The following is a 72089-nucleotide window of genomic DNA, read 5'->3' as shown; positions in this document are numbered from 1 at the left end:
GGCATTGTCTTTTGAGGCTCTACTTTAACTGCCCAAGTTACCCTGGTTGTGGGTAGAGCATAGCCTCAGATATGGGTAAGCAAGTGTTTGGAATCTTGCATGTACTGCTTGATTGCACTTGAACCTGTTATGGGTTTAAACAAGGTACAGTAGCTGTGGGGAGGAGGTTGAGCTGTCCATCAGACGCATAGCCCAGTTCCAGCAAGACAAGTGCAACATCCATAGTGAGGGATGTGATGGTACTGGAAGTTAGTGCTTAGGTATATGTGGCAATGGGGGGGGGTTAGGGGTAAGGATCAGGGGAGTAGGATTAGGATTAGTGAGCTTGCAGCTTTAGGGGTTGGGAATACCCAAGGAATTTGGGTTTAGGGAATGAGTAGTGAGATTTGCTTTAGTAAGCTGGGTTAAGCATTAGATTTAGGGAGTGACCGGGAGTTTTAGGGTTAGGGAGTGGGAATTAGAATTTTGGATTATGGTCAGGGAGTGAGAGGGAGTATAAGGGTTAGGGATCTATTTGGGGATTCAGTTTTAAGAAGTGATCAGGATATTTAGAGTTAAGCAGTAAGGTTTGTGTTTAGTTATTTTAAGTATCTCAGAGTGTAGCAGTAAGGTTAATAAGCAAGTTTTGGGGTTAAGATTACAGACCCTGTTGAGTTTTATGGTTATAGTTAGGATTGTGGGTAGACTATGCAAAATATTAACTGCCAAAGGAGGTCAAGAACTTGCTGTTTTGAACAGATATGGCAGCGAGCACATCGGATACAAACTAATGGTAAACAAACACTTGTAGCAGACCTGACTTGTATTGGTTTTGGGTTTAGGCTATACCATTCAACTGTTTAGATTTTAGCAGAATGTCTAGACTTTTGCCTCATATATTTGGTCTGTTCCAATACAGTCTATGGTTTTCTGGCAAATTATTAAAGATTAGAATCACTAAATAATAACAAGACATTTCAGTTTCAGACTTCATACTCTTTGGAAAAAATATGAATATGCAAAATCCGTAATTTTGTTAAATTTCTAGGATTAAAAAAGCCATATTTAAAAAATTTTCCCTAATTCATTTCAAATAAAATAAATTCAGAAGTATGTAGTTGTTTGATAATAGAAATATTTTACTGTAGAGAAAATACTGGTTTTCTGTCTCCTTCAGATATCTTTCGCTATTGTTCTGCACTGTTATAATATTATTTTTTCTAATCTCCAAGCTGCTCTAAGTAGGAATAGCTTGTAATTCATTTACAGAGTTATCAACATTTAGCATGCAAAACTGGTAAGTCAGAACCCTTCTGTAGATATCAAAGATCAAAGATATCAAAGATGGATGAAATAGTACACGAGTGCACTATAATTAGATACCTCTACAGATTTCAGTATAGTACAATAAATGAAAGTTGCAAGACTAGGGGACTGGTAGGATGTACTATAATATTCATCAAATGCATGAACTTTGCTATTATAATCCTAACTTTTTAGTTATATAGAGGGTCGAGAGATACATTTATTTAAAAAGTGGCTATTGGCTCTTGATATAATTGAAATGCTTAGGGTAAAAGCGCACTACCAGATGGTACCATTCCATAGGACGGGCATGCAGAAGGAGATTTATGTTGATAGTATGTGTGATGTTAACTAGTAAGACAGATAAAAAGTAAACATTGACTAAGATTGTTCTAGCATAATAGATGCAAATTTAATATGTTCCAGAAGCTGGGCATGGAAATCATCTTGGGCTGGGGATATAAAACTTTCCATGATATTTTGAAACCTCTCTACTACAATGAATGCTAAGATGTTATTGCTTATGTTTTTGAGGTTACTGTCACCTATAATTTCTTAGATTCAGCATTTAGGGTAAATTTGCATATTTCAATTCAACCACATTCCAGCATCCAAAAGCAGAAATAATGCCACTATTTATATAGTAATTTTTATTATGGTCCAATTTTGACTCTGTGCCTTCATCAGCATTATTTCTGCTTTTGGATGCTGGAATATGATTGAATTGAGTTTTGTTTGTCTTCCTCCATGTGTCATTGATTGAACATGTGTGTAAAACATTTGGTTTTGTAAATTTGCATACCTTCCATGATACAAAAAAAGGTTAGAAGACATTTTATACAGATATTTCATTCAAAAGTTCACAGGAAAATTTGTAAAATATGTATAGTAAATGGAACTTCTTGTACCAAAGTGGAGGGATATGGCAAATATGGTGACCAATACATTTAGCTTCAATTTTACTCCTCTATCACCTCCTGTAGCCCTACAGGAAATACCTTCTACCATTGCTCCCACAGCTATCATTAAAGAACAGGTCCTCATTGCACTCTTCATAGATAAAAACACTGCATTAGTGGGTCTGATAATATATCAGAATGCCCCATAAATAGCTTGAAACATGACCTTTCAGGCTCACTAGAATCTCTTTTAACTACAGTCTCCAGAGAGGTTTCATCCATAGGAAATGAAAGACTGCAGCTGTCATCCCTCTACATCACCAGATCCAGGGAACTACAGACGCATCATTTTGACTAGTCTTCTATGCAAGGCCATGGAAAGAATTATTGTGGACCTGATAGATAAAGACATAGGAAATCTTCAAACACTGGACTTATCCCAGTTCAGTTTCATCAAGGGGAAGTCCTGCTTACTAAACTTAGTAGACTTCTTTGAGAAGGTCACTAGAACCATGGACGAGGAAAAATGGTACATGCTGCCTACACTGACCTGGCAAAGCCATTTGACACAACACTGCACTCATGTATTATAGTCAAACTCACGATTTAGGCATACATCCCTATGTCACTTGATGCATTGCCAAATGGCTCACAGACATGACACATGAAGTTAGGCTAGGGGAATCCACCTTCACCAAGAGGCCTGTTACTAGTGATGTCTCACAGGGCTCTATACTGGGACCGCTCCTGTTTGAAATGTATTTCTCTGAAGTCAAGGCAAATGTAGAGGGCCTTTGGCTGACCAAATTTGCTGAAGACTGCAAGCTGGGTACAATCAATGAATTCCTTGAAGATATAGGTATCCTCCAGGATGGCCTAGCATAGACAAATAACTGGTGCCAGAACCATGGCCTAAACATAATGCAGAAAATGCATAATTATTCCCTTTGATAACAATCCCTTAAGAGTAGACAAAGTGGTAAGGGACTTGGAAACTCAGGTTGACAGTAACCTCAACTTTGATCACCTTGTATCCATGGTAGTGAGAAACTCTTTCTACCTGGTGTAAGGGCAGGGCATCTAGATCTATGGAGATCAAAGTCCCACTATACTCAGCCATTATTACAACAATAATCGAGTACAATGCACCCTTTGGCATGGACCTTACCAGGCATTTGCCACAAATGGTGTGGCCACAGACATTCCTCATTAAAAGAATACAGGGTGCAAATAATATGTTCTTTGTGGACTAACTCAAAGCCCTGTCCCTCTACTCACTCTCCTACAGACTGCGGAGGGGTGATCTACACCTAACCTGCAAGGCATTCTCCAATCCATCCCTGATGGAACTGCTATACTTTTTCAAAACAAACAGCACTAGAAATACCCAAGCTAAGGATCTAAACCTTGTATGTGACATAAACAAAACATATTGGAGGGATAGGTATGTGTCTGAAAGATTACCCCTTCTCTGGAACCGACTCTCTATTCATGTGAAACAGCTTTTCCCTAAGCCGATTTAAACTAAATTTGCTATAAAGAAAATAACATATTCCCCCCTGGCTTGTCACCTGTTGTCCTTATTGACAGAGACAGTTTGTAGATGCCCTAAGTCACAGGCATATGCCAAAGCCATTCTGGCTGTTGGCATTGATAACTGGGAAAAGTGAGGCATGAATGGCTTGACTGAAAAAGGCTCTAGACCACTAGCCTAGTAACCTCTTATGAAAACTGGTTAATGTGAAGATCATGAAAATCCAGACTAAATCTAACTTTGAAATTTCTCCCCAAAACCTTGCTTAGCTGAGAAGGTATTAGGCTCTAAAAATACAAGTAACCAAGTAGACTAGATCTACTTAACCACTGCTTATATTCAATTCTTATGTTCAATTCATTGTAAGCACTTTTACAAGTTTACAAAAGTAAGAGATGACATCTGGCATAGATACAAAACTCACTAGATCATGGATAAAGTTGGAAGTCAGGACTTATTACAAGAAAATTATTTGAAGTAAAAGTGATAGAGCTTCATTTATATCACTGATGTTATGAAAAATGCTTTACAGAATAATACAGATTATGAAATTGGGTGTAACGTCGAATTCATAATTATGGAAGTTGGGTGGTAATATATTCATTACAGGAGGCTTGCATCTCTGCCTGACTTTGATAGGGTTAACTTGCAAGAAATGCATGAAAATTAGTTATTCTTTCTACAGGACAACCTCACCTGAGTATTTTAAGTATTACAGGCAATCTTTACTTTATCTTTGTGTATAAACTGATATTGGAAAGTGTATCTTTCTTCTAAGTAAGAATGACTTTTAAACAGAATTTGCAGATGTATACTACTGCACCTAGAGGTGGACAACTGTATCACTCTCTAATGGATCAACTGACTCCTACAAAAGAGGTAGCATACCTATATCTCCTCAGCCTTGTAAATAAAATATACTTTACTGACTCGTCCTCACCTGTTAGAAAAATACAGATCATCAAAGCTATCCAATACAGCTAACCAGCAACGCAGACCAAAAAACTCAATATCATCCAGCAGACCTACCTTCTGCATTACTTTACTCAAGCTATGGGATTCTCTACCTGACGAATCCCAATGTGCATACACACCAACTTCAGAGAGTAACAAATTTCCAACCTAAAAAGCAGAGTAATTTGCACGTACTTTAGTTATTGCCCTATGAGATAAACTCACCATGTATAGGATCTGTCACTAACTCACTCTCTGTATCAGTAAACTTATTCCTTCATCTCGTATAGCCTCCCCTTCCCCATTTTCCCTAATAGTTTTCAACCCTCCTTAATCAACATACTCCAGTTGTCCTCCTACCTCATACAGGCAATGACTGCCTATGTCTCCCTGTGACTCCATCGTACTGCTAGCAGCACTTTGACACCGCAGCTGTAATACACCCATTGGCTGTGCTAATCTCTATATATGTATGTATTATGCTTCCTAATGTTATTTGCATGATATTAATATACACTTCACTTTGTAATCTCTAATGTCAGCATTGTACTATATTGTATGCCCTACCAGTTATTCTGTTCCATACCAATTACTTCTACTTCGTCTTAATTCGTACATCACCTGACTGTCTCTAACAAATCTTAACTTCATTCAGCTTCTTCAGTCTGTTCATTGCCAGTCTAAATACCCATCCCACCCCCTATTACTTTCCCCATTTCCTTTGTCTGTTTACCACTTCTGCCTGTGTCATTCCATTCATTCTACCTACTGCTTACTCTCTGACCTGTTCCCACTTTGCTATCTCAGACTCCTGTGCCCCATGCTTTCAGTTCCTAAGTTCCATCCACTGTGGGTCTCCGCTCTCACACCTTCCTCTCAAAGAACCTCTATTTCTATCTCTACCATATTCCCCATCTCCTGAGAAATCCCCAAACTATACTCATGTCTCATACCTTGCAGCATATGACTATAAGACTATGCAGTAATTACAGCTGTGTCTTGTAACAGGTGATTCTTATAACGTTCTACAGCTAATTCAATATTTTATTGTAATTTCAAGGTTTTGGCTGACAGAACTCCACAGTGGATCATTTAATGCTCTGGCCAACAAACCAAATCTATAGATTAAAAATAAAAAAATAATTAGCAGCACTTAGATGGTGGCCTATGGAGCAATCCAATTAATATCCAAAGTAATGGAAGGCACTCTATATACTTAAACAGTTAATATATTATCTTGTTACATCCTGGATTTTTACATTTTAGTAGGGTAAAGTTTAATATCCACTTCTTGTTCTAAGAAAATGGAAAGTATTCATACAGGATAATGTTCTCAGTGGAGTCATACAAAATATTATGCATCTGCTGTAGAATTTGTAACATTGGCAAATAAATTATAAAAGAACTATAGATCTATGCCAGGTAAGATTTCACCTTCATGTAAAAAGAAGGAAATGTTTTATTTAAGAGCATATTCAACTCTAAATGATAAATTAGGCTATAGAGGGAAATAGCATAATAGTACAACTAATTCCACAATTGCTACCACTACTATCTCTAGTACCACCACTACTGCTGTCAATGCTGCTACTACTGCTATGTTTACTACTGCTACTACTACTGTCACTACTAGAATGACTACCAGTACTCCTGTATACTGCTACTACTGATACTACTACTATTACTACTGTTACTACTACTAGTATTACTATTACTGCTACTGCTGGCACTACTAGTGGTGGTACTACTACTGCTACTACTACTGTCACTACTAGAATTACTACCAGTACTCCTGTATACTGCTACTACTGATACTACTACTATTACTACTGTTACTACTACTAGTATTACTATTACTGCTACTGCTGGCACTACTAGTGGTGGTACTACTACTGCTACTACTACTGTCACTACTAGAATTACTACCAGTACTCCTGTATACTGCTACTACTGATACTACTACTATTACTACTGTTAACACTTCTGGTACCACTACTGCTGCTGTCACTACAACTGCTACCACTACTGTTACTACTACGACTACTATTACTATTGCTATTCCTGCTACTGCTATTACTAGTATTACTACTACTGCCACTACTATTACTACTAAATAAATAATAAAGCACTCTAAGTAATGTCTTACAGGATACATTTATTTATTGACATTTGAGTACCTTGAAAGTCCAACTGGGTAGAAGCCATTTTCAGTCGAGACTCAGGGAGAAAAGTTCCAAATTATTGCAAAGCATGTTAAGAACAATAATTTTACAATCCTCAAAAATGAAACAGAAACAACTGTAGTTTAAATAGTAATAAATTAGACATAATATAAAAAACATTGCTTAAGAGTTGCTACAAGTTTTATGACAATGCTACAAGTTTTATGATAATCATTTAATATTTAGAGAAATTTTAGACAGTTTGTATATAAATTAAAGCTAAATTACTCTAATAAAAACAGGAAATGCAATATGAAGTGTGAGAAAAACAGGCTTATGGTAGATTTAGAAAGAAAGTCAAGGAAGAAAATTTGATAGACACAAAGAAATAAGTGAAGAAGGGAGAGTAAGGAGTTATAAGGAATGTAAGGGTACTTGCTCACATTTAGGAATATAGTTTGTCCTGGTTTTGATTAAGAACAGTGACAAATTTTAGATCGAAAGTCTTTGAGAGTGGTTTTGAAAGATGGAAGAAGAATTATTGACCTGAAGGATACTGGTAAGGAGGTCCAGGTCTTAGCGACCTTGTTTGAGTACAGGCAATGCCCAGCAGATTTGATAGGTTTGTAGATAGACAGGAGTTTTTGGTCACTGGATTGAAATGACCAACTAGGGACATAGCTGTGTTGAATGTTTTTAGTGGTGGATAGGAGGATGGATGCTAGATAATTTTATAGATGGTAAGAAGTTGTGTGTATGTTGGTTGATGAGGGAATTCTAACCAATTTAGGATTTTTAGTGCTGTACAGTGGCGGGTTCTTAAAGGGGTACATGTTGCAGATTTAGCAACTTTGTTATAGCATCATTCAAGTTTTGAATTTTGTGAAGCCTGGAGGTTAGTGAGATGGGAGCACCATAGAGAAGTCTGGGGAGGAGATAAGTAGCGGCAGGTGTAATTTTAGTTGCATCTGTTAGAAAGTTCTTGGTTCTGTAAACTATAACTAGTTTTTGATGAGTTTTTCTTATGCAATTTTGTATATGAAGGTCAAATTATCATCCACTATCAAACCTAATAATTTGCTATGAGAAGTGACTTCTCAGTGGTTGTATTATCAAGAGAGAGGGATTTTTGGGGGGGGGGAAGTAGTGGTTTGGTCTTCTTGGGGTTGAGCATAACTTGTAACTTACAAAGTCATATTTCAGTGGCTGTTAAAGCTTCCAAGAAACATTTTTTTCTGTGTATAGATAAACTTTTTGGGCACAATTCAAATCCCTGCAAACTGAGTGTGGTAGAGACATGATAAAAAGATAAATAACTAAGCAGAAAGTCAGACTTGTCAGACCAGAGAGTATATTAATCTTTCAAAATGAGCTCTGATGTGAGATCAGAAATTATTTAACACAATAAAAAATCTATATTTATTACCAATGTTAAATACCCTTTGTGTAGCTATGGTCAATTTTTTAAATTTTAAGTAACCCTAGATTTGTTAGATAAGGACTACAGAGCAATAGTACACTTTAAATATGCATCTACCTACCGTGAGGAACAATAATTTGTCTATTTTTATTAAAAAAAGGAAGTTAGTATTTGAAGTAGAGTTAAGATTAAATCCGATCTGCTCTATCTTTTCAGTCTATTATCTGCAAGCAGACATTGGTAAAAAAAAAGGTATATTCCAGTATTGGTAGATCATAAATCTAATAACAACACAAACCTGACCCAATACCTCACCCTCCTAGGAAAAAGTCATCTCAATGGAATTCTACATCTCACTGCATCATCATACACATCAACTACAAAGGTATAAAATATCAAGTAGCAAAGTGCAGAAAACTCAGGATTTGCTAACTCCTTCTATTGTGTAGCATATAAAAATGCCATGGTGATATTTTCATTAGTAAAATGAAAATTGGCAAGATTACAATTTATGACATAAAAATATATTATTTTAAAGAAATAATAAATACAGGCAACTGCAGCTAATAGGGCAAGTGTTCTCCGTCAGAATGATGAGTAATAGTAATAAAAGTACCCTGTCATGAGCCGATCTGAGAAGGTATAAAAATGTCTGCCACCTGCTTTTATAACAACTTAACAAATAAGCTAAGTATTTATGTGGAGTGATTAAGTATAGAGACGTAAACACACACACGCCAGGTAGTCTGACTGTCCGTTAATGGGTAAATACCTCAATCTAGGATCAAAGCTAGATGTACTGGGATTGGTTCACCCAGACACACCTTTAAGATTAGGGTGAGGACAGTGCAAGTTGAAATTATAGCATTCTTGCAGCATTACTTACAAACGGAAACAAGAATTTCAGCAGACTGGAAAGAAATAATTGCTTATGGATGCAGGACTGGATAAACAATGTTTCTGTGACTTTTCCAATGATCAACTTAGGCCCGTAAAGATGCAGATTCTGTTTGTTGTAGGTGTTAGCTATAAATAAACAGACAAACTCATAAAGGAACTAGGAGGTGTTGCAAGCTTGGTTTGCTTGAGCTTTCTTTGGAAGCAACAAAAAAAGGAGTCTGACCAGAGGCAATGTATGCCTGGTCAGCAAACATTATAAGGCCCCACCTTTTGCAAGAAGTACAGTGCTTGTAAATTCATGGACTTACACTACCTTCTTTATTTCAGTAAGTTCCTTTCCTATGTAATGCATGGTTTTCACCACTGTGAAAATGGAAGCACTACTCTGAAATTTTCAGTGTTCTAGAGTTGTAGAAATTTTAAACAGAATCTTATTTTTCTTCCAGCAGAAGTATGTCTATAAGAAGATAAAGCACTGCATATTTATTTCATTGTTTCTTAACTTGACTTTGAACTGTGTTGTTACTTTTTAAAGTTAGTAACTGTTCGATTCTCAGCGAGAGCGTCTTCTGTGTGGAGTCATGCATGAATGGGCGTACCTTCGTTGAAGGTTGTGCATCAGGGCCAGCAACTCGGCAGTTAAAAATCTACTGCCAATCATTAGCGGACCGGAGTTCCCCTGTGGCGACCCCTAACCAGGAAAAGCCGAAAGACACAACAACAACAACAACAACTTTATGATTACTTTTGTAACAAATTCTGGTTTTGTACAAATACTGACAGAAAATTTAGCCATAGTTTTGCTTGTTTCTTAGAAAAACAATTTGGTCCTACTTTACTTATTGCACATTTCTTCCATTTAGTAAAAGTTTCTTTTACTTAAAAAAAAAAAAAGACAAGTATACTTGTGTTTCATCAATGGATAAAAACAAAATATATAATCACTGCATCTTATTCTGAATATGATTGATACTACTCAGTAATCCAAAGGAGACTAACAGAAACAGGTCAGTTGGTAGCAAAGAGAGCAGACAGAGAAAAGTGGTATAAACTGTGAATTATGAACATGGTAAAATAAGCTGAAATTGTTAATGTACAACATTCAAAAAACAGTTTATCTTCTCTAACCCAAGCACTTTGGCTTTTCAAGCAGTAAATAATTCTGTATCCTAAAATTATCATATAAAGACACAACCACCAGAATTATTATTTTGGAATTGCATATGTGGTGAGTTTGATTTAATAAAGGTCGGGAGGCTTAATCGGTTTGCTATCAAATTAAACTCAAGTATTAAAACATTATTAAATATATTTAAATCAAAATACCTTTTTTGAGTAAGCAATGGGCAGATTCATTGACAGGTAAAATGATATCCCCTACAGGGCAGAGCAGTGCATTCAGTGTTTCCAAAACAAATATGTTTTCAAAAACAAAGTGTATGTGGTATCCTGTCATGTTCTGCCTAAATCCATTGATACACTTAAAGATAAATGTCTATAACTTTAGGCATTTCAGTATTTATGTTGTCATTTTAACAGGTTAGTGGGTTAATACTAGGGGATCAGTCTGTACACTATTACATACATAGCCAATAACTAGATAGTGGCCAATGGTGAGAAACAAACCTTGTACTTTGTCTGTGAAGTAAACAGTATTACCATTATGACATCCCCTAAACCATGCACCATGTATAACCAAAGTCATGTCACAAAGAAAGATCAAAATGGATGGACTTTTTCATATTATACCAGAAAGGTGATTCCGTACAAGTCACCATTGCATGCCCATTTAGACATAGCTGTATAATTGCAATAATCATAATTTATGTAGTGCTGTATGATATGTGATATGTTGAAAAGAATAGTCATAGTGAATAGAAGAAATTCCTTTAAATATGTCATGATGTTAAAATCTTTTCTGTGTCTGGTCTCAGAAAAATAAGCTTTGGCTGCTAATGAATGACAATAAATTTGGATGGGGGCTGGGATGATGGACTTGTTGTTGAAGGTCTGTTGAGAGCTGATAGGACAGATATTAACATTTTCTTATTACAGGAAAATGAAACTGAGAAACTTATGAATGACTGTTTTTCTTTCACACAGAGGTTCACTGCTCCTTAGGGAAGCATACTGACTGCCCCAAAGTGGCAGTTAGGAATGGCAATGTGTTCCTCAAAACACTTGGAAGTAGTAAAAACTAACAGAATATCCACTTACTTTTTTGCAATGGAGAACTATATTCTTCTTTCAGAAGGTAGCAGACTATAGCAGATTCTGTTTTTGTTAGATTTCTTTTATTGACTTAATGCATTACAATAAAAGATCCCAATTATTTCATCATTTAAAACATTAATCATCTTATGAGTTTTCAATTATACATATCTAATTAAAGAAGGAATGCCACCAAGTATAACTCTGTTACCCTATTCTTTTGGGATCAATGATATCAAAAGTCTTTCGGCTTTTCCCGGTTAGGGGTCGCCACAGCGGAACTCCGGTCCGCTCATGAATGGCATTGGATTTTTATGGTGCCGTGTTGCCAGCCCGCCGGTCAACCTTCAAAGAAGGCACTCCCATTCACGCTCAAACCTACCTGCATGTCTTTAGCATCACTTGACAGTGGGGAGGACATGCAGACTCCATACAGAAGGTGCTCCAGCTGAGAATCAAACGGGAGAACTTCTTGCTGTGAGGCAACAACACTAACTGCTGCACCACAGCAGCGATCAGTGATATAACATACATTATTATTTCTTATAAATTTCTTTTATAAGAGGGTATTTGTTCATAAGCTTACTTCTTAAAGTAATCACATCTTCAATAAAAATATATATCTTACTAGAACCAGTTTTAGCATAATTGCCTGTAACATCTCATTCATTTATTTCATAAGGATATAAACCGACTAAACATTTTCACCTGCTCATAAAATATCCCATAGTACTCTTCTCCTCCTATCAAGTGCCATGTGCATATACTGCAGCATAGAAGCAAACATGCTCATCATACTTCTGTTAGGCAATATAAAGATTCAAGGCCTTCCTTATCTTTCCTATTACTCCATTCTCAAAAATATATCACTTTGCAAATGTTGTCTTCATTGCAGAACATATATAATCACATTTGCTGACCTCCTGTTTACACACATTTTTTAAATTAGTGAATACATTTGAAACAATTCTTCTACTTAACCCCCAGAAAGGCATCCTTTTAAATCTAAAATTCTTTTATTTCATTTAAATAGCATTTATTAACATTTAACATTAACAGTTCTTCACATTTATTTTTTGACAATTTTTTTTAATTCATTTAAAATTGCATTATTTGCAGAGTTTACATAATCCAGTACAGTCTTCCCAATATTAGCTTTGACTGAATCAGTTATACTTTCTTAAGGTTTCTGGCCAGTTTGGGGAGACCTTGTGTTTCTGTCCATTCAACTTGTATGCTTTCATAAATTTTCTCATACCTTCATTATGTCAGTATTATACTTCCTTTGTATATTCAGCTGTGATGTTTTCTACAGTTTTTTTTTTTTTTTTTTTTTTTTTTTTTTACTGTGTTGAATTTAATCACATTGGACAAATTAAGCTATTTACTCCCTGTGTATTACATCAGCCCCATTTGTCAACTATGGCAACATAAACTACTTGCTGCCCCAATCTACACAAGCCATGGTCAGATAAGGGTCTAAGGTCAACAGTAACTAGGCTGAAGACCTGGAAGTTGGCTGGAGGAAAAGCACAGGAGTTCAAGAAATTACTCAGAGTTCTAGTATCTCAAAAAGAAAAGGAAATAGGTGGAGTTGAAGAGGAAGACTGGCAGTGCTTCAAAATGGCATGTGTAAGTCTACAGAACATGTAGAACAGAACAGCTAACCCAGGCATGAAAATCATTATCATCATCAGCCCCCTTTTTCCCATTTTTCTACATGGGGTCGGGGTATCATGTTAACTGTCACCAACTCTCTCAATTCTGTGCCACACTCCTGCCTTCTTCAACACTCATGCCTGACTGTTGCAGATCTTCTTTCACAGAATATATCCACCTCTTTGCTAGACATCCTTGCTTCCTCTTACCTTCTTCGTGTCTGTCCCAAATCTTCCTCACCAGATTGTCTTCTGCTTTTCTGCATATGTGTCCAAACCACTGTAATCTATTATCTTTGATGTTTTCTGCAATAGTAATTACCTTGATTTCCTCTCGTATGCCCTCATTTCTTCATGTGTCCCACCCTTCTCAGGCACTTAATTTCCATCACCTCTAGCTTCTTCAACTGTTCTGCCTTTACTGCCCAGGTTTCTGTACCATACAGTAATACTGGTCAAACCACTGTCTTGTACACCTTACTTTTCAGCTTCTTTGGCATTCTTCTGTCATAGACTACACAAGACACTCTATGCAAGTTGGCTGCAGCCCCTCTGATTCTAGCTTTGACCTCTTCATTCAGACTACCCATCTCCTCAACTACTCCTCCCAGATACTTGAAGCTGTTTACCTGTTTCACTGTCTTCCCTTCTATCTCTATTCTCAGCTTCTTCTGATTTCCCCAATTTGCTGTCATTACCACCATCTTTTCTATGCCTAGTTTCATCCCATGTGCCTTCAGATTTACATTCCATTCTCCTGTCCTTTGATGAAGTTCTAGCTCAGAGTCTGCCTGTCCTGCCGCATCATCTGCATATAGCAGCTTTGTTGACCTGTCCCCTCCACCCTGTTTGCTAATGTAGTCCATCACCAGTGTGAACAGCAGTGGGCTCAGAGCTGAACCCTGATGTACACCCACACCCACTGGGAACCCCTCTGTGAGAACGAACACTGTCCATACTTGAGTCATTGCCAGGTATACAAAATAAGGTACATAAAGAAAGCTGGTGGTGAGATGCAGATGTCCAGGAAGTCATCAAAAAAAAGTGTGGGAGAGAAAAGATGGACCAGGCACTCTACCAGCTTCTAGAAAGTGACTCAGTAGATGGCACAAAGAAACTCTACCAGATTGCAAGGTAAAGACAAAAAGGTAAAGAAGCTAGTCAGGCACATTTCGTATTGGTTGCCAGCAACAACCTGCTCATCAACCCAGGGGAAATCAAAGCTAGATAGGAGAAGTGCTTTTAGGAATTGCTGAATGAAGAAAACACAGTGATCCTGTACTGCCCCAGACACAGCTTGAAAGAAAGAAGAGGAAGAGAACACCGAACGAAGCAGTAAGTGCAGCATTAAGGAACATGAAGTTGGGGACAGCAGCAGGCTCAGCTGAGGTTAGGATCATAGCATCTTACTAGGCTATTGATCCGAGAGTCTTTACAGGCCTAGCTGTAAAATCACAAATCTAACACCAGAATAGAAAGATCTTCTATGCCCAAGATTTTTCTAGCAAGGATTACCCATGTCCAGGAGAGAAGCAGGGACAATCCCAGGCAGAAATGTATGGTTTCCAATCCAATCATCCAGATTGTGCTTAAACAGGGTCATGGAGGTACTCTCCTTGACATGGATTGGAAGCCTATTCCAGAGATGATGTATCTGTCTGTCCAGCAGGTCCTATTTATGTCGCAGGCTAGAGTTAGGTCCCTGAAATGGGTGACTCTACTCCCATTTGACGTACGGATGTGCAGCATTTTCAATAGATTTGGGTAAGAGATAGCCCTGTAAGCCAGACACAAGTCATCTCTAAGTAGTCTATATGCTGCTCAGCACAGTGACCATGACTTCAGTCTGCCCATATAAGACGTGCTGGAAACCCTGAATTTTCTTAGTTAGAAATCTCTCAGGTATCTCAAGCTGCTGCAGGTGTCTGGTTTGGTACATACCAAAGGCAGCATTATATTCAATAATAGGCCTGATGAGGGAGAAGTACAGAGGAGTTATAACCTATTTTGCTCTTGAGGTGATGCCTTTACTAATAAGGTGAGTCACCTAGAATGCCTTCTTCACCACAGCTGACACATGGTTGTCGAAATTGAGGTCACACTCACCTTGTGTTCCAAGGTCCCTCACTACAGAATTGGTACTTAGGGTATTATTGTTTATTTTATAATCAGCAGGGACATTGTTTTACCAAAGGGAATGATGATGCATTTTTTAGCATTTAGTTTAAGACCATGGCTTTGACACCAATCATTGGTCTGTTTAAGCCCCTTTTGAAAAATGCTGACATCGCTACGGGATTCAATGATAGCACTTAATTTGCAGTCATCCTGAAAATTGGTTAGCTACTGCCCCTCTGTTTTGGTCTGGACTTCAGAGAAGTATATGCCAAGCAAGAGGAGTCCCAGCACTGACCTTTGTGGGAACCCACTGGTGACAAGTTTGCTGGTAGAGGTGAAGTCTCCCATTTTGACTGAGTGTTGTTCATCTGTGAGAAAGTTTGCAACCCACCTGACAACACAGGATTTCATATTCAACTGGGTTAGTTTGCCAATGATGCCCAAATGTCGACCTGTATTGAAGCCCTTGGCCAAGTCAAGATAGGCTGTGTGCACAGCTTTGCCTTAATCTATGGCTCTGGTCACATTCTTGAAATCCACCAGGTTTAGGTGGCATGACTTATCCTTGAGAAAACCAAACTGGGCCAGATGTAGGATTTTGAGGTCACCTATACCCTTATTTATGAGATCCACAATGATTCATTCCATTGCCTTACAGATGAGGCTGGTTAAACTTATGGGTCTATAGTTATCCAGGTCTGTTGCTGACCCACCCTTGTGGATGGAGATAACAGTTGCTGTTTTCCATTTATTGGGGACAAAGCCAATACTTAGGCTGTGGTTGAATAGGGTGCCTAATGGAGTAGCTATCTCTTGTTTAAGAACATTAAGAATGCAGCCTGGTATACCATCTGGTCCCATGGAAGCTATGTTCTTAGTCTTGGAGACAGCATTGATGACTTGTTCTTTGGAGATGCAGGGAGGAGGGGATGTTGATGTCATGGTTTGTGGTATGGTTGGGGTGATAAAGGGGTGAAATGTTCACCAAACTTGTCTCATAGCAGGTTTGCAATTTCTGAAGGGTCAGTGTGTGTGATACCATCTGCAATTAGTTCAGCACACATTTGAGTCCTACCTTTTAGTTGTGGATGAAGCAGAAGAAGGGTTTATGGTTATTCTTGGCTATGGTTGCTAAATTTTTCTCATAGTTGCTCTTTGAGGATTTTAAGAGTTGTCTTATTTGCTTGTTAAGGCCAAGGAGGGTGCTCTTCTAATTCTGGGTTCTCACTTTTGCATTTTTAGACAGCAGCTTTTTTCACTTACTGTATAATCTCTTAATGATAGACGTCCACCAGGATGGCTTGTTTTTGCTTGAGGATCTTGCTTTAATCCTATCAGGCATGGTTATGTCTATACATCTGTGTAGATGTTTATACAGGGCATCAGTGTATACCTTAGTATAGCCATCAATGCCGTCTGTGGAAACTGGAGCTTGGAAGTCTATTATACCATCCTTTAGGAGGGTCTAGTTAGCTTTGGTGAAGTTTTTCGCCTGACTTCGCCTTTGGTGAGTTCCAGTGCTATTGCTGCTTCAAAAATGACTGATTTATGGTGGAATTTAACCAGTGTGGTCCCTACACTTGAGCCATTGCATTGGTCACTCATATTGGTGAGGAGCAGGTCTATAATATTAGAGCCCCTTGTGGGGCTACTTGTTCCATGGCATTTGAGTTAAATTCCAGGAACTTTTGTGCGAGTGAGTTTGGGCTCGTATTAGATTCCCAGCTAATGGTGTGATAGTTGAAATCACCTGTGACTAGGGTGTTAGGGTGTAGTTTGATTATCCCATGTAGGTCTAAATAAGCTGTGTAGGCTTTTTGGTTCATGGGATAGGACCTGTAACTGACGATGACATGAAGGGAGGTCTTACCCACTGTAATTTGGACTTGGAATAACTCCACAGAGTTATCTTGTCTAACCAGTCTAGAGGCGTAACTTTGTTTAATGAAGATAGATACACTACCTCCTTTGGTTCTCACACTTTCAATTTGCGGTCTGAATGTGTGGAGGCATTGGAGCCTTTCAAAGCCAGGGTACTTTCTGTGGCTTTGAACTAAGTTTCTGTGACTGCACAGATGTCAACATCTTTCAGTGAGAGGAGTGCTTCCACAGAGTTCAGTTTCTGATTTAAACTCCTAGTGTTTAGCAGTATGACCCTTAGTTTCTTTGTGTTTAATGTTTTCACATCAGAAATTTTGTTTTTGTGACCTTGCCTAAAAAGCCATAATGGGAGAGGCAAGTGCCTTAGCCAGCAACTGAAAGCCTAGAGGTGCCAGGTGAAGTCCATCTCTGGCAAAGCAGCATGGTTTACCCACCATGTCTTCCATGGCTGACATGAACTGGATCCCCTTAGAATGACACCAGAAACTAAGCCAATTATTGAAGTCAATCAATTTTTGTTTATATTGTGGTATCATCCTAGGCAAGGGTAAAATGCTGCTGAAAGCTAGGGACATACTTGTCCTGGGACACACATTCAGAAAGCTCTCTTCATATAGTCCAGAGTGGTACATCTCAAGTCTTTCACACCAACATAAACTACGACAGAGTCATAATGGTACTTGTTGTTGAGAGACATGAGTGCATGTGTGATCTGATGAATCTTTTCACCAGACAGACAACTGACCTTAACCTTCTTGATTAACCTGTTGAGTGGGGTATCTGTATGACTCACTATAGAGTCACCTATAACTAAAACATTTGGAATAGATGAGCATTGCCTCAAGGGCTTATTTGGTGAGACACTTGTCCTAGTGTTTTATATGTATTGGGTGCTTTGGGTGTAGTATTAGGTGTAGCATGTTTGTGTTTTGGAGGTCTCTGGTGTTTAGGTAGGTTTCTGGAGAGTACCTCCACATATGAAGGTTTATGTGTTGGATGCATATTATGAGTAGGAGTGGTGGTTTGTGAGCTGACAACCTGCTTAGTGTTGCTGTTCTAGGCATGAGAAAGCAGTGATTCCAGATTCTTAATGTAGGAGCATCTCTTGCAAATTGTACTTGAGTGATTTAGGAGTAAAGGGTTGTCAGTGTATATGAGGCAGTTGCTGCACTGTCTCAAAAACGTGTCAATCAAGCAACTGGTTTCTCCAAAGAAGGTGGAGTGTGCAGTAGGAGGTCTATAAAAAAGGGGGTCTACAGGGTCTGATGTTGATAGGTAAGAGATAAAATTGCTGCAGGTCACTGAACAGGTGATAACTGTTTAAGAACTGCTCCACTAAATAGCAGCCACTTCTAAGGGAAAATACATCTGTTGGCACTTTTGCGTCTATAACTGCCAAGAGTTTTACCCACTCTATACAGCGGTGCACAATAGTGCAATACGTGAAAACAAGAGCAAAGCAGCTAATACAAAGAAACCAGTGAAATAGCTCAAACTGAGCCCTGAACCAATGAAATAGTTTGGACTGAGCCCTGAACCAGTAACGTTCAAGTAGATAGTCCTACTATACATTCCTGTCACAAGGGTACAGGAGGGAGTTCTCCAAAGGAAGATGTCCTGATTTTTAGTGCTCAATCCTCAAACAAAACTGGATTCAGCTGGTCTGAATCCTGTCTATACTGCGGCCAACAGAAGTGCAATGAAACAACAGAATCAAAGTAGAATACTTTTTTTCCCATTAAATTAAATAGGCAACAGACTAAAAAGCAGCACAGTTTTTTTCTTAAATTAAATATAGCAACAGAATAAAAGAGCAGAACAGATCTTTTCTTAAATAAGTAAAAGTGGCAGTCAGTGTAAATTCAGTCAAGTGCAACAAATGCAGTGGTAAAACTGAAATTTAGTATTTGTAGTTCTCTCGGATGGTTTGGTGTGATCAAAGGAACAGAGGCTGATTGCCTATCTTTCTGGAGCCTTTCTAAGGCAAGTGCCAACCTGCGCAAGCATGGTCCTTAAGTATAATGCAAGAGCAAAGCATCTAATGCAAAGAAACCATTGAAATAGAGCAAACTGATTCCTGAATCAATTAAGTAGCTCAAACTGAGTCAGTAACCTTCAAATAGATAGTCCTAGGTTACAGCAGATATGATCAAGATGTTGGGTGAGATAGGGGAGAAATGTCTCCTGAGTGTGCTCATAGCAGTGCGGAGGGAAAGGCATATCCCAGATGACTGCAGAATAAGCATACTAGTGGCAGTGTACAAACACAAAGGGGGACATTCACAACTGTGGGCAGTATAAAGGTATCAGACTCCTGTAACATTGTATGAATGTTCTGGAGAAGGTGGCTAATAAATGAATATGTACAGTAGTAGAAAGTAAATTAGGATGAAGCACGACTGTGCTCATATTTCCAGACAGAGAGTTTAGAGAAAGTGTTCCCTCACACCAATATTTGTTACAAACTAATATCACTTTATGTTTACATTTGACATGCCCTTCCTGCAGTAGATACTTTATACATGATTTATTACCCAGTACACTGCTTAGAAATATAAATTATAAATTAATTAGCCATGATGCTTTTCTACAAGAGATTCTACATAAAATTTGTAGTTGGTCAGTTGGACATAGTGGTAAATAAAAGATAAAGTGAAAGAAAATAAATGGTGAGTTTAATGTGTTTCGCAAATATATTTCTGAACAAAGCAAATATCACTTATTTTCATGAAAGCATTACAAATCCCAGGCAACAAATAACTACCATGTGTCAAAAACGAGCAAATAAAAAAGACCACGTTGTCAAAGCATAGTCTTAAAAATTAAAATTCAGTTCAGCTTACTATAGGATCATAGGTTCATAGGTTCATACTAGGCTATCTGCCCTGGGGCATTTATAAGCCTAGCCCGATTGTGTTTGGCTAATGCCACCCCTTGATTTGAGTATACTGTGCCCTTTTTAAAGTTTAGTTTACTGTGCCTCTGTCTAATAGTGACACTGAAGTAATCCCCGGGACAAACCTACGATCCTCCATCCACTCATAAATATTCTTCTTGAAGAGAGTCAGTGAGGTGCTCTGCCTAACATGAATTGGAATTCTATTCCAGAGCGAAGGGAGCCTCTGGGTTAAGAATCTGTCCCTCCAGCATGTTCTATTTATTTTTGTGCTGAGGATCAAGTCCCTCGAGCGCGTGGCTCTAAGGGATTTAGATTTACTGAGGTGGAGCATGTCCATTAATTCTGGGTTGGACATAGCTTTATATGTCAGGCATAGATCGCCTCAAAGTAGGCAGTATGCAACTGAGTAGAGCTGGAGTTTTTTTAACCGAGCAGCATATGGTATCTGTTTGAGTCCCTTGATCCTCCTGGTGAGGTACTTTTGGGGTCTTTCTAATTGCTGCAGGTGTCGGGTAAGGTACATCCCAAAGGGGGCATTGTATTCTATGATGGGCCTGATGAGGGATGAATAAAGGGCACGATTACCTCTCTTGATCTAGATGTGAATCCTTTCATGATGAGGTGGGCTATGTAGAAGGTCTTTCTAACCACTTTGGCAATGTGGTTGTCAAAGGAGAGATTGCTATCAACTTGGGTCCCCAGATCCCTAATTACTTTCTCTGTACTTAATGGGTTACCACCTATGTAGTAATTTGTGGGCACATTGTTTTTGCCAAAGGGTATGACTATACACTTTTTGGCATTTAGCTTTAGACCATGGCTCTGGCACCAGTTATCCGTCTCTGCGAGACCTTTTTGAAGGATGTTTGTGTCAGCTGGAGAGTCGATTATGGTGCCCAGTTTGCAGTCATCTGCAAACTTGGTGAGCCATAGTCCTCCCATGTTGGCCTGTACTTGAGAAAAGTAAATACCGAACAAGAGAGGTCCCAGGACAGAACCTTATGGGTTGCCACTTGTGACTGGTTTCGAGTCTGACATGGCTCCAGCAACTCTGACTCTGTGGGTTCTGTCTTTGAGCCAGTTTGCGACCCATCTTGTGACATAGGGGTTTATATTTAGGCTGGATAGCTTATCTATGATGCCCAAGTGGGGTATTGTGTCAAATGCCTTTGCAAGGTCCAGATAGGCTGTGTGGACTACCTTCCCTTCATCTATGGCCTTGGTGACTGTTTCGAAGAAGTCGACCAGGTTCAAAAGGCAGGATCTGCCCTTGACGAAGCCAAATTGGGTAGGATCTAGTGTCTGTAGGTCCCCAATGTCTTTGTTTATGAGTTCCATGATGATCCTCTCCATAGCCTTGCAGACTAGGCTAGTCAGGCTTATGGCGCGATAGTTTCCAGGGTCCGTAGAGGCGCCACCTTTGTGGAGTGGGACCACTGTTGCTGTACGCCATTCTTTGGGCACATATCCTGTAGTGAGGCTGAGATTGTACAACAGTTTTACTTGCAGGATTAGTTCTTCTTGGAGTTCATGTAGGACGCAACCCAGGATGCCATTTGGTCCCATGGAAGCAGTGTTTTTTGCTTTGGAGAGGGCGGCCTTCACCTGAGCATCAGAGATGTTTGGGAGGCTGCACTCTGCCGGGATAGATACTTGCTCTTTGGGGGGGGGTGGAGAAGTTTGCACTGAACCTGTCTGCCAGGATATTGGCGATGTCTGTGGGTTCAGTGTATTTTTTGTCATTTAGAATCAACTCAGAACAAGTCTGGGAGTTGCAACAGGTTCCTAACATAACTGAAAAAAGCCTTATGATTGTCTTTAGTGTCCTGTGCAATTTTTCTCTCGAAGCTGGCCTTGGAGGATTTTATGAGGGATTGTAATTTTTTGCTAGTACTGATCTGAGATGCCTTCCCTTTTAGGGATCTTGCTCTATCATGTAGTAGCTTCCTCCTTTTGTTGTACAGTTTATTTATGGCTGGGGTCCACCAGACTGGATGCCTGCCTTTGGATGATTGGGTCTTGATTTTGTTTGGGATAGCATGATCCATGCATTCCTGGAGATGTCTGTAGAATGCGTTTATATAGGATTCTGTATTTTGGGCCGTAGTTTCCACTGGCCCTGGGGCCTTGAAGGATTCCACTTCGGTTTTGAGAAGTGTGAAGTTCGCTTTTGAGAAGTTTTTCACTGTGGTTTTCTGGGCTGGGGGTGGGGACAGAATGTGGATATCCAGTGAAATTAATTTATGGTCTGATCTTACCAATGAGGGATATACTTCTGGTATGGAGCACAGAGTCCCCATGTTGGTAATGATCAGGTCTAGTATGTTATCCCCTCTTGTGGGAGTGGTGACTAGTTGTTCCATAGCATTTGAGTTTATAAATTCCAGGAACCTTTGGGCTAAGGTGCTGGGGCTTGAGTAATGCTCCCAGTCTATGTTTGGGTAGTTGAAGTCGCCCAATATAATGGTATTCGGAGAGATCTTCATGTTCTCCAATGTTTTCAGGGAAAACCGAGTGTGATTACTGACTTTGAGAGGGTGGTCTGTAGGATGCTATAAGCTGAAAAGCAGTCTTGCCCACTGTCAAGTTGAACATGGATGGTCTCCGATACTTCGTGCAATGCCACTAACCTGGAGGTGTGGATATCCTTGATAAATATGGAAACCCCCCCTCCTTTTGTGGTTCGGTCCAGGTTTTGGGGCCGAAAAGCATGATATGAGGTATAACCTGGTAGTGCTGGGGTGCTCTCTGGAGCCTTGAACCAGGTTTCTGTCAATGCACAGATATCGATGTTCTCCATACTGAGGAGAGCTTAGAGTGTGTGCATCTTGAGGTTAAGACTTCTGGCGTTTAGCAGCATTACCCTTAGTTTCTTGTTCCTTGTGCTGTCTATGGAGGTGGGTTTGACTTTTGAGGCTTGCCTAAAAAAGGCACTATGGGAGTGGCAAGAGCCTTTGGTAATTCCACCACCCATGTCTCACCCACACTCAGCTCCCCTCCCACCAGCTCAAGAACCGTCCCTATGCACCCCCCACATATTCTACCAACTATATTACTCAATCGTAAAGCATCCCTACAACTTAACATAGTAACCCTCCCACCATACCTATTACCCACAGAGCACAATCATAAAGTTTCCCTTATAAACAAACACATTCAAAAACTGAGAAAACGAATAATCTCATGCATATCAAAACTAGCCCTAAGTGGAGACATCCACCCCAACCCTGGCCCTACCATCGCCAACCCCAGTCCTCATAATCAGACTAGAAACCACAACTTCTCCCATATTACAGCCAATAGAAAGCCAAGTGACTTCCTTCTACTAAGCCTAAATATTAGAAGTATATCCAACAAAGTCCATGAACTCCATGCCACCATTGACTTATACTCCCCAGATATTGTCATCCTGACAGAAACCTGGCTAAAACCTCACATTATCAGTGAGCAAATACCCCCTACAGGTTACGGCATACTAAGAGTAGACCGGCTAAACAAAAAAGGAGGTGGTGTAGCTATAATATTTAAACAGCATCTAAACATCCAGATCTTAAAATCATCTGCTCCACAAATAGGCAATGAAGAAATAATATATACCAACCTCAAAATTAACCAAAACAAAACCATCAACATAATTGGATGCTACTTCCCACCTGGCCAAAACATCCTTCCACTAGAAAACCTCCTCAGCTGGTCTACCCACCATCTCCCCCAAGAAACTATCATCTTAGGTGATTTCAATATTGACTGGCAATCCTGTTCTGGCAACAATCCAACCCATCATGAACACCTTCATGGCTTCACCCAACTAGTCCAGTCACCAACAAGGATAAATAAAAACTCCAGCAAGCACACTACCCTGGATTGGATACTAGTCAGTAAGAACCCCCAGTCATATATAACAGGCTGCTTATCAGATAGCCTCAGTGATCACTCCCCAACATTCCTACTCAAAAAATACCTGTACCAAGCTAAACCTGTCATCTATCGTCAAATACATAAAAAATAAACTTTAACCCACTCACATTCATCTCATCCCTCAAAGAATGTAACTGGCATGCTCTAAAGTATCTCAGTCTAGATGTCGCACTTGAAATTTTTAATACTACCTTCCTGAACATCCTTAATTACCATGCCCCCATAAGATTTTCCAGAACCAAAGCACAACCCTCCCCATGGCTACAGAAAACCACTAAGTCAGAAATGAAAAACAGGGATAAAGCCTGGGAGCACTGGTGCAAAACCAAAACCCCTGCAGCTAGACAGAAATTCCTAGAACTACACAATAGAGTCAAAAAGCTAATAAAACGGGACAAATTCCAATACTACCAATCTGCCCTAGACTCCTCACAACACAGCCCCAAACAATTCTGGTCCTCCATAAACTCCATCCTCCACCCAGGTAAAGTCAGTACCCCTCCTCCTGACATCCCTCACTCCTCAGAAAATATTGCTACCTCATTCAACACACACTTCACCCAAACCATACTATCACTAGCTAAACAACACAACCCCCCTCCCCTCCAACCCACACCTTCAACTAGTAATCTCCACACTGCCTTCTCTTTTTCTCCTGTACCTACCTCCAAAATAAAAAAAACTCTTAACTAAACTTAAACCCACCAAATTAGCAGCAGACAACCTCCCAAGTGAATACCTACAAATCACAGCTGATGCTCTAGCCTACCCAGTATCCATCTTGATTAACCGATCTCTGTCAGAAAGTTATGTTCCCACATTGTGGAAAGTCTCACATATAATTCCCCTCCACAAAGGTGGACCCTCTGCAGAACTAACCAATTACTGCCCCATAGCTATTCTCTCTCCACTCTCGAAAATACTAGAGAGATGCATACACTCTCAGGTCTCACACTACCTCCTTACTAACAACCTCCTTTCCAGTACTCAGCATGGTTTCCGACCAAACCATAGCACCACCACTGCCTTACTCTCCTTTACTAACACTATCCTTCAGCATAAAAACAATGGCTATCTCTCCTCTGCTACTTTCCCAGACCTATCTAAAGCATTTGACATGGTCCCACACAAACAACTTATCTCTGTCCTCAATAACCTATCCTCCTCACAATCAGTCACCAACTGGTTTCAGAGTTACCTGTCTGACCGCCAACAATCCGTTGTATGGCAGAATGACATATTTCCCCAACTACCTGTCTCCATAGGGGTTCCCCAAGGATCCATCCTTGGACCCCTACTTTTCTCTGTTTACACCAATAATCTAGCCTCTGCCACCAAACATGGCACACTCATCCAATACGCAGATGACTCAGCCATCATCTGCTCAGCCCAGTCCCTACCCAAACTGCAAAGGATCACACAGGAAGCCTTTTCCTCTGTTGAAACATGGTTATCCGATGCCCAATTAATACTCAACCCAAACAAAACTAAACTACTCATCTTCCAACCCACCAAACATACTCAAAACAACTCTCACTTTAACATCACAGCAAAAGACAACACCACTATATACCCAACTGAACACACCAAATTGCTAGGAGTGGAAATAGACAATAAACTAAAATTTGACATTCACATATCCATGACCATAAAAAGTCCACAAAAACTAGGAGCATTATACAGAAATAAACAATTTCTCACCAAAGCAGCAAAGATTTCAATAGCAAATTCCCACCTTATCTCCACCCTACTTTATGCCTCTCCAGTATATACCAACCTAAGGCAATGTGATCTAAACAAGCTAGAGACCTGCTACAACAAAATCGCCAAATCGCCACAGGGGCATCCTACCATAGTCACCACTGTCTCTCACTTGCTGAACTGGGCTGGCTTGAACTCCCTCACCTCCTTCAGTGGTATCAACTCTCACTCGCCCACAAACTAGTAAACCATCCACTAAATGTCCCATCCCTCCAGAATCTACTCCAACCCTATCGCACCACCAGACCACTAAGATCCAGCAACAAAAATCATTTGCAGATCACTAAAGCCAATAACTCTGCTGGTGAAGCACTATTCTCTTGCGCCATAGCCAAATTATGGAACTCACTCCCACCCACAATTACCTCCGTACCATCATGCACCAACTTCAAAACTTTATTAAAAGCGCACCTAAAAACATGCTGGCTATGCCCTTGCAACTCCCAATCTAATATCATCCACCCCATCCAACTACTACCTTTCTTTCACCTCCACTAACTACCTTGATGATAGCAAGCTCAGATGCTCATAAGCCTAGTACTTATTATACAGCAGGAACTTCTCATTGTTACATTTGTTAATGCCTGTTATGTACTTCACAGATAAAGATTCTAGTTGTCTACTGATGTACTATGTTCTTCATCTGTAAATATGTTGTAAGTAATTTCTATGTTAAATTGTTAATTGCTATGTAATCCAATGTAACTACTGTCTGTTTATTTTACTGTGGAGCTTTTCTCCCCAGGCCTCTGCTGAAAATGGACCCACGTCCAGTCGGACACTCCCGGTCAACAAATTTAAATAAAATAAAATAAATAAAATAAATAAATAAAATAAAAATATCCGAAAGCCCAGGGGTGACAGGTGCAATCCGTCCCTAGTGAAGCAATGTGGCTTGTCGAGCATGTCATCCCAGGCTGACAGACACTGGATCCCCTTTGAATGACACCAAAATTTTAGCCAGTTGTTAAAATCGATCATTTTGTTTTTATACTGTGGCATCATTCTAGGTGAGGGTAAGATGCTGCTCAAGGTCAGGGTCATACCGGCCAGGGCTACATGATCAGAGAGCTCCTCTACGTCTCTTTTCATGTAGTCGAGGGAGGTACGTCTCAGGTCATTCACGCCAGCATGTACAATGACTGAGTCATATTTGTATTCGCTTTGGAATGACCCGAGTGTTTGCGTTATGTGGCGGATCCTAGTGCCCGACAGGAAGCTCACTGTGACCTCTTTATTCAGCCTGGTGAGCGGGACGTCAGTGTGTCTGACAATAGAGTCACCTATTACAAGAGTATTAGGTGTGTTATTCAGCCTTAAGAGCTGTGACTGCTTGGCACACTGACTTTGTGTGCTATGTGTTGTACGTGTTTTGTTTTGGGGTAGCATTTGCTTGGATGTCTGCTTTGGAGGTCTCTGTTGCTTAGGTAGATTTTTATTTAGAACCTCCGAGTATGTTTTTGTGTTTTTATGTGTTTGGTTCGCTGTTGTGGTGGGACTATGTGATACTGGAATTGTGTTGTGTGAGGTTACCTTCTCCTCCTGACTGGTTACACCAGTTTTGAGATGAGAGAGCTCAGCCTCCAGTTTGGCTATATGGTTGCATCTCTCACATATATTTGAACCTGTTTGGAGAGGAGAGGGTTGTCTGTGTACATGAGACAGTTGTAACATTGCCTCAAAATTCCCAGATTCACCAACTGGACTGGAGAGGAAACCACTGACTGACCTTTGGATATGCTAGAGTAATATAGGGAACTGAATTAAAATGGACCAATAGGGGACAAGGTAATCGTAGATAGTATAAGAGTAAGTAGTCCTTATGGTTTATTAGTGCTAACTTGTAAGATTGCTTATTTGGACCAGTGAGGGCCTTAGAATGAGAATATGGTGTTTAATTTGAGAGATAGAGCAGTTCTAAGGGAAAAAGTGAAGAGCAGACTTTGTGGAGCCAGGAATAGTTTAAACCTAATTAGGCGGCGCTGCCCGATGTTGCGCTATGCGCAAAACCGCACAAAACCACGCAAAAGAGGGTTTTAAGAGAGGGAGATGAAGGAGTTTGGAATTGACCCAAAATGGCCACTAAAACTACAATTTCAAGGCAGTAACCACTCCCTCAGGGGCAGGCAATTTCTTAATAAGGCAAGCGACACTGTGCATAATGTGGATGAGACTGTTTGTTTGTTGGAGCAGTAAAATAATCATATGTAAGCTACAGCTAGATGTCATCACATGTGTACTAGAAGGTCACAAAACAGCAAAGCACATTAAGTCCTGCACTCACTTCTCTTTTGCTGCATCTTTGCGTATTGAATATCCTGACACTTCAACAAATCACAGAAAACAGAATTTTAATCCCTAAGCCTCTTCAGATATCCTTGTGTTTCCACTTAGTTTTTATGTCTGTAAGAGAGAACAGACAACAATTGTTTGGCTTATGTACATCTTTTATGAACATTTTTTGCAATGTTTAATAATTTATATGAGTAAAAACATTTACCGAAAATAGTTCTATAAACTGCAAATTTGTTTCACATTGCTACTCCATTAACAGTTTCAAACTACCATGCATTGAACTGCCATTTCAGTTGAAAATAATTTATTTTCATTTTGGACCGGGCATTTCATAACATGCATACATGATAATGGCAACGAGCACATGCAAGTAATTACATACAAACACTCAAACAATAGACAGCCTCATCTACATAAGCCATCAAATCAATTCATTGAATTCATAAAAAAAATACAGATTCAAATAAAACTCCAAATGGACCCTGGAAATCAGAAACATGTCTTTTGTGACCTCACAAATGCCACCACAGAGATGCTGAAAGGCACAATGAGGGTCAAATGTAATTATCATTTAATAAGGAGAAGCTTGCTTGTTCAAGCAGTAAGAAATTAAGAAACCCACTTGCTGAAACAACAGTGCCATTGGGGGAGAGAGAATTTTCCATTATTTGTTGTATCTTTCGGCTTTTCCCGGTTAGGGGTCGCCACAGTGGAACTCCGGTCCGCTAATGATTGGCAGTAGATTTTTATGTACCGAGTTGCCAGCTCTGATGCACAACCTTCAACGAAGGTACACCCATTCACACATGTCTCCACACAGAAGACGCTTTAGCTGAGAATCGAACAGGACAACGTCTTACTGTGAGGCGACAACGCTACTGCAGCACCAAGTTCAAAGAGACACCAGTAGCGAACATGTAGTTTTCACATGACTATGCCCCTGCTCATGCGCTACTTTATAGCACTACAAGAATGGCTGGAACTCAGTAGGTGACTGCCACCAATGCTTCTATATACTTTAATTGATGTGGAGGAAATGCATGTATAAAAAACATAGAAAATGGTGAATGGCAAGTACAGGAACATAGAAAAAGACACAGGGAAGCTAAGAGCAGGAGTGGGTAGGGGGAATGAGAGTATATTTTGTTTGTTTTGTTTTGTCAGACAGCTTCCCTTTTTTTCTTTTTTCTTTTAATAAGAGGAAGTGAGGAAGAATATATGGTGAAGGCAGGGGATAGATGGAGGGGAGAGTCAAGTTTACTTGAGAGTGGATAAATTGACATTTAGACAGAGGAAACAGAAGTGGTAATGACAAGGACTGGGCAACAGAACAGGAGATGACACAAGGAAAGGGAATGAGATAAGAGACAGTATGGGTACCCTGGTTGTGACACTGTGCTGCTTGTCTTATCCCAGGAAAGGGTCAATCATCACAACAGAATCAACTAACTGGGCCTTGCCTCAGATGATAGTGATGGCAGTGCCAAGCAGTAGTAATTATGTATGCCATACAAGGACCTTCTCCAAGTGGGCATTTGGGGCTTTAAGCAACTGTTCCAGTAACTTTCACCCCCCAGTACCTGTTGGGTGATGAATTGTGACACCTCTAATAATATTACTGTAGGGAAGAACAGCACTCCCCTGCAAAGAAAGACAACCAGAGTCAACTAAGGATGCTCTTAGGTCACCCCCTGCAGTTCCCATGCCATTACATGTCTCCCATTATGATTTTCACCAAAACAGTTTCCAAACTGGGAGAGCACATGTAAATGGATCACACCCCTTCCCATTGTACCAAACACTATAGGCTGCACCTTCCTTCACTGCAGAGTGGGACAGTTAAAGTGAGATGCCATCATACCATCATACTACAGCCAGTGAGAGTCCGTACTGATCCCATTGCATGTGCTGATGCATCATGCACAAATGCTGAGTTGGCCATCAGTGTGTAGCATGAATGTGTAACCTTTGTGCATGTCACCCAGCTTCAGTGAAAAGACTCCTCAGTCTCTTACTCTGTATCTTACTCAGTACCACTCTAAGATCCATTTCTATCATCTATGGCCTCTGTCAGAGCTCTGGGAGAAGATCCACCCATCATGTTCCTTTCTACTAGAATATGTCTGTACTCCACACCATACCATCAAGCTTCCTTAGCTGCTAATAAAACTTGGATCATCTTGGCTGTAGGCAGGGTTTTATCTGTCTATGCCATCAGTGTAGACAAAGCAGTTGTTGCCAACAAGGGTTTCTAACATCAGGTACTTGGAAACCACAACAATGTATATTGCTAAGCACCAAGGGACAGACTAGGGGTATAGCACAAATGCCAGATGTATGCGAGGTGAATGTGGCACCAGAAGTGGCACATTGTGGAGTGACGCAGTGTAAATATTTTGACATGCTGCCTCAGTCCCCCCCAATCCTACATCCAGCTACTCTTGGCCAGAGTCCACAGTTTAAGAATGTAGCAAAAATCCTGCATGCCAGGTATCATAAGGTGGTTGGCCTACTGTCCTGGCAGAACGATGTGGGCACCCCCTTTCAAATTTGGAAAATGTGTATCCATTAAACATGTAGAATGCACACGTGGAGGTACAAAACATCATATAGCATCACATATTTAAGGATTTCTCACATTAAAAAAAACAAACTGTGACTCAGGTAACTATAAACGCTGTACCAGTGGTCACCTCTATGCTTTTACTTGATGGAGCTTGCTAATAAATAGCATGACAGTAATCATACTCATCAATGAGCTTAGAGACACCCTTCCTTCTTCTCTTCTACTGGAGCTGTTATTCAGATAATTACTCTTGAGTTAAAAAAAGCCATATTGCCTGCTGTTGACATTTGCTGCTATAGTCCTCCCCACCAGTGCAGTAGTATCACTCTTTTGATTTCTTCTTCAGCATTCAGGTCTTTTAAGTCCATTATTATCCTCTTACAATGCATTTTCTTTTAAGGAGGCCCTAACTGCAACATTCCCCACAACAGCTGTCTGCTACTCCATTTTTGTCTAGTGTAATCAGATGTCTATCTTGGTTACTCTAATTCTGTAACCCTGGGTCAGTAATTAGGTGTCTGCATTGGTTACTGTGATTGCGTCACCTTTGGCTAGTAATTGAATGCATGTCTTGTTTCCGTTGATTCTGTAGCCCTGTAGTAGTAATTGGATGTCTGCCTTGGTTACTACACTACTTTCACCTAGGTCAATAATTTGATGTTTGCCTTGGTTTCTCTGATTTTGTAACCCTGAATCAGTAATTGGATATCTGCCTTAGTTACTATGATTCTGTAACCATGGGTCAGTAACTGGATGCCTGCTTTTATGCTGTAATTCTATAACCCTGGGTCAATCTGCCCTGCTCAAATCAACTGATTCTGTTCTCCTTAAGTACTGTTACCTCTTCTATTTCTCATCCATGTTTTTACCACCTCATTTGCCAGTAATTAGACTTTCCTTTGAGGTCATCCATATATGTGTATAGTCCTTTTTCAAAGCAATTTATTGGTGTAGCTTCTCCCAGTCATTACTATTTTTTTTAATTGCAGATTCAATATAATTCAATCTGAAAAATATTATCCAACAAGCATGCAACTCTCCATTTCTTCATAACCATTACATCTAGTTTCCCTTTATAATTTAAACTAGTATTCTTGCCTGTGATGCTTTTTGTCAATTCTGGGTGTGAAATTCCCACCATATTATTATGAGCATGTATTCTCTTTACTTATATTAATACTGACTTTCTAGTCAATACTTTTTGTATCACTTTTTCTGTCTTTCCCAGTTTCCTCATGTTCACTTTCAACTTCTCTTGGATGATCAAAGGTCTCTGTATTATGAACATCTCTTCCATCAATTTTACTGCTACTTTCCATCCCTTCTCGTATAAATCTACTCTCCTCCTGTAAATCTACTCCTTTACTTTGAAGAATAAGTCTACACAACTCCTTCCACTTTGATGCCTCCAACAATACACAAAACCTTTTTAACTGCATAGCCCAAATGTATTGCTAAAGATCTGGGGCATCCATACCCCAACACCAGGGTAGGGTTAATTTTTCTCATTCCGTTCTTTGCTTTTGACTCTCCTAGACAAACGTTACCATTATTTATTCTACTCCTTTGCAAACTCTGACTCTGTGTTCAATGGAATAGCCTGGCTTACATTCTCCAGAATTAGGACCATGTACAGCTGTATTGCTTAGATTTCTGATCTAATTCCACTCCCATATTCATCACTTTTTTCCTATTTATTCTAATTTGACTTAAAATGTAATCATAAATAAACTGCACTGTATTTATTCTAATTTGTCTTAAAATGTAATCATAAATAAATTGCACTGTTTCCTTCAGAGTGTTTCTCAAGTTTTTTTCCCAAATATTAATTTTTTACTTTACCTTAAAGCCATGAATACTGGTTCTTAAACCCTGTAAATGTCTTATGCCAGATAGAAAGCAGCTGTTTTTGTTGTTTACCTTATTATCCATCAATTTACCAAACATATATAATAACTGAAAATAACAGATTAATATGATCCAAAATAACAAAGTTCAGCTTAGTAGAATGAGCCCCTTTACTGTAACACATGCACATGGGAGACTATGCAATCGAGATCATGTCTCCCCAAAAACAAGCAACTTTATTCTTTTATATTGTAAAGAGCTTCTAGGCAAAAAGTTTGTATTTATTAAACTATAGCTACTGACCAATTAAAACTAAATGCCTTTGTATTACTTTACCTACTAAGAATCTGCATACGCCTTATCTGTGCCATTCCTTATTAAGCTGTTAATATTCAAAGTGGCAATGAAAGAAAATTAAAGACAGGCCAAGGCTGTCAGTATGGATTCCAAAAAAAGCAAAAATATGTGCACACTAAACAATTTTTCCATTTTATACTTATCCCTTTTCATCTGATGCTGTGAAACATTGCTCATGTCAGTTTTTATTAAATGACTGGACAAAAACAGCTGTTTTTTTAAACAGGTAGACACTTTTTTGCATACAATAAGACATTTATGACATACTGTTTCTTTTTGTCCTTGACATGCATGATGCTTATATACACACTTATCAAAAATGGTTCTGTGAGCAATAAACTCATGCCTGTGCTTAGATGGAGTAAAAAGGCAGTTTAATTACCTTTCATTTTCAAATTCTTTTCCAAATATGTTATTGCACATTTTAACAAAAATCCTTTATTATACTATTTTTATTGCAATTTTCTTTAATCATCATCAGTGGCAATATTTTTTTCTCTATTTTTCATATGTACATTTTGTAATTTAATACTTCGTCTAGATTTAAGAAGCTTTATGATCAACATTATACCATAAATACAGTAAAACCAAAAAGAGAAGTGACAATTGCTGTGAGAGTTAAAAAAAATCAATATAATTCCTTCACACTCAGAAAACAGACAAGTCAATCATGCCTATTGAGAACTGTCAGCCTCTCTTGCATGAGACAGCCCACAACCTTTTGTAGAATTTCTAGTTGACTGTAAATGGCTTGTTGATTAGCCAAGATAAATGAGCAGCATTCCACTTGAATAAGTGTATATTTACCACCCTTAGAAGAAAAGATGAAATCAAGTGCCATTTTGTTCTACAACATCACACTGCACATGACATTAATTTTAATCTGATTTATTCCTTCAAATGTGGCATTGCTTAATATTTATAACATTTTAGACAGTTTTTTCATCTCCCAAATTGACTTTACTTCCCAATAAGCAGGTAGGATCCCTTCTCCTGAAATAACACCATTACCCAAATCCACGTATGGCATCCTTTGAATGCAGTCATTTTTATATTAAGAAGCATTTGTCTTTTTGCCTTGATTTTTAATGTCCTTTGCCTCCCTCTTTTGGTGAGCATCTCAAAATTTCCCACTAGTTAGATGTTCTGTATATTGAACAGTTGGAATAACATGACCTGTAGATCAATATGTATGTACACCTTTCATAATCTTTCTAGGGATTTGCACAAGTGTATAAATACTGACCATGTGCAAGCCTAACTGCCATTTTGTAGTAGGCTGTTGAGATCTAAGCATGTATGTCTGTGTAGTCTGTCAGTTAATCAGTTTGTTTATAGTTTGTACTGCTGCTGTCTATCCTGATGTGTTGCTATATAATAAAGCATATAAATGAACTGTTCATCTTTACTGGGAAACAAGATGAGTGACATGACCTATATAATGACATCCCAACCAGTCTGTTGAACCAGGGATAAACTTCATCTCCACATATATAATAAAACTCATGCAAGGCTGCCATACCCAGTCCTCCAGCCCCATCATATATTTTTCAAGTAAAGTTAGAGTTGCTTAATCTAACATGAAGTATCCCATTTTTAACATATCAAACATATCCATTTACAATTGTTGATAATTAGAGTAGAACCAGTCTAAAGGAGGTAGTGTTATGTGAAGAGTTAGGTATAGCTTTTTGATTTTTGGTTAGAAAGATTGTCTGAAATGCTACTCCAACTTCTGTCTCAGTTGCTAATACTGGAAACAAAGGGATACCCCCATCATGTGCAGTTGGTACATGTGCACATATCCAACAGCTACTGACATTCAAAGTATTGGCATAGGTGTACAATGCAGTAGAGAAAGTGTTAAACTTAGGATGTTTGGCTGGTGTTCTCTGCTCAGTTTTAACCAAACATCTATGTTTGATTTTAACTAAATGCTTATCTATGAAACAAATCTGTTCGGTGCTTACAGTTTCAGTGGTTTCCAATGAACAAAGAAAATGCAATAAAAAGATGATGTGCACTAAGTTAGTAGTGCCAGAAATATTTCCATATGAATATTGAGCAGTCTGAGGGTGGAGAGGATTCTCTAAAATTTGCAAACAAGGATGATAAACTTTGTTTTGTAATCTGTATGACATCATTTTCCAAACAATTTCCATTCTGAATCCTGAACTGTCTGATAATGTTGACATTGTTCAAAAATCACTAAACCTTACTTCTGACCTTTACTTTGAACATACAATTCATTGACAAATAAGTAACCCAGAATTTGGTAACAGGGCATCTTTTAAATCTGATCTAGGAGGAAGCACATGCTTGACTATATAAACACAATTTTGTGTTTTCTTCATCCGTTTTAGGAATTAACAAAGTAAAATTAGGAGGATGACATCTAACGACCTACAAAAAAGGATCATTAAGCAAAGACAGTTCATATTTTGACAGTTGTTTAGGAGATAAAATATTTTTGGTTCTTAGTAACGATGCTTTTACAGAATCCAAAAATACCATAAAAGTCTTGGGCCCGAGAGTTTTTTACTATGCATGCCATCATGGTCATCACCCTAAGACAGTGAGGGATGGGTGCTGCTACAGGATAAAGATTTGTAGTAAAATAAATAACAAGTCTAAAAGCATAATTTTTACATGTTGGCAATAATCCTAATAGGTTCATAGGTAGATACTAGGCTAGCTGCCCTTTTGGGACATTTTAAGCCTAGCCAAGTTTCTAAAGGTGAGAGTCAAACCCTGTATCTTGTATTTGAGAAGGAAACACCTTAACCAGTATTCTAAACTCCCCTCAATGCTGCTTTATTCCTTTCACAACAGGAAAGAAAAATCTCTTTGAAAAATCAGATAACCCAAGAGCAGGAGGATTAGAAACTAAAGTTTTTAGCTGGACAAAAGCGTGTTCATGTTTCTTACATGAGAAGGCCTCAGGGTGTCTTTTTTAAGTAATTTTGACAACAGTTTATATGAAAAAAGGTAAAAGAATAGTATTAGGGGAAATGTTATGGTTAGGGTAGCTAGGAAAAGTATAGACTACAGGGCAGTAAAAAGTAAGGAAGACCAAGATGTAAACAGCTCCCTGTGTGCTCAAGATTGTCAGGCAGGGTACTTACAAATATGCAGGCTGCCAGGACATGGTATCTTTTAGAAAGTGGTCTGAGCATGACGCCACCCAGCAGTAAGATATTTATGTACCTACTGTAGTCATGTCTGAAAAGGATAAGTCCGAGCAATCTCCCCTTCAAATGGTAAATACATACACATAATACATATGTGCATACATAAATAAATTGGCCATGCTGTCACTGAGGCTTATTCCAAATGTAAAAGAAGTCACTTAAGGAATACATCCCGATGAAAACTTAGCCATAAAGAAGACATGGCCTAAAAAAAGGCCATCATTATGGATGCCTGGCTGCAGGCATGTGGGGAGGGGAACATGGAGATAGAAACTGTAAAGCAGCTCTCAATCAAAAAATGCAAGACCCATAACAACACGTTCTGCAATCATAAAAATACTAAAATGGTAAAGAATTATAGTGACTCTTGAAACTTGAGTTAATGCTATGAAGTAAATCTTGTAGGAGTACTTGTTCCCTCCCCCATACCTCTAAGCATGGAGGTAATGCCACCAATATCTCTGCTATTTATATATGTGGTAAATCCAAGACTGTACTTCTTCTGAATAAGGGAACTATTTCAAGGCATCACAAACTCAAACTTAGTGTGCGTATTCTCCATTTATACATTTAGCCTTGCATCTTTGGGGTTTATAGTGGCAGTCCTTCCAATTTCAATATTAAAGCCTGTAAAAGATCAATTGTATTCAGAAGGTATCGTTTGGTATTGTATGTAGAATGTGTGTAAGACGTAAGATTTAGGATGCAACCAGTGAAATGTAAAACATGAGTTGGTGCCCTATATGAGTAGGCAAGGTTGTCAGCAATGTACCTCTGTTTGTTATATGTAACTATTATTGTTCTGTACAAATATTATAGGGTGATTTACTACTTAAACTGTGGTAAATGTCAGGGTATCAGGGCCGATGCTAGGAATTAAATGAGTGGTTTCAGAGAATTAAGTTTGTATCGAATCAAGTCATAAGATAAATTCACTTATGGAAAGGGGGCATTAAATGTTTGATGTAAATTTGTATTACAGGACTACACCATGGCATTATCTTATTACAGCTAAATAAAGCATATTTGTTTGACTTGTGATAAGTGGCTTTGGGAATCTATCCTCCAAGACTACAGGGACTATATCTGTGAAGCCAAAGTTTCCAAAATTTGCCATGTGTGCCTTCTCAAAGAACCAATATTAAATCTATGTTTATGGGGGAAGAAGAATAAAAGAAAGACAGCCCATTCAGCTGAGGTATGGTATAAGGTTAGTTTTGATTAATAAACCACCCCCACAATATACTTTTAAATTAGCAGTGTCATTTTGCTTCATTCCCTGATGATGATGGTGTTTGATATTAGGCATATGCAGTTGTTGTTGTGTCTTTCGGCTTTTTTTCCCGGTTAGGGGTCGCCATAGTGGAACTCCGGTCTGCTAATAATTGGTAGTTGATTTTTACGTGCCAAGTTACCAGCCCTGATGCACAACCTTCAACAAAGGTACGCCCATCCACGCAGAAAAACGCTCTAACTGAGAATCGAACTGGACAGCGTATTAGGCATGTGCAGTACCAATATTTAAAAGAACTGGGTCAAGAGAAAAAAAGTTATAGACCAGAAGGATCTATATGAATATTACCACTTAAATTCTTATTTTCTGTTTCCTGAACTGAAAACAAACATTCTGGTACCAACACTGATTTTGGTAGAAAATATCTTAATTAATAATATTCTCCTTGTCTAATTTATACCTAAAATATTGCTTTTAATATTTGTCAGCAACTACTAAAAATACCCACCCTTTTAAATACACATGATATGACACAAAGGTAAACATGTCCATATTTATGTTTAAAGAAATTGTCCAGGTATGGATTCCTTGCTACATCAACACAATCAACACCTGCATGCATATTTGGCAAGAATTACTCACTGTCATTTTATCTTTTCAAGCATTTTCTTCTAGATAATTTCTTCCCCTAATGGCAACAAAATTGTGCTGACTCTGTTTGCCCAGAAAAAGCATTACAGGAATCTTTGCTTGCAAACTGACTTCAAAGAGCTGAGCTGTAACATCTTTAATACACGCTAACTGCTGAGCATAGGAAAATGCTGTGCTTTTATTGCCCGAGACTGTTTGGCAGAGTACAACTTGCAGTTCTTAGATGCAATGTGTCACTTCTCATTTAATAAACAGCTGTTTAATTAAAAACATATGTGGAAACATTTTCTGTAGCACCTACTGTTGCACTGAGGATACTATCTGTTATTTTGTTCAGGAACTTTCTAAGTCACAATGTTTATTGACCATTCAAGTCTTTTGCAATAAATTTTGTATGAATAAGTTATAAGTGTCTGCTTCTGTGAAAGGAAATAGTACAAAACAGTGGTACTTACCTAGTTCTTTAAAGTTGAAAGTAGTAATATCGGTTTTGTTGTATACAATCACCACAACAGTAGCAGTTGTCATAAAAATGATTAATAAAGCAGCTTGTTTAAAATGAATGAGTGAAACCCAGGATTAAGCATTGCTTTATTTTGATAATAACCTTCCAGAGTGTGCCACAAAATTACGCCAGTGGCATGCTATGCAAGTGAAGCTACAATATTTAATAATTATACTTCCTTTCCAATTTTTAAATCAAAAAAGGCATAGATTATAGTGTAGGCATAGTGAAGGAAATAGGTAATCAATAAACACAAGATTATATTGGTAGGCTACAAATTAGTGAATTTATTTTGCTTTTATTCGACAACATTAAACAACATAACTGAAATCCAGCACAAAAAAGTATAAGCACACTATTTCTCAATTTCACATGTCAACATTTGTTGCGTTGTAATTGTGGGGAGTGGTGGGGGTCATGTTCTAGTTAATTAAACCCTTTCAGTATTAGGTGACATAAAGTAGTTTCAACTTCCATTCAGTGCAGTATATCATTTCGAGTGTTAAAACTGATTGTTCTTCTTATTAAAAACAAAACTGACAAAATATACATCTGGCAGTGTATATCCCTTATTGCCATTTTAAGTCAATTTGAAATATTTCTTCACTATCAATTACGGTCAAAAACCAGCAGGCAATGTCAACTGATATGTAAGACAGTTACACACTAATCAGAAACACTGTGCTTAGAATTTAGAATAGCTTAGCAGTTAAAGAAGGTGGACAAAACAAGTTGCAACATTTTATTTGAAATCAAAGTGCTTGAATAAAGACAAATTCAAGCAGTATGCTTTAAGAAATTATGTTTTTCATCCAAAGTTACCAAAGAATGTAGAAAATCAAGAACAATGAAGAAAACAGGATACTGATTTTTTTAAATAAAAAAGTATTTGCCATTTCTGTAGGTACAAGTGGCCTCTAAAGTGATTACAAAAATTAGCAGAATATGTAAGCATGAAGCCTCCCTCATGATGGCTTCAAAGGATTGTGATTCCAGGACCAAATATTCACATTTTTATCCTAGACATGGAAGGCTGATATATTTTGCTGTGCCTGATGTGGGAACATGTAGGGTAACTTACTCATGTCTGCTGGCTTATGTCTAGAAATGTCTTTTTCATTTTAATTAAAATTTTACATCAGATCAGAATTATTATACCAGGTTTTTTGTACTTTATTCTACTTCAGACAGGAAGTAGATGTCTATAAAGGTAGACAAATACTATAAACATGTCCACACTCATAATAACTAATTACTCACACTTACAGATAATTTTTGTTCCCCATCTTTAAGTTAAAATCAGAGCTACCTTCATTACAATGTCTAATCAAGTGCTTCTAATTCACAAGAAACTGCTTATAGTTGCTAAAATATAGCACCTATAAGCAGTTTCGTGTGAATTAGAAGCACTTGATTAGAAATTGTAATGAAGGTAGTTCTGATTTTAACTTAAAGATGGGGAACAAAAATTATCTGTAAGTGTGAGCAATTAGTTATTATGAGTGTGGACATGTTTATAGTAATAACCACTTATGAAACAAGGATACACCCAAATAATTTACAGACTTGTCTTACAGTACAGATGTGACAATCAAATCAAACTTTACTTTTGTTTCCATCTTTAAATAGACACAGTTTAAGATGATAAAGATTCAGTGCATTTTAATGTTATTATATGCAGAAAATATCAGAAAATACTATGAAAAAAATCATGCTTTATATACTATCAGTCATTATTAAATGAACTACTGGGACATTGCTCTTGTAAATGTCTCTAACTTAATTTTAATGGCTAGCTGTTCATAGGCGTACACAATGATGTGGCTGTAATATATGAGGCAATGTGAAATCACTAGCACTATTCTTTGACAAGGTAGACACAAATAGCTCCATGGACAAGAAAACAGAAAATCTGCAAATGCAATGAATAAGGATGGCACTTTAAAAGGCATTTTTTCTTAAATCTTAGATTAAACTTGTTAGTGTTTAACTTCATTATAACAACCACATAGGGGAACTGATAAACTTGTCGTCTTCAATGCAAAAGCTGTTCTAAATTCAAAAACACAGAACAGAAAACCTGCTAGTGACTTACTGCATAGAAATGGGAGTTATTGCAGTATTCCTTTACATAGACTGATCACTCTTTCTCCTGCATTTCAGTCTGGCTAGTTGATGTCCAATCATTCTAACCATCAGGCCATTTCATATTTACATATCCCATTAGATCAAACTTCCAGTACCACTAGAAGCAGTAATGAGTCACCCTGATTGTGTTGTGGGGTTAGAATGATGATTAAGGTATTCAACAGACAAGAAGTGTGGGTTTTAATTCTCAGTAAGGGAAATTGCCTAGGCACAAAATGGTCCACAAGGTCAGCTAGCCTAATACTCACCTATGAACTCTGAAGGTAATTGCCATTGGTAATTGTCTTGGGGAAATCAACCAGTCATTGTGCATACATATTCAAACTGCTGAATCTCTGAACCTGCTAGTTTAAAATTAAAATCATACTGTGATGAAGTATGTTATTGCTGTTTATGAGTCAGATGGCTTAATATGGAGAGGATATGTTTGCATTAAAAGCACCAGCAAACACAAGTCTAATTGCAAGTGGAGTGTAACAGCAGGGCTCAATGAACTTTAGAAATTAGTAACATGTCTTGAACTGTGGGCATTTCTGAATTAACTTAAATGGCTATTTCATTTTAAATATTATTAAAACATTTTCTGATTTTTTTTTCAAAATTATTTAACAATTCTGCACTGCAGAGCACCTTTAAACCTCGAGTAGAATATCTATCTACAGATTAACATTTATGTGAAGTTCTGCATTTCTTTGTTCCATATATGAAACAGCCCACAAAAGGAGAAATATGATGTTACTTTGATATAAACTCTTTTTAAACACGCAGGATTAATTATCTGTCTTCATGAGAGCTATCAAACATGGCAGAGTTAGTGGCAGAAGAACTTCTAGTGTATGAAATTACATTTGTAGTGGGAAAACATAGTTTGCAAGCCTGTCATTTAATAGTTTCAGAAATAAAATTATCCTGGACAGGAACATATCTCTTATTTCCAACAGTTATCCTGAAATCATCGGTACCCTGAATAAAACATGATTAAAAGGACTGAACAAAGATTAATGCTTGTTTTGTACCCATCCCTTATTAAAGCAATGTGTCTTCTTTGTGCCTGTTTCTTAAAGTATGTATGTCTTTTCATTTTATTTTTGTTTCTAAATTCATTGTCCATACCTGTTCCTTAGGTAAAACCTTTATCTTATCCTCAGATGGTGTTCTATTTTGAAATTCATTCCTGAGCATCAGGCTTGCTAGTGTTGCCACTTTAGCAAGATGGGTTGAACTTTGGCACCATTTTAGCATATGTCTAATTGCTCTGTCCTTGGTATAGCTTTCTTATTGTAACTCTTATTACTTTGTTCTGTTTTTACCATAAAACTGTCTACTGTGCTTTCAGGTTTTGAACAAAGTGGAGTCACCTTTTCGTGTGTTATCTTCCCAGTCATTTTAAAAGGACTTTAAAAGTAAGCAAAGGAAGTCTGCAGCTACACTTTTTTCTGCTTTTAGTGTCCACTCCAAACATGGCAGTTATCTTGTCAAGGATGTGTATTTCTGCATGAGCTGATGGGGATAATAGAGAAACGGCACTAAGAATATTGATTACTAATCATTAATACAGTACAATGAAAGTCTACACAGAGGTTTTTACATATACTTTTGTAAGTAAAGACATTTAAATAAGCATACCTTTATGCTGTAGGTCTGGTACAGTAGACAATCTTTCAGAATGTTTTTCGGTCACCTTATCCATGTCTGAAAACTAAATACATTACGTTAGATTTTAAAACACCAGTATGAGAGTCAAAGGTTATTCTAATTCACCTTTCCTGCAGTTATTTTGGGATTATGAGTTTTGCTCATTTTAACAAGCACTGTCAGGTGCTGAAACCGTTATCTTATTTTAGCTTTACACTTTGCGTATGTCTTTAAGACCTCAACATTAATGGCATCATTATTTCAGCTATCTAACATGTTTATTAATTTAAAAGATTTACACCTGTCGAAGTATTGCATCATTTTCTATTTCTCAATCCATTTGTGTCAGTCCTCTTGAGACTGCCTACAAACCTTTCATTTTTCATAGTCTTCTGCCACTTTCTATCTCCCTGTTCCACATTTTATGGCTATAACATAATGTCCAGACAAGTAATCTCTGAGGTTTTCCTTTCATTTTTACACAACACCTTATTCTGAAAAGGACACAGTCTCAGAGACTGTCATTCTAACCTAAGTGATGTTTCGTAATTTATGTGCTTAATGACTTGTGCTCAGTGATTAGCTTAAAGTTTTTTGCCCAATAGAAACCTAGGAAAATGTCCTCTGGACTTTACTGCTGCTTAGATTTAATGTGTTTTTTTTCCAGTTTGTGAGTATGAAGAGAGAAGTGTAACACAGGAAAAATGTTTACTGTATGCATAGTGGGCACCAGATTCTAAAACCCCTACTTTCAGTGAGCCAGCAGCTTACTATGGGGGACCACATTCTAAAACACCCACTTCCAGCATGCTAGCAGCTTATTATGGGGGACCAGATTCTAAAACCACTACTTTCAGTGAGCCAGCAGCTTACCACAGAGCATATATTCTAAAACCCCTACTTTTAGTGTGCCAGCAGCTTACTATGGGGGACCAGATTCTAAAACACTTACTTTCAGTGTGCTAGCAGCTTACCACAGGGCACAAGAATTTAAAACACCTAATTTCAATATGCTAGCAGCTTACCATGGGGGACCAGATTCTAAAATACCTGCTTTCAGTGTGCTAGCAGCTTATCATGAGGCACCAAATTCTAAAACACCTACTTTCAGCATGCTAGCAGCTTACTATGGGGACCATATTCTAAAATGCCTACTTTCAGTGTGCTTGTAGCTTACCACGGGGCGCCACATTTTAAAACACCTAATTTCAGCATGCTAGCAGCTTACCATGGGGGACCAGATTCTAAAATACCTACTTTCAGTGTGCTAGCAGCTTTAATTTTGGGATCATATTCTAAAATACCTACTTTCAGTGTGCTTGCAGTTTACCATGGGGACCAGATTCTAAAACACCTGCTTTCAGCATGCTAGCAGCTTACTATGGGGATCACATTCTAAAACACCTACTTTCAGCATGCTAGCAGCTTACTATGGGGATCATATTCTAAAATACCTACTTTCAGTCTGCTTACAGCTTACCACGGGGCGCCACATTTTAAAACACCTAATTTCAGCATGCTAGCAGCTTACAATGGGGGACCAGATACTAAAACACCTACTTTCAGCGTGCTAGTATCTTACCATGGGGGACCAGATTCTAAAACCCCTACTTTCAGCGTGCTAGTATTTTACCATGGGGACCAGATTCTAAACACCTACTTTCAGTGTGCTAGCAGCTTACTATGGGCAACCAGATTCTAAAACCCCTACTTTCAGCGTGCTAGTATCTTACCATGGGGACCAGATTCTAAACACAAACTTTCAGTGTGCTAGCAGCTTACTATGGGTGACCAGATTCTAAAACCCCTACTTTCAGTATGTTAGCAGCTTACCATGGGGGACCAGATTCTAAAACACCTACTTTCAGTATGTTAGCAGCTTACCATTGGGTACCAGATTCTAAAACACCTACTTTCAGTATGTTAGCAGCTTACCATGGGTGACCAGATTCTAAAACACCTACTTTCAGTATGTTAGCAGCTTACCATGGGGGACCAGATTCTAAAACACCTACTTTCAGTATGTTAGCAGCTTACCATGGGGGCCCAGATTCTAAAACACCTACTTTCAGCGTGCTAGTATCTTACCATGGGGACCAGATTCTAAACACCTACTTTCAGTGTGCTAGCAGCTTACTATGGACGACCAGATTCTAAAACCCCTACTTTCAGCATGCTAGTATCTTACCATGGGGACCAGATTCTAAACACCTACTTTCAGTGTGCTAGCAGCTTACTATGGGTGACCAGATTCTAAAACCCCTACTTTCAGCATGCTAGTATCTTACCATGGGGACCAGATTCTACAACACCTACTTTCAGTGTGCTAGCAGCTTACTATGGGCGACCAGATTCTAAAACCCCTACTTTCAGCGTGCTAGTATCTTACCATGGGGACCAGATTCTAAACACCTACTTTCAGTGTGCTAGCAGCTTACTATGGGCAATCAGATTCTAAAACCCCTACTTTCAGTGTGCTAGTATCTTACCATGGGGACCAGATTCTAAACACCTACTTTCAGTGTGCTAGCAGCTTACTATGGGCGACCAGATTCTAAAACCCCTACTTTCAGTATGTTAGCAGCTTACCATGGGGGACCAGATTCTAAAACACCTACTTTCAGTATGTTAGCAGCTTACCATGGGGGACCAGATTCTAAAACACCTACTTTCAATATGTTAGCAGCTTACCATGGGTGACCAGATTCTAAAACACCTACTTTCAGTATGTTAGCAGCTTACCATGGGGGACCAGATTCTAAAACACCTACTTTCAGCATGCTAGTATCTTACCATGGGGAGCAGATTCTAAACACCTACTTTCAGTGTGCTAGCAGCTTACTATGGATGACCAGATTCTAAAACCCCTACTTTCAGCGTGCTAGTATCTTACCATGGGGACCAGATTCTAAACACCTACTTTCAGTGTGCTAGCAGCTTACTATGGGCGACCAGATTCTAAAACCCCTACTTTCAGCATGCTAGTATCTTACCATGGGGACCAGATTCTACAACACCTACTTTCAGTGTGCTAGCAGCTTACTATGGGTGACCAGATTCTAAAACCCCTACTTTCAGCGTGCTAGTATCTTACCATGGGGACCACATTCTAAACACCTACTTTCAGCATGCTAGTATCTTACCATGGGGACCAGATTCTACAGCACCTACTTTCAGTGTGCTAGCAGCTTACTATGGGCGACCAGATTCTAAAACCCCTACTTTCAGCATGCTAGTATCTTACCATGGGGACCACATTCTAAACACCTACTTTCAGCGTGCTAGCAGCTTACCATGGGGGACCAGATTCTAAAAGCCCTACTTTCAGCCTGCTAGTATCTTACCATGGGGACCAGATTCTAAAACCCCTACTTTCAGCGTGCTAGTATCTTCCCATGGGGGACCAGATTCTAAATCCCCTACTTTCAGCCTGCTAGTATATTACCATGGGGACCAGATTCTAAAACCCCTACTTTCAGCATGCTAGTATCTTACCATGGGGGCCCAGATTCTAAAACCCCTACTTTCAGTGTGCTAGTGTCTTACCATGGGGACCAGATTCTAAAACCCCTACTTTCAGCCTGCTTGCTGTGAAAGTGATCACTTAGACTGAGAGCAAGTCTTTCAAATCAGGCCATTGTTTCTCTTTTTGGAATCAATCTTGCTTCAAGATGGATCCTGACAATCCAGGCCTGCTTTAAGGATTTTTTTTTCGCTGCCAGCATGCATATTGCCAGCAATGAAATGTCCAGTGTGGTGGAAAGGCTCAGATAAGGGGTTTTCAGATTCTTTGTAAGCACATTAACAAAAAAGTGTTTAGTTTTAAATCGTCAGTGGCTATAGTTTAACACACACAACATATTCTGCTTAGAAGCATTTACAGTATAAAAGAATGAAGTCTCTTGTGTTCAAATTGATAAGACCTTGCTTGCTTAGTCTCCCATATGTATGGGTTTGTGTGTGTGTGTGTGTGCGTGTGTGTGTGTGTGTGTGTGTGTGTGTGTGTGTGTGTGTGTGTGTGTGTGTGTGTGTGTGTGTGTGTGTGTGTGCTCTTTGCAATAAAGGAGATTATTCTACTCTACCAAATTGTGCTGCGTAAAGTTATTTTTAACCAGACTCTCTTCCACATGACAATAACCTACTTTCAAAGTTTTTTACATTTTCCTTGCCAACATGTACCTTTCATAGCAGGCATGCTGATCTAGGATACATACTTAATTTCATTTTGTTCTGTGTAGCAAAGTTTGGTATAATTGTTTTTGAGCTGTTTTTGCATTTGCTGATGTTTTGTTCAGTCTACTCAAATGAAACATCATTTTCCATCATCTACATATCTCTCAACCTCTCAGGGCAAGAAATATGGATAAAGCCTAAAATAATGGGGGGACAAAGGCCCAAAAATAAAAACAGATGTTAAATACTGCTCTTATAAATTTAGAACATTGCTAGAATACTTGGATTTGCAATAGGATGCTTTTTCAAAGGTTATGGGGTGTGAAACAAGTTAGAAACTCAATTGTGAAGTATGTCATTATTTAGTGACTTCAATCCTCAGTTATTTGCCAGAAAAACACAGAGTTTATGAGAAACAGACCAAAAATATGAGGCAAAAATCTGGATGGTTGAGAGGTATGATTATCTAGTTCAATAATGTTTAGTATCTCAGGTTTAGTCATATCTAATAAGATTCTTAACTTTTAGATACTTTTCTTTGGACATGTGTCATGTATTGATTTTACCTTTAGATGGTCAAATAACATAATCTTACATTGAGGAGCTGAAATATAATATTCATGTATTCTTTTATCAAATTCATATTTACTCTGCTCATATTCAACTTTTTTACTTCTCTAATATTTTTTTATCTAATTCATATTTATACTGCTTAGATTCATCTTGTTTTCTCAAACTCTTAATTCTCCTCTTATTGTTTCATAATTTTTTCTGTCTTTCTATGGACTCCTCATCAGTGATGCTACTCATCAGGGTCATCACTGTAGGTCATTGTGTGCCTCGTGCCTTATATGTTATAATGACTTCATTGCAGATGTCCCCAATGTCAGTCTTTTTATTTTGCCAGAACCATGTTGATTGAAGTGGTGGTCATGCTTATCCTGTGAGGGTGAAGCTGAAGTGAATGGTTTTCTGATCACACTCTCAGCCTACTAAACTCCATTGGTTCACTCAGCTGAATTATCAAGTCATTCTCCTACTGGAGTTAAATGTCATTCACACTGCACTGATTTGTTGGTTACTTCATGCTAACAGTTCTTACCACTTCTTTTTTTTTAGATGAAGTACAGTGGCTGTCTGTGCGACCCACAGAGTAAAATCAAAAACCTTCTCAATTATGTTTATTTTTTATTATTTCTCTAGTTTCTCATCAACTTCATTCTAAGACGAAAAGGTATTCTTCCCTGTAGCTGAACTACAGTCATAGGTTACATGAATAATATGACACAATAATTCTTTAAGTTCCTATTACTTTCTTTTTTAAATTCTTTTGAGCACTCACATCTGCAATAACCATTAAGCCTCCTTCCTGATCTACCCATTTACCCACTCAGAGCAAAGATCTATCTGTTCTACTCATTCCCCTCAGGGGTGAGGGTTAGGTCTGACAGTAGAGCATCATGCATGCTCACACCTATGTTCCTATAACATGGTTCGACTTCCGTGCAAGCTTGCTGAAGAAGGGCAGATGCATCATGCTACTGTACATGTGGCATTTGGTCTGAAGTACTATGCACTGCAGGACAAGTGCAGAACTCAGCATCCTCCCTATGAACTAACTCAGAGGCAAACTAGCAAATGGCATTCAACTCCCACTTGTCCCATGCAAGCCCTTTACAATGTACAGGAAGCTAGCCGGCCCTAGATTATCTAAAGTAATTTTATGTCCAAATAGTTTTAAATAAATTATTGCATTTGTTTACCAGACTTCCAAGCCATTTTGACTCCATGGCACAGAGGGATTGAGATCTTGCTATGAACCAGATGTTATGCTTTTTTGTAGTGTCCTGGGTGTTGGTGGAGCGATCAGGGAGCAGAGAGTGCACAGAGGTGATGCCTGCATGTTTACCAGTGCAACAGGGAGGAAAGTGCGTTTGTCACAGACAGCATCTCACACTAATGTATCAGGGCTGGAGAAGTAGCAGAAGCCATCTGCTTGAAGTGAAAGGGCCCTTTGGAAATGAGAGATGGCTTTATTCCACACCCAGTGCATGCCCTCCCTAACAACATATACAGCTTGCAAGGAGATTAAAGCAGCATGTCAAAACACAATTAAAAAAATATCTTGATCACTGCCTGCATAGCAAGTATATCATAATCCATTTTTGTTAATAAGTGGTCCGAGTCAGAAGGTTGGCAGGAGTGTACAAGTGCAACTGTCATTCCCTGACTTTTGTTAATGTCAACATTAATGTTGTTCTGTGTGTGTTTATCATCTAGAGTAGATTGGTTACAGGACTGCTCAAGGGATTTGAGCCAGATTGTAAGAGTACATTGAAAATTAATTTGTCACTTTAGAATTCCCTTCACCTCTACCTCAAAATGATGTTTCTACACAAGTGGCATTACTGACATACAAAATGTATTCTTCTGGTGGCCTTCTGCAGCTGAGTCTGTGGCCTTAGATTTTGTAAATGACTATTCTTTCTTTTTATGTAAACAGTTACCCTTGAATTTGCCAACACTCTTCCCTCTGTATTATTATTGTTGCCACAATGTATGACCTTACATTGTTGTCATTCTTATTTATTTTATTTCTATATTTGTATCACTTTTTCATATCATCTTTTTAATTCATCTTATTTGTAGTATAATTTAACATGTTTTGCATACTCTTTCTTGTATTTTTGTCTTACAGCAGATTTGGCAAAGTAGCAGATCATTATAAATTAACTCAAGCACTGAAAATGAGAGTAGATTGTGGCTTCATAATTACATTTTGAAAATATGGTTTACTATCAAAATCAAGAATCACACTTCATGTATTCACTTAGCTGAAAATAAATGTCAGAAACAAAAAGTTATATCATCAAAATGACAACAGTGGTAATGTTGATAATTTGCAGTTCGATATAATGGACATTACCCAGGTTACCTTGACTTCCGGTGATGATTTACTTCTGTTTTGCAGGGGGGCAAGCCACCCCTGCACCCTCCACACCCTCCAAATTCAGAGATCACACTACAGTGAGGAAAAGGATACATTTCCCAGTCCCACTGTAGTACGATATCCGATCAGAACGTCATCCTTATTAGCATTCACTAAGGTGAATTCGCACATTTTCAAATAGGTGTTATGGAAACTGGGAACTATGCATTCGACCGTTCCAGTTTCTCCTTAACTGCTGTTCAACATTTTGATAGCAAACCTGAAAATACAAATCTGAAGAGTTCTATGTCTATATATGGTTCCTAAGTAAATAATAAATGCATGATTAAGATTGAATAGCTCCATGAGCATCCATATGGAAAATTTTAGTTATTGCAGCTTCTCACAGACCACAAAACATTCTTTTAACTTATCTATTTGGCATTTCCATTGACATGGCACTTGCAAAAAAAATACAATTCCTTTCTTAAGAAAAAGGCACTACTTTCATCCCCTGCATTGTGTAAAAGTCTAAGTTTCATTTTAATTTTAGTAAACAGCTTTACAGTCTAATTATTTTAATTAAGAAATATGTAATTGTGCATAAAGGATGCTATGAACGTACATCATGTCTGCAACAACTGGACATTCTAGGAAAATGTAGTTCAAGTCACATTATAGCAGCATCAGAAAATTCATTCATTCATGTATTGCTTATATCCTTTGTTTACAAGCACTTAATGGTTGGAAGACAGAAAAAAAACATCATATACTTGATGCAGAACCACTGCATCTACATACCTAGTAGTAGTTTGAAAGATGACAAATTCACCTATGGTGTGTCTTTGGGATATGGGAGGAAAATGCAAGACATAGCAAGGAAGGAGATAGAGATGCCACTCAGCAGGACCCTGCCCAATTCCACATAGACGTGCAAGAAAAAGAAACCCCCTGCCAACAGCAGGAACAGAGCAGGAAAGCCAAGCAATGTGAAACAAGGAAGCAGACCAATGTCTCACTGCTGTGCTAACTGCAAGCATAACACCAGCATTGTCTCTGAGTTCTGGGAAAATTAAATCTGTGACTCCTTGCCTCCATCCTCGCTGGCTCGAATACTGTTTCAAAACAATGACGTTGTTTACATGTGCATGGTCACACCACACATTTGCACATATCGCACACACAAAGGGATACCTCAGTATCATTTCTTTCAAAAACTAAGACAGCTGCATTCTAAGACCGCCATTAGTATTTGCCTGCTGGTGTAGTGAAAAACCTTGCCCACAGAAGGATTGCTGCATTTAAAGTATTTAAAATACTTCAGTTAATATCTTGTGTTACAGCAAGTAATTTGATGGTCACTCTAAAGATAGCACTGCCCTGCAGAATGCAGGGTGGCAGTCATTTTAAGGGGAATCAGTATGTGCCAGCCTACGAAGGATCAATGAGCAAGGCCTTCTGCTGAGCAGGGGGTAGTTTGTACCTTTCAGGCCAGGACTTCCACATGTTGCTACACTATTTTCCTTTCTTTTGGCAGAAACCAGCTTATGTACATTCCAGCATAGCAAACACAGATTCAGATAATATCAAGAAAACAGAGGTCAGTGCTACCTGTCCAAATACCAAGCAGCCTCTCACAGCTTGTTGTTACTAAAACAAGGCCCCAGTGTAATGAGAGCAATGCCACCATACCACGCTGTGGTGCCTGACATAACTTCAGTCCCAATGGAGACCATAAAGAACCATTTGTATTTCTAAGACACACAATCGCATCATGTTAACATACTCATGACACTTGCCTAGAGCTACCTGAGGTGAAAATCACATGAAAACAATTCAACTGTTATATCACAGCCAACTACAAATTTCTGTGCATGTCCTCAGTGGACCATAGCAAGTACCTGGACATAACTGACAGCATAAATATCAAACATAAAACCATACTGCTAGCTGATTTTGATTGCTACATAATTAATTGACTGAGGGACACAATGAAAAATGATTACATGCCACAGTTTATTAACCTCAAAAATTAAAAATCATGCAAATAAATAGTAAAACAACCAGCTATAGATTTTAATATTATGGACCTGATCATTATAAAGTTAAAACCAACCTGTATCCTTGCAATGTTATCCTAGAAGAGATCTGTGATATCCTGTCTAAAGCTAAGCACAATTCATCTATGGGATTTAAGAACATACTGGGTTATATTCTTTGTAGTACAAAGCATGAGCTATCTGAGTCTGCACTTAAAAATTTCACCCTCATCTTATTCACAGAATTTGTCCCTGATGCATGAAGAATGGATATTTGATATGCCTGTCCATAAGGTGAGCCCCTAAAAGGATGCTGCCAGCTACAGACGCTTAACCTCATTAGTCTTTTATGTAAAGTAATAACAATAATTATAGCAGTATTCATTAAATTGCATGAGGGAAGAAAAGTATTTATTTTTATATGGATATATTTCGGTGTAATAGCTGGGTAAGTGGACTGGTCGACAGACCCTTTTTAGCTATGGCCCAGTTACCATGGTGCAAGACACAAACAGAAAATTATGAACAGAGTAAAGAATAGACAGAGTTGTACATAGCAGATGCAATACATCTGTATAATAATAAAAATGATAAATCCTACTGATATTATTTAGAGTATGTGCAGTTAATGAAGGCATTCAACCAGTGGTCATTTGTTAAAACTACATCTTTACAAGAAACATGTAACTACAATGTGAGCTGTAATGGCTAACCATTGTTATGGAAGCAAGAACATTTGGTGTCGTTAAACATTTGTTATTTTAGTGTGTCTCTAAATATAGAAGTGCCTGTTGCTGTTCACTTCTGCAGGTAGCCAATTCCAAACAGCAGGGCTTAGCCTAGAGATGGCTTTTTCTCCTGTGGATGTTTTAAAATGAAGTCTACTGAGGGTATTGCTGTTTTCCTGGCTGTGCATATGTTGAATTATCGAAATGGAATGGCATCAACAGTGATGTGATTGATGCCAAATTTATGAAATTCAATATATGGAAAATCTCAAAGTATCTAAAATAAAAACAACTGCAAAAGGCAACACAGTTTTCTGTTGTGATCAGAGCACAAAAACGCCACCTCAAAGTTAAGTGATCTCATAGCTGTAGTGTGCTATATGTGTACGTGCTGAGTTGTCTGCATTAGTGGTAGTGTTACAGAAAGGGCTTTTGAAAGGTAAGCTGCAGGATTATGACAGGGATATGGTTAGCATTAGCAGGTATTAGTAAGGTGGTGTGGGGGACTGTAGAGTAGTAAAAGTGTCCACTGATGTGCATGTTGGCTATCATTTAAGTTCATATGTTGTTAGGCACTTACTAGTCTGGTGATCTGTGAGGAGTCTAGGAAGACTAGACTTGCATTCTTATGGTGATTATTAGCCCTTATGTCTGGCAATATTAATATCCAAAGATGAGGCAAACACACATGATGGGCTAATTATATGTTTTCTCTGTCTATGACGTCCAGTAGTGAATTTGCTGTTACCCATTCAGTCATCCAAATTACATTTGAATAGACTAAGAGAAGTGCTTTGCTTTTTGTGAAGTGGAAGATGGTTCCACAGTATCAGTATACTCTGTCATACATACCTATCCCACCAACACATTGCTAATTTTGCAAATGAGATTGAGGGCCCTTGAGAGGATGTTCATGCTACCATTATACTTGTGGATGTACAATCAGTCTGACAGGAAGCCTGTTGAGGCTCAACAAGTGAGGCAGAGATTCCCTTTAAGTAACCTGTGTGACACTGAGAAGAAGGACAAAGCGTTGAGATGGTCTGTGTAGTTTTTGGAATTTAGAACCTTGAGTTTTTAGTGAGAAATTGTTATGGTCATTCCAGTTGTACCAGGTCTCTGGATAGGTTCATATAAAAAGGGGCATTATACTCAATGAACAGCCTAAAGAGTGCCAAGTACAGTGGAACAATTTCGTCCTTGGATCAGGCAGCGCCTTACCTTTGTATATAAGCTGTGTGATGAAAAATGACTTCCTTACAAAAGTGGATGATGCATGGTGGTCAAAGGACAATTCATTGCTGACATAGGTTCCCAGCTCTCTAACAATAGTCTCAGTATTCCATGGGGTGTTGTCAATGTGACAGTTAAAAGTGGAGTCATGCTTGTCAAAGGATACGAGTATATATGTCTTTGTATTTAGTTTGAGACCAAGATTTTGACAGAAACATTTTTTTTTATGTTGGACAGCAAGATTGCAGTCTTCTGCATACTTGGTCAGCCATGAACCCTTAATATTATCTTTAACCTCTGAGAAGTAAATGCCAGATAGAAGTGGCCCAAGCACTTAACCATTGGGGAAATCTTGTAGGGACAGATCTTTTGGAAGGGATGGAGCCACCCACCCTTGCTTGCTGTGATAAAGTTTGCTATCCAGTGAGTTACACGTGGGATAACATCTAGCTGGGAGAGTTTATTTTTGATGCCTAAGTATGAAATGATGCAGAATGGCTTTGCAAGGTCCAGATATGCAGTGTGCACTGATTTGCCATCATCCGTTGCCTCACTCAGTTTTATGAACAAGTTGACCAGCTTAAGTAGGCAAGATCTGCCCTTGACAAATCCAAACGGGGCTGGGATGAGAGTCTGTAGCTTACCTATATCCCTATATATCAGTTCCATACTGATCTTTTCCATAGCCTTACATATGAGATTGGTCAGGCTTATGGCCCAATTCAATCACCACCTTTGTGCAAAGGAATGACTGTTCCTGCCCTCCATTTGTCTAGCACAGAGCCTGTTTTGAGACTAATGTTGAATACCCTCTTGTAGGGCTTCTGGATAACCAGCAGGCAACCTGCTATGTTATCCAGCCCTATAGATTTAGTGCTCTTGGCCATAGATTGTACCATGTGATCTTGTTCTTGGGAGATATGAGGGGGTATTTATTTTGAGTATATTGGGGGTTGTAGTTAGAGCAAAATGCATCTGCTACAAGATTTACTATGTCCTCTGGGTCTGAATAGGCAATATAATTTACTGTTAGCTCTGTTCAGCACTGGGCATTTTTTTTCTGACATTACTAATGTAATCAAAAAAAGGCTCTGTTATCTTTCAGCTGGGTAGCTATTCTACCTCATATCTGGCTTTGATTCAGAGACAATTGCTGTATTATGTAAGGAAGCCCATTTCAACCAGGCTGGCTGAAGATGCAATTTTAATACAAAGGGCATAGCAGGGAAAACATGCAGTATAATTTTTCTATCTTAAATGCCAAACATCACAGTTACCTGAAAATAAATAGCAAAATCAATTTAGCGCAGAAAGACAACATTTAAGTGGGGTCCTATATTTGGGGTTTTATAACTAGGATTATGAAGTAGTTATGGTATTCTGAGCAGTAGTTTTCAACATAGCATGCCACTATCCAAAAATTAAAAAAGAAATAAAGGCATAAATATGCTACCAACCAGACTTTTACAGAATGAAGTTATTAAATATAATTGAGCAAACCTCTAGGTACCCTTGCATCATTTTTGCAAAGCATTTTAATTAAAATATTATGGCTATTAAAATGTAGAATTTTAAGATTATAATTTAATGTCATTATGTTCATTGCACTTGCCCTCCTTGCTTTTGAAGAAGGAAAGCAAAACACATTTTAATAATTGTACACAATATTATAGGCATTAATTTTCATCCTTTTGCAAGCATTAGTTTTAACTCCTGAAAAGCAGAAAATTATCAGCAGTTAACACGCAGCCCTATTCTGCCTACACATTCTTCCATGCTGTTTATACTATTGTTCACTAATTCAAATGTGTGACTTCTTCTTCTAGGTACAAAACTTATTAAATGTTGAGTACTGATATCATTCTTATTAAAAAAAGCTTCCATTTTCTTTGCTTGTGGTTTAGAAGATAGTAGTTTGCACATATAAAATGGATTTTGTTAATAATTAGAAACCTGGTAAGTGGACTGATATAGAAGAGATTTTACAGAGTCATAAAATACAACATTCCAAATATTTAGTAGTGGTTAAAGTGTAAGTAATGCTACAAAATCAGACCTCTTAGTTGCAATGTTCAGGTTTATATCTGCAAATCTACAGTGATATGTGTTTGCTATACAAGATTAAAGATCCTGGTGTAGCACAATGCTTCCTGTGACTGACGCATTTTATTTGTTTTATCATTTGCTTGTGCAGATGGTGGATAAATAAATGTATATATTTTATGCAAATATTTTAATTTTCTTTTTGCAGTTCTGTTTAACTGCATTATCAAAGTTACTTCTTTTTGTTTTTTTAAGCCTTTGGCCCAGGTCATAGCATCAAATGATTCTTGAACCAGGTCTCCTATCCCAATCAATAAAGACGTAAATGACAATATAAAGAAAAATTATGTGAACATAATAAACTATAAGTGTGGACTAAAGAATATGAATGCAAAGCAAAGCAACAATAAATGCATCTGGATAGCTATACCTCTTTGTTTAGTCATCCTAAGAAAATTACTAGTCTTATGTAGTTTATAAGACTTTGTCATGGTTGGCCTGCTCCTACCCCCCCCCCCCAAGGAGTTCATATTTTGGCTAAATCCTTGTCTTTCCACAAAATACCAGTTTTAGGTCATATCAGTCTTCTAAATCATCCAAGATAAAACAAAATCTAGGTAATGTCTAACGGTATTGCTACTGACAAGTAGGAGCCTAAGCAAAAGACTGCATACCCGACAAATATTCCTTAACCTGGAAACATAGATATATGCATTGTTACAGAGCCTAGGTTCAAGACCAGTGAGAGCACTCTTTTAGTGCATAGTTTCAGCACCAGCTGATTAGATTCACTGTGCTAGATATAAGTAGTAAAGATGGTAATGTTGCCAAATTCTTAAAAATGATTTCACCTCCAGACTTGTTAGACAAGATACGAAGACAACCAGTCAGTAATTCACCAATATTTAATAAAAGCACAGCTCTAACGTCTCGGCTCTCCACACAAGCCTTCAAGGAGTAAAAAGACATAAAAAAAACTTGCCTCATATAGTGTGTTCAGTCAAACAATTAATTCATTATACAATTAAATCAAATATTTCCAATTAAGCTCTTCATTAAGACCATATGGATACAAAGTATTACATTTCAAAATGTATAAAGACTCTTTAGTCAATAACCATTTTTTTAAAAAAACATTCATCAAATACTGACACTTTAATTTTCTCTAAAGCAGTACCCTGTAAACCTTCACTATTACTACTGTGAAAGCATTAAAAATGGGTAGCTATAGAACTTTCTTGTTTCTTATTATTTATATCTCTTATATGCTCTAACATTCTGACCTTAAAGGCCCTTTTAGTTTCTCCAATATAAAACAGATTGAATGGACATTTAAGTGCATATATAACTCCTTCTGTATTGCACGTAAAAGTGCACCATGTATCAAATGGAACATTATTAATGTAGTCAAACTTATTTATTATATATTTACAAGCATTGCATTTTTTACAACAAGAAGTACCTAGTGTGGCTAGGATGCTGAACTGATAGCTGCACTTCATTTCAGCTCTCTTACCTCAATACAATTCCTGACAGGAATTTAACAAAATAATATTTAATTTTAAGAAATGTTTATTACTAACTTATTTCTAATAACTTTGAGCATCTATAAGAAAAATTTTATTGTCAGAACTTGAATAATTCCTGTCAAATTAATTACTGGAAAATCAGCACCAATATCAGCTTTACAGCATGAGTCATCTAAGGAATACAGCACAAGACTCTTCTCTCAAGAAAGATCTGCAGTCTCTCATTACAAATATACAGGAACTTACAATAAAAATCGACAAGATGGGCAAGAAAATATATACTTTTAAAGAAAAGTGCTCACAACAACTGGAACAGCTTCAAGAAATGTTTACACAGCAGAAAGGACATATATCACTTATTGAACAGTCATTAAGTGACAATGGCACTAGAGTCCAAATAGAAGAACAACAAACTGAATTCTTACTTCAACAGAACACATATTTACTAGAAAAGCTTGATGATATGGAAAATCGAACAAGAAGAAATAATATTAGAATATATGGTCTACCAGAAAAATCTGAAGGGGACAATATGATAAACTTTCTTACCACCTGGATACCAGATGTAATAAAAATACCTGAAGTTCTTTCATATGGTATAGAACGGGTGCATAGATCACTAGCAGCTTCTGGAAATGCTTCTTCTCTGGGTAAGAACAAGCCGAGATCTATAATTGTGAGACTTTTTTCTACACAAGATAAAGATCTTATATTAAGAAATGCTTGGGCAAATTCTCCCATCAAATACAATGATTCATTAATAAGATTTGACAATGATTATTCTACAAAGGTGGTTTCAAAAAGAAAAGAATTTCTACCAATAATAAAAACCTTGAAGAAAAAGCAACTGAAAGTCCATCTTTTATTCCCAGCAAGACTGAGAGTTTTTCTACCAAATGGAATAAAAATCTTTGAAACAGTAGATTCAGCAATAAAATACCTTACCAACAACAACATCCTAACACATGAAGAATCTATGGACTGGACAATAAATACACCGAAAAGAAATGCTGATGTAAATAATTGGAAAACTGTTGAGCAAAAGAAAAAAAAAATAAAGGACAAATAATCTTACATATGTTATATTCTGTAAAAATCTAAATAATAATACTAACAACAAAAGAAAAGTTCTTACTGTCTTCAAGTTACACGGAAACAGGTACTGTTTTCAATTATACTTTAAATGTCAAAATTAGCATAAATGTAAATACATTTATCTCAAATCACATCAATATACTAAGCATCATTTAAACATTACTCTATTTTTCATTATTATCCATCTATTATTTTCATATTCTTAATCAGAGTAATCAATGCATAATAATGTTCCCAAATACTTATTTATTTATTTATTTATTTTCTCTCTTTGTGTTTTGTTGTTTTTATTTTTTCTCTTCTTTTTATAAAATCTTCATTAACTTATAATACTTTAATCAGTATATGGTTATATTGCTTAATAGGTATAGTAATGGCTGCTATATAACGTATTATCAGTTACATCCCTGACAGCATTACTTTTTATAAGTTAAAAGTATCCCTGTTTGGATAAACGCTAATGCTGGGCGGAAATGTGTTGCTTTTGAAATGAAGTATTTCAGTTAGGATGTATCATAAGACTACTTTAAATAATCTTAAAAGATGTTCTGCCTTTGACTGATATGCACATACTGATATAGTCCAGTGAAAAAATATGTTTTAAGTGATATTTTGAGGCTATAAGTCAGGTGTGTTGTGGCTCCGGATATCTGGAGTTGAAAGATGCTTGTGACTAGCTTAGATATCCTGTTGTCTTTTCTTTTGTAGAGAAATAAGGCATAGCATGTTTAAAATGTAAAGTTTGATAGTTGTGAACATTACTCCACAAACTAGAGTGCTCGCATGCACACTACATGAGTTTGTCACCAAGTAAGAGAAGGGAAAAGAAAAAAAGAAAAAACACATACCTTTTCCCGCTTGGTTCTCGAGACAATTTAACAGCCACAAATATCACTAGAAACTTGAGTTACTTATTGCTTGTCGCATTTACTTGTGTACGCCATCCCCTGACTCTTTCTCATTGACGTCTAGTCAGGAAATAATCTAGGTTCACATTTAAAGATACAGAAACCTAAATTCCTTCTAAGGAAATGTAAGTGATATAAGAGGTTCATATAAATATACACAGATATATATTTTTTGAATCACTTTCAGCTTATGGCTACTGATGTCTTCTAGCACCTTGATAGATAAGGACATATATCTGCTTGTCTTTCTGTCAGTTTAGATTTCCAGAAATTTTAGCTATCCCTTACTATGTTTTATACAGCAGAGTTTAAAGAGCAGAAATTAATCATCAGCAAATAAAATCACTGCTGTTTTACAAATTCTCTAAAGAAACTAGTAAATGTCAAGCAACTGACAGGTTTATTTTAAGGAAAATTGCCATTTCCCACACTGGTGCTCCTAAAAATACTACTAATGTCCTGCTACCAAAATATGCCCTCAAGTGGACAAATGGGATGCAACAAGAAGGTTAAATGTGCATTTAGCAAATCAAACATTTAAATAACAGTATAATATACTACATAGAGAAAGTAAAAGCAATAATCATATAAACAACTATAATAAGTAACATAACAACAGTGGATTTAACCCAATGTGTCAATTATACAATATTTATATCCCATATAGCTTTGAACTTTGTCGAAGCATCTGTGTCCTACACACATATTGTATTAAATCTAATTTGAGTAGAAGAGGGAGAGGCTTAGCCCACACCCTAATTTATTATTGTTACCATGCATTATGAACATACATTGTGGCAGGTACTCAACGAGCTATCCATCCTTAGATGGCTCATGCTGTTCCTATTTACTCATCTGAATAATGACTGAGGCTGTACTCTTCTTATTATATTACCTGGCTGTGGCTTCACCCTTCTTATAATATTACCTGGCTTTTTACATTATCAAGAATGACACAATACTAGTGTATGTGGGTATATCATGTTACTGTTAGTGTAAACAAAAATTCTTAACAATGCAACCGTAATTCTCAAACCTTTCTGCAGACAAATGTATTGTGTAGCAGTTGAGAGCCTGATTGTTCCTAATCAGCAGACCTGTATTTTCATGCTCCAATATGACTACATGAAAAGACGCCAATATTAGTCTGCAAGTTTAGTGAGCAGTAAATTCATTGAGGATTAATTTGAGGGGACACTTATATTATAGCTAAAGCACTTGACATTTGATAAATGCATCCTTTCAATGATGCGTTCTATCTAGTCATTAACTGTAGAACAACTTTTCTGTGGAATATTGCTGTAATGCCAGTTAATTATTTGAATTAAATATTTCTATATACGGTCATAAAGCAATTACCAGGATAAATAATACTCTTGCAGTGCATGGATCACCATAGCTATCCTCTGATGTTAGAGGAAAAACAAGCTTCTTAAACACCTTTTTGACGTAATAAAGGTGTTACCCCATAGTTTAAATACATTTTGTCTATTTACTGCAAAATGGATTAGAAATTTTAACCTGTAACATTTTCATACATAATAGTTTAAATCTTAGCAGCTTCCATTATTTTGATATGTTCTCCAGTATACTTTTTAAATACTATAATGAGAAGCTCCGGATGTTTAATGTTAAACTTTTATTCAGTCATAAGATTAAAATACTGGTGTTAAGTAAGTCAAAATTATATCTCCAGCACTTATTGTCAGCAGATAAACTCACTGGTTAAGTGTCAGTCTAAGCTGTAAGAGTTAATGTGTGATATACATAGATGTTTGCTTTAAAAATGTGGTCAAGTGCACTGTAGTTTTACCTCTGTACTGTGTCAATTTTGATTATACAAAGTCCTTCTGAAAGTTGATAGAAGTGTTAACAACAAAACACTCAATCAAGTAACAACATTATAAGTAGTCTCTTGGATAAGGGATATATCTAAATTTTGATCTTGTTGTCTCCAGCCATGGGAATTGTCTTTGAAAAGCTGAAAAATGCAATCAGAGGAACATATTTAATGTCTACTAAAGAAATATTAATATACTTGTACATTGTATTGCATTTCAGTTTATGTTAAATCGGAAATATGATGTGGTTTCAGAACTATTCATGTTTTTATTCCAATATGACTTTAAAAACTGGTTTCAGACTTGAGTAGTCTAAAACAATTGCACAACAATGGTATTGTATTATACAGTAATGTCAGTAAATAGTTTTCAACAGATGTATGAAATATATAATTATAGATTTTAACATGATGTTTATTAATACCCTAAATTATTTTGAAATGATACTACCTTAATCTAAATATTTGTACCTTTTTGAAACCTGATTAGAAATAAGTATTATTGAATTACAATAAGATGAGTAAAGAATATATGTACATATTTTAGCTGATTAGATTATCTTAATATATTATTCAATTATCTTTATTTAAAAACTAAGATGATAAGAGAAACTGATCCAAATATTATTTGTGAGGGTAGAAAGTTTGTTTGGTTAGATTCACTAACCAAACAAAGAGGTATATTACCTCATAGCGATTGGGGAATGTTTTTTAAGGTTAAGAATTACAAGTTTGGAAGTTCTTTGTTTTTTTTTTTTATTCTATCACTTTGGTGTCACTCAGAAACATGCAAAAATCATACAAGAAAAACTTTTTGAATTCTGTATCCAAGATGGAACTAAGAATAAACAATATTTACATAAACTCACACATAAAACAAACTCAAAACTAGGAAATGAAATGTTTATCCATAAATGTTAATGGTCTAAATAATAGTAATAAAAGGAGAAGCCTATTCAAGTACATAAACTTACATAAACCACAAATAGTGTAAAAACACAAGAGACACACTTATTAGATAGAGATATAAACAACTTAAATATTAATAATTACACAGTACTAATAAACTCTCAATACAAAAAAAAAAAAGAGGAGTAGCTATACTACTTCGCAACTCAACTAGAACACCTAAAATAATTACTACTCATCAAGATACATCAGGTATGTTTTGTCTAGTTTCAATAGAGTTAAATAAGAGAATCTATGCATTAGTAAATCTATACTGGATCCCAGGACTAGGATTAAAAACAGTTAAACAGCATTTTGATGAGATAATTCATTTAACTAAGGGTAGACTGATATTGGCAGGAGACTTCAACTGTATAATGAATGAAAAAGATACAGATTCTAAATCCAAAAGAAGAAAACAACCTATCTCTAAAGCACTATCAAAATTTATAGATACATTGTATTTAAAAGATATAAATGAATTTGCAGAACCAGACTCACTAATCTTCACATTTTATTCTCATAGATATAAAACTAACTCTAGAATTGATAGAATATATGTTGCCAATGACCTAATAACAAAAATTGACAAAGTCAAAATTATAAATTGTCCCTTATCTGATCATAATTCCATAGTCTTTGAGATAGAGCTTACACCATTTTATTCAAATCCCATTACTAGGATACCTTCCTATATCACAAAATTGACAGATTTCAAAGAATTTTATGAAGAAACAATCAAAAACTTTCTAGAAATAAATTACACAGAAGATATTTCAGAAATATATGTCTGGGATTCATTAAAAGCAGTTACATATGAGAAGATATTATCCTGGTACATAAATAAAAGGAAGTTATGGAATAAAGATATGCTAGACTTACAAAACAAAGCAGATAAATTGAAACTGGAAATACAAAAGGGTAATGCTACTCAAGTTCAAGAACTTACACAAATCAATAAGAAGTATACAGAATTGCTACATCATAAGATTATGATTAACTTAGAAAAGATAAAAATAAATTCATACTCTACTAATTCAGCACACCTGAGATACTTAACTAATAGAACAAAAAAAAATAATTAAATCTAAGCAAATAAAATAAATATTTATTCCTAATACTAACAAAAGAGCTACAGAACTAAATGATATTTTAGAAGCATTCAGACTCCAATTTAACATTGATAATTCCATAAATACTCAAGATACACCTACTAAGGATATAAAAAAATACTTAGAAAATAATATTAATATTAAATTAACACAAGAACAAATAGATATTATAAGCAAACCAATCAATATGACAGAATTAAAATCACAAATTAAAAAGCTCAAGACAAATAAAGCACCTGGCCCAGACAATATGCTACCAGAAATGTATAAATTAATACCCAATCAAGCCATATCCTTATTAGTAAAAGTATATGATATAGCCAATAAAGATTTGAATATACCACCCTCTTGGAAATATTCATTGATATCCCCAATTATCATACCAGATAAAGATGAGAAGCAGTGTTCCTCATATAGGCCAATATCATTACTCAATATAGACTATAAGATGTTTATGGCTATATACGCAGATAGGATCAAACACTTTCTTCCTTTCTTAATTCACAAAGATCAAACAGGTTTTATTAAAGTTCCTAAAAAACGGCAAGCCTCCAGAGGACAAGAAATCTTGAATTCTTAACGTAGGTTTATTTAACAACAAAACACAACCAACGTTTTCACTACTGGTAAAACAGTAGCTTCTTCAGAGATGCAGTACAAAAGAAAACACCACAGTTTTTAAAATGTTTGATAAAATACGCCCACTAGATGCTTCAATCTATTCTTAAAAGGGCAGTGGTAACATTTAAAAAACAAAAGGTGTCTTTTCACTTTATATTACTACAGCCAACATTGTAATTTTACATAAATATTTAAAAATATTTAAAAATGTTTTTTTAAAAATGTTTTTTAAAAAGTCGTATCAAACTAAGTGTGAGTGAAGTACAAAACCTGAAAAAAATAAAAATAAAAATAATGAGTTAACCTATACAGCCTACACTCTACACCAAAAAGTGTATGTGTACATACGTAACCTAAATAGGTGTGCACTCATTATTTCAACTTGTCCAGTTTAAAGTGCTCCTTATTAAGTACTAATATTAAAAAGTACTAAATAACTAAAGTAATAATAAATACTGTTATATGACAAGTCCATACTATAATACACATAAAAAAATCAACTTAAAAGTAAAATATGGTATTAGTCTTGCTACTTTACATGTATTCTGCCTCTTATAACTTCTCAATTTCAAAATACACGCTATGCTACAATTTTCATTGAGCCCTGGAGGGCTGAAAAAGTTCAAAGTTAGTTGCCATTCCAGTTCTCTACTTTCTAATAATAATGGAACAGGGCCACCTCTAATTGAAGGCAAGACTTGGTCAATGGCTAAAAAATAAAAATTGTGGCCAGGGTACTTGAAAATATGTTTAGCCAATGCATTGTCAGACTTATTTTTCTTTATGGCATATTGATGTTCATAAAGTCTGTCTCGTAACCTTCGATCAGTCTTGCCTATATAAAATGCCACACAACAGTTACAATTTGCTAAGTATATAATTGATTTTGACTCACAATTGAGTTTATGTTGGATGTAAAATTTTCTATTTCCAATGGTGAAAGTATTGGCAACCTTTACATATATACACCAATTACATGCACCACACTGAAATGTACCTTTGTGTCTAGTAGTAACAACAAAGTCAGTGTTTCTTTCCAATAGCATTTTAAGGTTACACCCCCTCCTATAGACAATATTTGGAACAGTACCCAATTTATCCAAAAGTTGTCCATTGTTTGTAATAAATTGCCAGTTTTTAAACAAGATAAATCGAATGTCATTAAAGTTGATGTTAAACGAGGTAATAAAACTAGTCTTAGTTTTATCCGTCACATTAGTTTGATTTTCTATTATAGTTGAACTTGTGACATTGGGGATAGTACCTCCTAGTGTATTACTGACATTGGTAGACATCGAAAGTGTACGTGATGGTAAAATAGGTCGGTACGTTCCATTAGAGCGTTTCAGTTCCACTTCATTAATTAACTCTAAAATGATTTGAACTGGATATTTTCTATTAGTAAACATATCTTTTAAGTTTTGACATTCTTCTCTAAAAGAAGTTTCACTACTACACATTCTAGCTGCTCTAATGAGTTGCCCCTTGATAATTGATCTTTTCTGTTTAAAAGGATGGGAGCTATCAAAATGCAAGAAAGAGTTACAATATGTATGTTTCCTAAAAATAGATGAGTGGTACTCCCCTATATTTAAATCTTTGTACAATTTTACATCCAAATAATCAATTTCTATTTCACTAAATTTGTAAGTAAATTTAAAAAAGGTGGTAGTTCCATTTAAATAATCCACTAGAGTAGCTGCTTCAGATGCATTACCTTGGAATAAAATAAAAATGTCATCTAAGAATCTCGTATATAATTTCAAATGGGGCTTAAAAACTGGGTTATTAAGTACAAAGTGCCTCTCCCAATATGCTACAAAAAGATTAGCTACACTTGCCCCACATGGTGACCCCCATAGCTATCCCTTGTTTTTGTAAATAAAAATCACCATTAAAGGTAAAAAAGTTAGAAGTTAAAATTATGTCAAGTAACTCTGACACTATATAAATGTCTCTTTCACTTGCTTTAAGTTCTATTAGTATTAAGGTTAGCCACTCTATAGCCTCACCATGGGGGATTGAAGTGTACAGGTCAATGACATCTATCGTCAGAAAGTTATCTGCCCTTTCAAATGGAATGTCATTAATATTCTGAAGAAAATACCATGAATCTTTACAGATTTCTGGGAGAACTTTCAAATATTTAGATAGAATTGACTCAACTAGCTGTGCACATGGGTATGTCATTGATGCTCGACTATCTATTAATGCCCTCATAGAGGGGTTAGTGAGATTCTTATGGATTTTCGGAATACCGAAAATGGTGGGAATCTTGGGCATAGAAATATCAATATAGTTGTAAGTGTCCAGATCAATTTTGGCATTAATAAAGAGGTCCTTAAAGTACCCTCTAATTCTACCATAACTTATATTAATTTCATTCAGTGATGATTTTACATAAGCTGGTCCTCCTAACACAAACAACATCCTTTCTATGTATTCAAAGTTATCAAATATAACTAATCCTCCACCTTTATCTGGTTTAACCACTCTCACAGGGGAATTACGAAGATGGTTCAAAGCGGTTATTTGTTCTTCCAAAACATTTAGTTTTGTTGTTGAATTACTAAAAGCATTTCCATAACTTAAGTGCCTTAAATCTAATTCACAAACCCTCTCAAATAGAAGCAAGTCTGGATGGAGTGGAGGGTTAAAAGTAAAAGCAAGTTTGAATTTGGAATTCCCTTCTTGCATAACACTATTAAACATGATATCCAAATTCAATTTACGGACAAAACATTTAAGGTCAATTATAGTTTTTGCTAAGTTACATTTCCTAGTAGGTACGAAGGTGCTACCAAAAGCTAACAATTCAATAAGACATGGCTCAAATACAAAACTGGAAAAATTGTAAATGGTAAAGTCCCCCTTTAAGTTGGTAAGTATTTCTAAGTTGGAACAAGTCGAGACGTCAACTTGATGAGTAGTATCCCTCACTTCCGCTGTTTGTTCCAGTTCATGTTCCTTGTCTGTGGGTTGTAGTTGTTGCGTCCCCCTAAAAAATGTCCATTATTGTTGTTGTTACTATTATTGGCAGAAAAGTTATTATTACTATAACCATTCCTTTGAAAACCTTTTTGGTTTTTATTTTGAGCTTTAATTCTATTACTACGTCGAGGGACAACTTTCAAGAAGTTGTAGTCCCCGGGGCTTATTGGAGTTCCTTCGTGTAAGGACTGGATTGAAAATATTGACAACCTTGCTTTTACAACGAGTAACAACCAGGAACCACTGGCCATGGGAATCCATTCCAGGTTTTATACTTCACTCACACTTATTTTCATACTACTTTTTAAAAAACATTTTTAAAAAAACATTTTTAAATATTTTTAAATATTTATGTAAAATTACAACGTTGGCTGTAGTAATATAAAGTGAAAAGACGCCTTTTGTTTTTTAAATGTTACCACTGCCCTTTTAAGAATAGATTGAAGCATCTAGTGGGCGTATTTTATCAAACATTTTAAAAACTGTGGTGTTTTCTTTTGTACTGCATCTCTGAAGAAGCTACTGTTTTACCAGTAGCGAAAACGTTGGTTGTGTTTTGTTGTTAAATAAACCTACATTAAGAATTCAAGATTTCTTGTCCTCTGGAGGCTTGCCGTTTTTTAGGAACTGTTTTATTTGTAATTCATAGGTTTTATTAAAGGAAGAAATATTTCAGATAATATTAAAAGAATACTAACATTAATAGATTATAGCAAACATAAAGTCCTAGATTTAAATGTAATCTCATTAGATATTAATAAAGCTTTTGATTTGGTTAACTGGAACTTTCTTTCACTAGTTTTAAAAGAATATAACTTTCCTTCTAATTTTAATAATCTTATCCAAATACTATATGAAAAATCTACTGCATATGTTAAACTGGGATCATATAGATCAGGCCCTATAATAATCAAAAAGGGAACTAAACAAGGTTGCCCTTTATCAGCATTGTTATTTGCATTACTCATAGAACCCTTTGCAAATCAAATCAGATCAAACAATAACATAAAGGGCATTTGTATTAATAAAATGTTAAACCTTAAAATCCAACTCTTTGCTGATGACATAATATTAACTCTCTCAGATGCAAATGAGTCTTTGAATGCTCTATTTAACTCCATGAATAAATTTCAAAATATTTCAGGCTTAAAATTTAATGAAAACAAAACTAAAATTATGCCCTGTAATTGTAAAAAAAAAATAATATAAACAAAAGATTTTCCAAATATATAGTAACAGAAAGAAAATTATTATATCTGGGAATAAATCTACTCAATGAATTAACAGATTCTCTAATATTTAACTATAATAAAATACTAGACAAAATAGAACAAACAATTGGTTACTGGAATAAATATATCTTTTCAACAGCAGACAGATTATATCTTATTAAAATAATCATATTTCCCAAAATATTGTACTTAATACAACATTTTTCATTGTCACCTCCCAAATATATTATTCAAAGATACAATAAACTAATTTTAAATTTTCTATGGTTTCCAAATAAACCCCGTATTGCCTTAAATAAACATTTGCCAGATTGGGAAGATGGTGGAATTAATTTACCGGATATTGATTTATATATTACCTTATCTGTTATTAAAAACATAACACTATGGTTAAATAATTCATACACACCTATATGGAAACAAGCCCATGAGCAGATTTACATAGAAATCAATTATAATCACATACAAGACAACTTAACAGTAATACCATCACCCGTTATATGGATGTTAAAAGATTATTTTTTAGGGAAAAGGAATAATATTAATAAATTGCCATCAAACTATATAAGCTCTACACTTTCAGTGTTCAAAACATATATAAACAAAATACCAAATATTAATTCTTGGATTTTTCTTATTTTCCCTATAGCTTTTACACCAAATATTCTAGATACATTCCAAATATCTAAACTAAATATACTTAAAGAAGAAACATTACTCTTTTGGCATCAACTTATAGAGAAAGGGAAAATTCTAACAAAGGAACAGATAATTTATAATTATAATATAAATAAAGACAATTGGTTGTTTTTACAAAATCTAAGGCATTTTCTTATAAATAAAATAGAACAAATGCAACCTTCAGTTAGACATGAAGCTCCAAAACTCATTGAATACCTTATTCTTATCACAAAACAGCCTTATCAGGGTACAGGTTATTTGTCTAATATCTATAAAATTGTTAAAGAAACAAAAAACTATAATGAAAAATCATACTGGGATTATTATACTTTAATAAACAACCATCCTCCAATTGAAGAAGAAAAAAGTAATATTCTAAAATCTTCCAAATTTTCTACATTATCAAAATACTGGCAATTATTCACTTGGAGATATCTGCACAGAAGTTTCTGTACACCACATAGGTTAGCCAAAATGTATTCTATTGAAGATCAATGTTGGAGATGCCATACCAAGATAAAAGCAGATTGTCAGCATGTTTTTTATGAATGTATATATCTCAATATGTACTGGAAATCCATTAACTATTTTTTTCAGACTGTTTATAATGATAATTTTCAATTAACAAAGTCTTTAATTTTATTCAACTCTCCTATTCCAAACTGTGTACCAAAAAGACACTAAAATCCTATGGTCACTATTGGCAATTTCACGTAAAATCATAACTATACACTGGAAAAATGAGGCTTCGCCTACGTTCAAGGAATTTGAGACTTTAACAACAACAGTTGCTCACATGGAAATATTAACAGTGAAGAACAGAACTAAAAGATCTACTTCTTACTATTACTCTTGGATGAAAGTACTGGAAATACTCGAAAAGATCGAAGAAGATATATCATCTTATGTTTCTAACTTTATATAATATAGAATTTCAATGTTATTTGCATAGACACCAATGTAAATAGTTATATAATGGTTTGAAGTTAGTAATGTTTTAGAATTGTAAATATGTTATTTATCTTTATTTCATGTAATGTTTAAGACATCTTATTTGAAATAATAAAAAAATATTTAGTGAAAGAAGTACCTAGTGTAAGTGTATTTAAATGTATTCTAACATCTGGGGGACTAAATTTTCCTTTAACAATAAAATTATGTATATTTCTACCCCTTCTATAAGAAATGCCTAATTTAGCATTTAACCAAGAAGAAACATTGTTGAAGGAACTCAAATAGTTCCAAAAATATTTTATCACTTGAGCAATTTCAAAACTAAAACATCCAAACGTAGAAACAAAATAAATAGATTCTAAAGGTTCTTTTGAAACAATTTTATGTGGAACCATAATATATGAATTACATTGTGTATAATTTACAGCGGAGCTAGAACATAACCTCTTCCAGCTTCTCTCTCTTAAATTCCTATCATAGCCACTATTCTCAAACATATCCACAGTTATTTGTAGTTCTCTTCATAAATCTCTAATGTTATTACATAATCTAGATACCCTCAGCATCTCACCATAAGGAAGTGCTTCTAAAGTATGTGTAGGATGACAACTATCCCTATGTACAAGTGTGTGCCCTGATCAAACTTTCTGTGGACAGTAGTATGTAAAGTTTTCCCATCTATTATACTTAATTCTGCATCCAAAAAAGGAATGCGTTTTCCTACTATTAATCCATCAAATTGTAAATGGAATCTGTTAAGATGTAAAGATTGAACAAATTGTTCAACCAAGTCATCCCCACCCTGTACTACATGAACTACAATATGAACTGGCACCTCACCTAAGTGTCATGTTTAATCATAGCCTCACCTCAGGTTTCATGCCCACTGAGTGGCGCAGAGCTACAGTTATCCCAATCCACAAGGGGGGATCCACCTTGGATCCCGGAAACTACCATCCCATCAGTCTGACAAGCCTTATCTGCAAGGCCATGGAGCATATTATCATGGAACTTATAAACAAAGACATTGGCAACCTTCAAACACTGGACCCCACCCAGTTTGGGTTTGTGAAGGGCCGATCTTGTCTCCTGAACCTGATTGACTTCTTTGAATCAGTCTCCAGAGCCATGGACAAGGGTAAGGTGGTCCACACAGCCTATCTAGACCTTGCCAAGGCCTTTGACACCATCCCCCACTCTGGAATCATAGATAAACTTACTATGTTGGGCATTAATCCCTATGTCACCCAATGGGTTGCTAAATGGCTTACTGATAGAACCCATACTGTAAAAGTAGCCAACTCCAAATCCAGCTCCAGACAAGTGACAAGTGGAGTACCTCAGGGTTCAGTCCTGGGGCCGCTCTTGTTTGGCATCTACTTCTCTGAAGTACAGGTCAACACTAAGGGACTCTGGCTAACAAAGTTTGCAGATGACTGCAAACTGGGAGCCATTATTGAATCCCCAAATGATGTGGATACTCTACAAAAGGGCCTTACAGAAACAGATGCTTGGTGCCAGAGCCATGGGCTCAAGCTCAATGCCAAGAAATGTATTGTTATCCCTTTGGGAAAAACATGTATCCATGAATTACCATATAGGTGGCAGTACACTAAACATAGAAAGTGTGATAAGAGACTTAGGGACACAGGTGGACAGTGGTCTCACCTTCGATAACCACACCGCCACAACAGTCAGGAAATCCTTCTATGTGGCACACCTCATCACAAAGGGCTTTTCATCCAGAAAAAAGGAGGTCATTGTCCCACTGTACTCATCCCTCATTAGACCCATTATAGAATACAACGCCCCATTTGGTATGTACCTCTCAAGACATCTGCAACAACTGGAAAGGCCTCAGAAATACCTCACTAAAAGAATCACAGGCCTAAAGCAGATGCCCTATGCTGACCGCCTTAAACAACTCCAGCTATACTCTGTCGCATATCGTCTACTCAGAGGAGATCTCTGCTTAACATACAAGGCCATGTCAAACCCAGAGCTGTTGGACATGCTACACTTAAAGAAATCCCAATCCCTCAGAGCTACATGCTCCCTCAAAGCTACACGCTCCAGGGATCTAAACCTTGTCATCACAATAAACAAAACATGCTGGAGGGATAGGTTCCTGACCCAGAGATTCCCCAGACTCTGGAATAGATTGCCCATACATGTCAAGCAGAGTGCCTCTTTGGACCTCTTCAAGAGGAACCTTGACGATTGGATGGGAGAAAGGAAATTCACCCCAGGGATCACGTCAGTCAACCTGCTAGACAGGGGTCCAGGAAAGTAAATAATGTGGGAAGAAATAGCCAGTGAATTGTTATGGCTAGGCTTGTATAGGCCCTAGGGCTGATAGCCTAGTACCAACCTATGAACCTATGAACCTATGAACCTATGAAATCATCAATGTAACGGAAATATTTAATAACATACTGACAAAAAAATGGATTTTTATAAATGTATTCTCATTCAAAGAGTCCCATATTGAGATTAGCATACATGGGGGGCAAAGGCAGCCCCCATGGCCCTGCCCTGTTTCTGTCTAAAAAGAGTATTATTAAACTCAAAAAATTTATTAGTAAGACAGAAATGGATAAGGTCCACAATGTATTCTTTAACTGGAGAAGTTCCTAGAAAAAAATCAAACTGCCTCTAAACCAAAGGCATGACTTATACTAGTATATAAGCTCTTGACATCTATTGTAAAAAATACATATCACTATTCCATTCTATGTCACTTATTTTGTGTATGAAATCAAATACATCTCTAATATAAGAAGGAAGTTTAAATACTACAGGACTCAAATAATGATATAAAAAAACACCTAAGGCATGTGTGAAATAATCACAACCAGCCACTATAGGCCTTCCTTGTGGTTTATTCAAATCTTTATGCACCTTTGGAAGGCAATAAAAATATGCCATTTTATTATCTCTTACATTAAATTTATTCTTAATATCTGAATCTGTAAAATATCCAAGTCTATTGCCTCTAGATAAT

Source organism: Protopterus annectens, chromosome 3.part0, assembly GCF_019279795.1.
Source record: "Protopterus annectens isolate FY-2018-M chromosome 3.part0, PAN1.0, whole genome shotgun sequence".
Taxonomy (NCBI): domain Eukaryota; kingdom Metazoa; phylum Chordata; order Ceratodontiformes; family Protopteridae; genus Protopterus; species Protopterus annectens.
Note: the sequence above shows the minus strand (reverse complement) of the source record.